The 72,089-nt window shown below is 32.8% G+C and overlaps 1 protein-coding gene and 2 long non-coding RNA genes across 4 annotated transcripts; 2 read left to right on the top strand and 1 right to left on the bottom strand.

Annotated features, from left to right (window-relative positions):
* The first annotated feature begins 18,145 nt into the window (after positions 1-18,145).
* Positions 18,146-51,739, top strand: LOC145329217 (uncharacterized). The gene is made up of 11 exons (XM_080173266.1): positions 18,146-18,941; positions 19,398-19,666; positions 19,995-20,125; positions 20,468-20,673; positions 23,382-23,618; positions 30,459-30,589; positions 31,284-31,528; positions 31,986-33,098; positions 37,396-37,474; positions 39,541-39,727; positions 49,405-51,739. Exons 1-11 carry the CDS (start codon positions 18,177-18,179, stop codon positions 50,956-50,958), a joined length of 4,917 nt encoding a protein of 1,638 aa, XP_080029392.1. The 5' UTR covers positions 18,146-18,176; the 3' UTR covers positions 50,959-51,739.
* Positions 51,740-61,996: 10,257 nt separating this feature from the next.
* LOC145329216 (uncharacterized) lies at positions 61,997-64,745 on the top strand. 2 transcript variants are annotated; one of them, XR_013882808.1, is made up of 4 exons: positions 61,997-62,080; positions 62,639-62,718; positions 63,356-63,502; positions 64,495-64,745. It is a non-coding gene; the product is annotated as an uncharacterized LOC145329216 (long non-coding RNA). The 2 variants fall into 2 exon arrangements; XR_013882807.1 differs by having other exon boundaries at positions 63,356-63,523; positions 64,471-64,745.
* A 2,588-nt stretch (positions 64,746-67,333) lies between these two features.
* Positions 67,334-69,052, bottom strand: LOC145329215 (uncharacterized). Its single transcript, XR_013882806.1, has 3 exons — positions 68,856-69,052; positions 68,157-68,279; positions 67,334-67,473 (listed from the first exon to the last, which is right to left on the bottom strand). It is a non-coding gene; the product is annotated as an uncharacterized LOC145329215 (long non-coding RNA).
* Between the last annotated feature and the right edge of the window lie 3,037 nt (positions 69,053-72,089).

The following is a 72,089-nucleotide window of genomic DNA, read 5'->3' as shown; positions in this document are numbered from 1 at the left end:
ATATATCCTAAAGAATAAAGTAGTAGTATGTTTTTTCTGTAGCTTAAGATTTCGATAAATATGAAAAGGTTCGAGTTTTCCATTTTATGGTTTTAGGCTATTTGGGATGGTTTTAAGCTATTTTTGCTTTCCCTTCCATTTTATAATTTACAAATTGGCCGTTAAAAACGAATTGATATTTTCTAATTATGTCAGACAGACGTACGGACAGATGCTAATTATAGAGTAGCTAAGATTTTAACGTCTTTGAACATAAAATGTCAGTTAGGAGGAAAAAAATTGTCTTTTATCTCACAGAAAAATTCTTTATTTCTTTTTTTTATGAAAGTAGCGAAGCTACCTACAATTAAGACCAATTTTCCAGAGAGAGAGAGAGAAAGAGAGAACAATGGGCTGTTTATTTCACTAGTCCCCAAAGTTTTTATTATAACGTTTTCTCATTCGTTGGCTTAACAACTTAGGGGACTTATGTGAATTTTGATTGGTTGATTTATTAAGTGTTCAAACGTTTCAAACACTAATTTTAATCTACAGATGGGGTAATCTTGTATATTATCATTGGGGATGTACAAACATTTATCGCCCATTGTCTTATCCCTCTAGATCCCTGTCAATTTTTTGCGTCTTGTTATTCGTTAATAATAGAGCGGGTTTTAATATCGTGTTGAAGTTTCTTTGTTAACAACAATTGCAGCATGATTTTGTATAAAAAAACATTAAAAATGCCTTAATTATTATGATATTCGACTGGTTGATAAGTTGGACGCAAAGTAGTGTTTGTTAGAGAGGAAGATGAAATTAAACTGTAAATTACACCGGTACCCAAACTTTATAACCTCGAATTTTATTCTCTGTCCATAAAACCTTGGGTTCTTTTAAAAACTATTTTGTCCAAACTTTTCCAAAGAAGGGGTAGGCAATTTTATCATCATTGGGCATGTAAATGAGTTTATCGTTCATTGTCTTATCCCTTAAGATCCCTGAAATTAATGATTTTAAAGCTTCGCCTTTAAATAGATGTTGTCATCCTTGTTTATTTTTACAATAAAAGGAAGGTTTTTAATTTCCTAAATATAAGTTTTTTCCTTTATGTAATTTGAGAAACATTTCAAAAGAAATTTTGGATCAAGTATGAATTAGAAAGAAAGACCGTTTTCCGCGGATAATAAAATTATAAAACAGCGGGTTCGAACCGCATCATAACTAAAGACGTTAAAAATTTTATTAAGTTGTATAAATAGTATATTAATAGTAGGGGGAATGCCTTGACTTAAAATAGGCGCAGTTAGGGGCATCCAGACAAAGGGTATTCTATCAAAGAGTCCTATATTCAACCCGATCCCAATTTTCTTTCACAATATATTAAATTTGCTAGTAAAATTTTGACACAATGTTTAAAAAATTTGTATTGCCTATTCATACAATTTCTATACATACAAAAAATAATATTTTGTTATGGAAAAAAGGAATGATTGTGAGGAAGAGGGAACATTGAGTTGTTTAAAATTAAGTTTTCTTATTCGTTGGCTTGAATTTGGGGATTTTTATTTATTAGGGGGCTGTTTGATATTACACTAGTCCCCAAAGTTTTATAATAAAGTTTACTTATTCGTTGGCTGAATAACTTTGGGGACTATGTCTATGTTAAAAGAGGGAATGGACGATTGTACTGGTACCCAAATTTTTTATAAACACATTATTTTATTCTTGCTTTTATTGAATCTTGGTTGGTTGGTTTAGACCAGCAGTGTCAAAAGTTTTCTACCAATAATTTTAATCTACTGTAGGGGTAATTTTGTTAATTTGAGGTGTATGTTCATAGATTTATCGTCCATTGTCTTATCCCCTATGAATAAAAAAAGATATTATTTGTTAAAAAAAAGTAAAAAGCCTAAATCAATAGGATAATCTATAATCAATAGCATATTTAACTAAATAAAAATAAAACAAGGATGACAACATCTATAAGTAGCGAAGCACAAATGGAGTTATAAAACAGAATTTTAGTTCTCATAAAATATATCAAGTAAATCACATACCTGAAAAAGCAGTCCTTTATTAAAAATAACCAACCAATTCATGTTTCTAACATATGGACGGACAGACGGATATTCTTAACTATAGAGTAGCTTCGCTACCGACAAAAAAACCGGATAAAAATTGTTAATCCGAATTTTACAATGTAATCTTTGGGTGCTTACGAATAATGCTTTTAATAAAAATTTTCCCCCTATTAGTCTATTTATCTATATCTATCTATCTATCTATTATAAAAAAGGATGATAACATCCATAATATATAGGAACATTTAAACATGTCTAGATAGGCAATAATAGATATCCGTTACGGATGAATGGACGGACAAACATACCGTAAATGTAGAAAAAAGGCTTTACTTATAATAAATACATAATTTATAAAATTACATGTTAACAAGCTGACAAAAGTGGCCACATGCCTTTTTTTTGATTCGCTGAATCTCTACAAATATCCGCTTCCCTCATTGAATGACTCCTCTACTGGCTCATTCCAACAGAAATTATGTATAAAGCTATAGAAAATGTAATATGTAGTATTTATTCCATGTTTTGTCCCTAGCACCAAGAGGCTTTGTATTCTATGTCGCTAGAAAAATAGCTTAAAAACATCGTAAGACTTTAATCTAAAAATAAAACAACCTAAAACCATCACAATACCTATGTTAAGCTTACATAAAATAGAGAACCAAATCGGTTCAGTAGGTATTGAGATCTTAAGCTTCAGACAAAAATAATAGGATATATACAATCTACTTTTCTATGACTGTTTTCGTTCTTGTTATCCTAAAACGTCTAAAATATATAATTTTTATCCTATCTTTTAAAAAATCTCTATATTATATGTTTATTTTTGTAAACATTAAATTTAAACAAGGGTGACAAAATCCATTAAAGCAAAGCTCAATATGTTATTTATGCTTTTTTAATGGTTAGGTTAGGTTAAGTATGGGTTGAAATAGCCCCACATGGGCTAGAAACATGTTTTGATAATAGTAAAAGAGGGATTGATTGAGGGGTTTATTGGTTCATTTAAAGATATATACTCTTAGTTTTCGATAATATGTGGCAATAAATGCCATCAAGTCTAATAGGGGGAGAAGGAAGGAAATATAGATTTTATTGCCCAAAGCTTTAGAATATTAAATTCTTATTTTGATAATAATCATGGATCTTAAGGGATAAGTCAATAGACAATAAATTGATGTACATCCCCAACAAAATAACCCTTGTGTAGATTAAATTAATGGTTGAAAAGTTTGTGCACAGATATCTAAGTTTAAAACCCAAAGTTTCTAAGCCTACGAATAAGATAAAAGCTTGGGTACCAGTAATATTTAAAGTCCAATGGTCCCTCCCTCCCCGATAATAATAATAATAGCCCAGTGACTTATCTATTCCATTTTTCTGCCCAAAAAAGGCGTTGAAATCCAGGAATCTAAAGGGATAAGACAATGGCCGATAAATTGATGTACAACCCCAATGAAAATATACAATAATACCCATTCTGTAGATTACAATTAGTGGTTGAAATGTTTGGACACTTAACTTAATGAACTAACCAATCAAAAATCAATGAAGGTCCCCAAAGTTGCAAGAAAACGTTGTCATAAAACTTTGAAGACTAGTGGATTAAACATTGCAATGTCCTCTCCCTCCCTGGATAAAATCAAAAGGTTTTAGACTAAAAAGTATTAAACCAATCATCATAAGTTTGTTTAAAAGAATTCTAAATATCTCTTAACAAGGATGATGCTATCCATTTAAAGCTAAAAAATAACAGCTTTATGTTGGCATTGTTAATAAATCTTAGAATATGACATTTTTAAAAGATATTTTTATAAATTTTTTATTTTATTATACAAGAATTTACTGTATAATTAACGTACAGACCTATCTTAATTATAGAGTAGCTTTGCTACTAAGATTAATATTGAGTTTACGTCTTAGTGTAAAATATATTCATTTTAAAAATCCTTTTTTGGTCAGCCAAGGATGAAATGTTTTTTTTTGTGGAGCGTTTGATCTTAATTTCAATATTTGTACATACAAAAATTTTATAGAATTATCCTATAGATTTAACACTTATTCATAAAGAAAGGGGAAGAAAAATAGCCTAAAACCATCAGAGGAACATCCAACCGATTTCCCTTTGGAGGGTGGTGATACGCTGTTCCAAAATAGTTATAAACCTTACATACACCTATAGGGAACTGTATCGTCTTAGTGAAATCTTTCGCTATAGACAGATAGAAATCCTGTTACTAAGCGTTGTTTTTAGAGATATTGTCCATCCTTGTTTTAATAAAAATTATGTTTATGAAGTATAACTGTATGAAATTGATTTAAACGACCAAATTAACATTTAAATTTAACCCATTTTATTTATGTTCATAAGATTGTGGTTTTTTTCTTCCTTAAATCACTAGCGGCTTCGCCATCAGAGGTCTCTAGGGGCACTTGAGTGTCCCCCTCCCCCATTTTAAATTTTAACAAAACAAAGTAAGTGTTTTTGGGGGTGTTATGTCATTTATTTTGAAGGGCGGTGGTCAAAATAGTTTTAAACCTTTTTAAGTCCAATAAAAAGATTATTGTAAAGGAGAACCATATCGGTTCAGCGGTTAGTGAGACTCCTTGGTACATAAGACATAGAGACTCACAGACATCCTGTTACTTTTTTATTGTCCAATAGTTTTAATATACAGGATGGGGCAATTTAGTTTATCATCATTGGGGAGGTACATCAATTTATCGTCCATTGTCTTATCCCCTAAAGTTTCTGACAAACTTGTATCAATTTAGTTCGCAGCTTGATTCTAGAATTACCTACCAAGAAAATAAGACCGGTTATCTCTAAAAACAGCCAAGATAATAGGCGAAAAGCATAGCAAACTATTTAAGCAGGGAAAAGACAATGGTTATAATTGGTTGAAAAGTTTGGTCACCAACCAATCAAAATTCTACGAAAGTATTCAAAGTTAATGAGCAAGCAAATAAGAAAAAAAACGTGGTTCTAAAACTCTGTGTACAAGTGTTTTTTATTGTCCAATATCCCCTCCCTCCATGATTCAAAACTTCCTTTAAAATAACACACTACCGTTTTACTGATCTTAAATTTCATATACTCACACACACAGACACACATTCCAAAACTTTTTTATTATTAATTTTGGCATTTTTATTTTTGGTGTAATCGTATTAACATATCCATGTAATATAGTATGGTACAGTTTTAAGTGTGAAAGAAAGAGATATAGAAAAAAAGAGAGAAAGAGAGAGAGAGAGAGAGAGAGAGAGAGAGAGAGAGAGAGAGAGAGAGAGAGAGAGAGAGAGGGAGGGAGAGAGAGAGAGAGAGAAGAGAGACAGAAGAAATAACTATAGAAAACTTTTGACTATCTAAAATTTTTATATCTAACCAATTTTAATTTAAAAATGCCCAGAATAAGATTAAAATTTTCCACTGTGCACATTCCTTTTGGCTTGGATTAATTTTAGTTAACCATAAGGTCCTCTATATTTTTTAAGGGAAAAAGGTATAAGAAAATTCAATTTAAAATGGATCAATTGAAATTTTAATTTTTAATGGATTTGTTGTTCAGTTCGTAGTAGGAGGGAGGGGATTGGGTAAATGGGATGTATAGGAGGGGGAGGGGGGTATTTTAGCCAGCTGCTAGTATCTCTTTATTAGAGTACATAAACATCTGGTGCAACATCCAAGTAATAGTTCTCGATAAAATTAACTCTATGTCTCGTTGATATTGAGTCAGCCATGACTACTTTTATTTTATTATTAACATATCAAATGCTGGTTTAGTGGTTCAGTGAAGCTTATAAATGTTTTCGTATGGTTTTAGGCTATTTTCACCCGCCACAAAAAAGCCCATTCTGTAGATCAAAATTATTCGGTTAAAAAGTTTGGATACTAGTACATAGTATGGAACCAACCAATCAAAGTACCAAAAGTTTTTGAGTAAAGGATATACGACTTTGGGCACAAGAGAAATTTACTGTCCAATGTCCCCTCCCTCCCTAAAGCGACGCTTCATATAAAGACATAGTTTGTCGTATTACTTGGAATTTAATCTGATTTCAAATTACCAGGCTTTTAGTTTAGCAGCTGCTAACTTGGAATTTACAGGGAAGGAGGGGATATTGGGTTATTAATTACACTAGTACCCAAAGTTTTATAACTAAGTTTTTTATTCGTTGGCCTAAATACTATGAGAATTTTTCTCGTATTCATTCGAATCCGGTGGATAAGAACCGGTTCTCATCCATACGAAAAAACTATGTCTAGCATTGTATTATAAACGGCTTTCTACGAATATAAAAATGTACAATCATAAGATTAAAACCAGTTTTTTTAGCCCGCGCCTTCGGCACCGCGGAAAGCTGTTTATAATACGATGCGAGAAATAAATATTATTAAATTTTGATTGGAAGGTTGATTAATTAGCAGTGTCCAAACGTTTCAACCAATATGAGAGAATCAGATGAAGTCAGAGCAGGTATAAGACAATGAACTTCAATTTAATAAAATTCCTAATAAAGATAAAGAAAATAACCCCATCAGTAGATTGAAATGATTGGCCTTTAAGCTTGGATACTGCAACTTTTAACCAACTATTCAAGTTCCCAAAGTTTTTGAGCCAATGAAAGAGAGGTCATATTTATATTATTTGGGTACCAGTGTAATTTACTGTCAAAGTTCCCTCCCTCCTTAAATCCTATATGTGGATGTTGTCATCCTTGTTTTTCCTAACCTAGAACCTTAGGCTGTATTAGCATGCTGATACTTCATAGAAATGGATATAGGATATACGTGGATATTATGACACGGGAAAATTGGTCGTCAGTTTAGCTGGCTAAAATGGATATTATTTATTGGTAGTGCGTTCATCTAGTGGGAAGGAAAGGAATAAAGGGGATGGATGAGAGAGGGGGTATCGTTATTTTAGCCAGCAACAAGTTTCACTTTATTAGAGTACATGGTATTCTGGTGTGAGATTCAAGTTTTAATATATCCATTGTATTAGCAAACCTGCTGTTAATTCATAGAGCAGCTGAGAATCTGAGAGAGAGAGAGAGAGAGAGAGAGAGAGAGAATCTGTAATTGATCCTGTGATTTCCTACTGCGAATTTTAGTAGCGAAGCTACTCTATTGTATTAATATGTCCATACGTTAAACTGTGTTCAGTTATCTGTCTATCTATCTTATCAATCCATCTCTCTATCTTTCTATCTAGCTAAATATATAATCTATCTATATTTCTATCTACCTAACTATCTATCTTAGAAAGCATTATCATGTGATATATAACCCCAAGGCGACTTTTAAACCTATTAATATGAAAAGTTATACATGTTTTGAACATTTTTCATAAGATTTCTCAAATTCACACTTTTTTTGCAGAAAGAGAGAGGGGACAATGGGCAGTTTATTACACTAGTCCCCAAAGTTTTATAATATCGTTTTCTTATTAGCTTAGCAACTTTGTTTTGAGTGTTCAAGTGTTTCAACCAGTAATTTTAATCTACAGAGGGGGAAATATTTTAACATTGTTAGTATTTACCAATTAATCAAGTTTTTATAAAAGTACCCAAACTTTTTATTGGAAAGAATGTGTATACAAAACTTTGGATACCCGTGTAATTAATAGTCCAATTTCCCCTTCTTCACTGAAATATTTAAATTGTAAGATTATGATTAATATTTTTATTTTTGAATGAGAAAAATATTTTAATTATTTATCAGAAATATTTTTCTCATGTATTATGTAGTGAGATCCACTAAAGAATTGTTCTTTACTAAAGTAGCTAAAAATAGTGAAGCTTTCCATAATTAGAATAGATTCTTAAACAGGGAGGGAGGGGACATTGGCCTGTTTTTACACTTGTCTCCAAAGTTTGTAATCATGTTTTCTTATCCGTTGGCTCAACAACATTGTGGACTATTATTGAATTTTGATTTCTTGGTTCATTTGGTTTAGTGTCCAAACGTTTCAACCACTAATTATAATCTACAGAAATGCTAATTTTCTGTATCATTATTGGGGATGTACATCAATTTATCTGCCATTGTCTTATCCCTTTAGATCCTTGATTCTTAGTCCTAATGACAAAAAGACATCCTGTTACTTTTTATATATAGGATAACGCTTACGTTGAAATTTCTGTTTTAGCATACATAATTTAGTTCGCGTACCTAACTCTTATGAGTGTGTCGGTCTATTTTAAATAAAAAATCAATTAGAAATATTTCTCCTTTCTTTCTCTCCCTCTCTTTCTTTCACATCCTCTCTCTCTCTCTCTAGTTCTCTCTCTCTCTCTCTCTCTCTCTCTCTCTCTCATTCTCTCTCTCTCTCTCTCTTTCTTTCCCGTTTTCCTTTCTTTCTCCCCACCCCCTCCACTTACAAAAATATGTTTATAACTCTTTAAATCAAATCAATTTCATATTATGATCGATTCATAAAAAAAACATATATTATAATTGATTAGTTATTTGTTATGTGTTACTCTTTAAGATCTTAAAAACTTCTGTATTTAGGAATATCTGATTTATAGGGAAAAATATATGGTCAATATTAGATTATAATTAGTTGTTGCTTTGGACACTCAACTTAATGAACCAACCAATCAACATGAATTGATGTAGCCAAATATGATAAGACAACGTTTAAGTAGCTTTATTATTAAACTTTAGGGACTAGTATAAACAACTTAATATCCCCTCCCCTCTAAAGAGTTAAAAATGAGAAAATGAAAAGCGATGGATACATAGCTAGGAACAAACGACATACAGACGGTAAATAGGACCTAATTATAGAGGAGCAACTGTTAAACATTCCAGGGATCTTAAAGGATAAGACAATACACGATAAACTGATATATTTATCCCCAAATGCAATGGTGATAGAAAAAATTTTTTCTTCCGTAGATTAAGTATATTACTTTTAACACCGAACAGTCAAAATTAAATGAAAATACCCAAAGTTTTAAATTCAACGAATAAAAGTTTGGGTACCAGTATAATTTAAGGTCCTATATCCCTTCCCCCCCTGTCAACATTCATAATTATTATGTTATTATTATGGAAGAGATCTGACATCTCAAACATCCAACAAACAACCTGTCAATTTGCCGAGGGAGGGAGGGAGGGGACATTTGGCATTGTATATTATACCGGTACCCAAAGTTTTATAAAAGTATTCTTTCTATTTTATTGGCATCAAAATTTCTGTTAAATCTTGATTTAGCTATGCAACCCTTTCAACCAATAATACAATATTGTTTATTATCATTGGGAATGTACATCAATTTATCGTCCATTTTCGTATCCCTAAGATCTCTGTAATTGCCAGACGGTCGAACGTCCATAGACACACATTAGTTATAGAGTATTTTCACTATAAAAAATATTTTTTTTTTTCAAATTTCCAATTGTAATATTTAATAAGATTTAATAATTGATTTCCGTAAATGTCTCCTCTCTCGAGTCGTCAGGGAGGTAGGGAATGGGTTAATGGCGCTGAAATTATTCTTGATCCCATATCTCCCTAATAATTACAAGATAAAAAAAGGCAGGTAAAAATTGGGGGGATGATAAATTTATGTTCCATTGTCTTATCCCTAAACCCCTGAGGTCCAGAGGACCTAACTGTGGGAATTTTAAAATTCACAGGGAGGGAGGAGACATTGGACTGGAAATTACACTTGTGCACAATCTTGCAGAACCAAGTTATCGTATTCGTAGGCTCCAAACTAGTAGTTGGTTCCAATATATAATTATATATTTAATTTATAGATTGGGTAAATTTGTTTATCATGATAGGGTTGTATATCAATTTATCAACCCTTGTCATATCCATGAATTTGTGTGAATTATCCAATCATCCTAAAACAGATATCTTCTGTTAAAAACTTTTTAGGGGGGTTTGAGCAGGGATCTTAAGGGATAAGACAAAGGACAATAATTGATATACAACTCCAATGATGAACCTCGTAAAAGTGTCGAACTATGACGTCAGAAAAAATAACAATTAACCAATGAGAAGCCAGTATTCACTGTAATTGACCAATGGTAAAATATATAGCGGTCTCTCATTGGTTAATTGTTAATTTTTTCTGACGTAATAGTTCGACACTTTTACTGGGTTCCCAATGATTATAAACAAAATTACTTCTTTGTAGGTATTAAAATTTGTTTTCAACCAATAATTTTAATATGCAGAAGGGATGTTTTTATTTATCATCATTGGGGATAAATAAAAGTCTAATAAGTGATGAGACAATGCAATGGTTAACAAATTCCCCCCCACCCCTCAAAGCCAAAAATATCTACTTGTTAAATTCTCCCTTTGGTAACTCTACGCCTCTTTACTAGCATAAAACGAAGAACTCAATCGGTTCAGTGGTTATCGAAGTCTTAAGCTATTATTTTGATAGTTTATGGCGACCCTTTGGCTTTGGTCTTTTAGTTAATTTTAAAAGTAATTGTTCAGCAAATATTTAAAGAGAACGTTTTCTTCCTCTCTCTCTCTTTCTCTCTTCCTCTCTCTCTCTCTCTCTATCTATCTTTCTATCTCTCTCTCAATCTCTTTCTCTCTCTCTCCCTCCCTCTCTGTGTATTTGCTGATATAAATTACACTTGTATTTACTTAAGGTTTGATTAAAACCACTTCAAGGTTCTGTCGATGGGCGTGCGAAAGGGGGGGAGGGGGTTGAGGTAAAAACTGTGAACGCCTCTGGTTTCTACCCCACAATTCATTGCAATGGTAGGGATGGGTGAATAGCGAAAATCTTATTAAATATTAGGTTTGACAGCTCCTTTTATATTTGTAAAAAATTTTTTTATATTAAAAATGGATACATTTAAATTTGGGGAAAAGGTCAACACCTCCCCACAACTTAGTTGCTTCTAGAGGCTTCTAGATGCGTTGTCGCTAGTATAGATAGATAGGAAAAGGAAATAAAAAAGGAGTGCTTAAACCTATTTGTTTAGAAACTAGTCATACTATTAAAGAAAATAATTTTAGCTACTTTAATATTTGTTTTTCTCTATAGATATGTAGATAGATAAATAGGCAGATAGATAGATAGATATATAGATATTTTAATAGATAGATAGATGAATACAAGTAGAAAGACAGAAATTCTTGTTCTCATAGCGTCAATTTTGAAGAATTTAGTAATTAATCAAAATTTGTGACAATTATATGAATGTAAGTATGTTAGTCAAAATTCCTAAATTTTTCAATAATTTTTCCCCAATACTTTGAATATCTTTATCTTAATACAATTTTCTCATATCGAAAACATTTAAAAATTCTCAAAACTTTGCTTTAATTTTCGATTTTTTACAGTTAAATTCTAAAGATATTACCTAAGTTAAGGTAAGCAAAAAAATGACTGACCAAGGGGGGGGGGGGTGTTTGTACACTTAGTGTATTGGGGGGTCTTTTGCTCCACTAGCTCCTTGAAGGAAAGTCCCAAAATTCAATTTTTAAAGTTTTCCGTATACATCCAGTCATATAAGAGATTTTGCAAAAACAAATTGGGTTGATAACTATAAAAAACAAGCCCACACGTCCCTCCCAAAATTTTATACTGAATTTCATTTCCTGTACAAACTCCCTCCCCTCCCCCCCCCCCCCCCCAGTTCATTTGTACTGAAAATTTTGGGTACCAGAGTAAATTACAATCCAATTCTATATTTCCTCCCTTGCATGCAATTATCCTAGTATTTCATTGACTTACGAACTGACGGACTTACCATTTATAAATAGTAGGAGCTGCACTAATAGTGAAAATTTTTTCGTCAATAGATCTATCTCTGTCCAACTGACTGTTTACATTTCAATTTTAAATATTTGGATTTAGAGTCATCTACCTTCAAAATTACATAGATAGATAGATTGATAGGTAGTTTCTATTATATCTATCTATTTTTTATCATTTATCTATCTATTTTCTATTTGAATTAACAAATCTATTTTTATTTCAGGTTCTTTGCCGATGAAATAGAGAAAGAAAGGCAAGAGAGAGAGAGAGAGAGAGAGAGAGAGAGAGAGAGAGAGAGAGAGAGAGAAAAGAGAAAATTTTGAATGATAAACATGTATAAAACAGATATTTAGACAGGATTCATAGATAGCTAAATGAAAGAAAAAATACCCCCCCCCCCTAAAACTTATTAAACATTATAATTGTCATTTTCTCGGCCGCTTGTGAAATTTGCTTCTGAAATTTGTTATGAAGATTCTTTCTTGAATAAGCATATAAGGGGGGGGGGGGGGGGGGCGTAATGACATTTATTCGTAATCCGTGAGCAAAATGGTCTAAATATTTAGCTAGACCCTTCAAACTTGGTATATAAGCCTAGTCCTATAGGTATTACATCTAAATGGCAAAAAAATCCAAAATTTTTTATTCTAAGGTTAGGTTAGGTAAGAAAAACCCTGCGGAAATGGGGTTTTTAGGCTTTTTTGGGTCTATTTTAATGTGGAAACTTACCTTAAATTGTTTTTTCTTAGGGTTTTAACTTAAATACACTGTATCTATTCATATGGACATTATTTAAGATGATTCAGCAAGTCGGGGACCGACCCCAGGGGGCTAAGTGGGTGGCCCGCAGGGGTTAAGTGCCTTTTTCCCAATACATATGTTGTGATGCATCTAATTATAGGTTATTTAGGTCAAGGAACTCAAATTTAGAGCTAAAATAAGCATCAGACTAATCTGAAGCTAGCCCCAGCGGGCTAGGTTGGTGGCCCGCAGGGGTTAAGTGCATTTTTTCCAATATATATCTTGTTATATATCAAAATATAGGTTTTTTAGGTCAAGAAACTCAAATTCTGAGCAAAAATTAGCATTAGACTAACCTGAAGCTAACCCCCTCCCCCCCGGGCTAGGTTGGTTTTCTGCAGGGCTTAAGAGCATTTACTTAACCTAACCTAGAAACTTACTTATAATTTTACTTGGTTTTTTTAATAAACTTTGTCTATTAATGAGGACTTTATTTAAGATAATCCAGCAAGTCGGGAACCGACCCCAGCGGGCTAGGTTGGTAGCCCGCAGGGGTCAAGTGCATTTTTTCCAATATATATCTTGTAATATATCAAATATAGGTTTTTTAGGTCAAGAAACTCAAATTCTGAGCGAAAATTAGCATTAGACTAACCTGAAGCTAACCCCCCCGGGCTAGGTTGGTTTTCTGCAGGGCTTAAGAGCATTTACCTAACCTAACCTAGAAACTTACCTAAATTTTTACAGGTTTTTTTCGTGTATAAATTGGGTCTATTAATGAGGACTTTTTTAAAAAATTTTCCAGAAAGTCGGGGACCGACTAATCTGAAGCTAGCCCAAGCGGGCTGAAGGGTGGCCTGGAGGGGTTAAGTGCATTATTTTCCAAAATACATCTTGTGATATATCAAAATATAGGTTTTTAAAGTCAAGAACTCAAATTCAGAGCTAAAATAAGCATTAGAATAATCTGAAGCTAACCCCAGCGGGCTAGTTGGGTTGCCCACAGGGCTTTATTGCATTGTACCTAACCTAACCTAGAAACTTACATTTAATATTATTTTTTTTAGGTTTTGTTTCTCAAATAAACTGTCCATTCATGAGGATCTTATTTCAGATGAGCAAGTCGAAGACCGACCCCAGCGGGCTAGGTGGGTGGCCTGCAAGGGTTAAATGCATTTTTTAGAAAAAGTATGTGTTATCATACATCAAATTATAGGTTTTTTAGGTCAAGAAACTAAAATTTACAGCTAATAAAAGTATCAGACTAATCTGAAGCTAGCCCCAGCGGGCTAGGTGGGTTGCCTGCAAGTCTTAAGTGCATTTTACCTAACCCAACCTGGTACCTTACTTGTTTTTTTAGGGTTTTTTTCTGGAATGAACTGTGTCTATTTATTAAATAAGATGATCAAGCAAGTCAGCGACCGACCCCAGCAGGCTAGGTGGGTGGCCCGCCAGGGTTAAGTGCATTTTCAAAAAGTATGTGCTGTCATACATAAAATTATAGGTTTTTTAGGTCCAGAAATTCAAATTTAGAGCTAATAATAGAAATAGACTAATCTGAAGCTAGCCCCTGCGGGCTAGGTGGGTTGCCTGCAAGGCTTAAATGCATTTTACCAAACCTAACCTAGAATCTTACTTTTTTGAAGGTTTTTCAATTAAATAAACTGTTCATAAGAACATTATTTAAGAGGATCCAGCAATTCGGGGACTGACCCAGGCGGGCTAGGTTTTACATAGATACACAGTGTTCAGTCCTAAAGCCATCATTTAAAAGATTCTTCATACAGGAGGCTGACCCAAGGAGGTCCCCAACTTGCTGGATGAACTAAAATAATGTCCTCATTCATAGACACAGTTCATTCAAGGAAAAAACCAAAAAATAAGTAAGTTTCTAGGTTAGGTTAGGTTAGGTAAAATGCACTTAAGCCCTGCAGAAGATCTACCTAGCCCACAGGGGTTAGCTTCAGGTAAGTCTTATGCTAATTTTAGCTCTGAATTTGAGTTTCTTGACCTTAAAAACCTATATTTTAATATATAACAAGATGTATATTGGAAAATAATGCATTTAACCCCTACGGGCCACCGCCCTAGCCCGCTGGGGCTAGCTTCAGATTAGTCTTATGCTAATTCTAGCTCTGAATTTGAGTTAACTGACCTAAAAAACTTATAGGTAATTAGATGTATCACAGCATATATATTGGGAAAAATGCACTTAACCCCTGTGGGCCACCAACCTAGCCCGCTGGGGTCAGTTCCCGACTTGCTGGATTATCTTAAATAAAGTCCTCATTAATAGACAAAGTTTATTTAAGAAAAAACATGTAAAAATATGAGTAAGTTTCTAGGTTAGGTTAGGTAAATGCTCTTAAGCCCTGCAGAAAACCAACCTAACCCTAGGGGGTTAGCTTCAGGTTGGTCTAATGTTAATTTTCGCTCAGAATTTGTGTTTCTTGACCTAAAAAACCTATATTTTGATATATAACAAGATATATATTGGAAAAAATGCACTTAACCCCTGCGGGCCACCAACCTAGCCCGATGGGGCTAGCTTCAGATTAGTCTAATGCTTATATTTGCTCTGAATTTGAGTTCCTTGACCTAAAAAACCTATAATTAGATGTATCACAACATATGTATTGGGAAAAATGCACTTTACCCCTGTGGGCCACCCACCTAGCCCCCTGGGGTCGGTCCCCGACTTGCTAAATCATCTTAAATAATGTCCATATGAATAGATACAGTGTATTTAAGATAAAACCCTAAGAAAAAACAATTTAAGGTAAGTTTCCACATGAAAATAGACCCAAAAAAGCCTAAAAACCCCATTTCCGCAGGGTTTTTCTTACCTAACCTAACCTTAAAATAAAAAAATTTGGATTTTTTTGCCATTTAGATGTAATACCTATAGGACTAGGCTTATATACCAAGTTTGAAGGGTCTAGCTAAATATTTAGACCATTTTGCTCACGGATTACGAATAAATGTCATTACGCCCCCCCCCCCCTTTTATTGCACTTTAATATAAACTTTCCGGCTTAAAACTTGATTAGGTCTTTTAAACCTTAGATTCCCAAACTTTGGACCAATTATTAAAATATATTCTAGTTACCTACTCTCCCACCCTGTATTGTTTATTGATAATACCTTAATATTTATGTTTAATTTGTATATACAAATCATAAAGTAGAACATTTTACTAAATTTTGCTAAATATTCTTTTTAAATGAATTTGATTAAATTTCTTTCTAAATGTCTAGCTATCTAGTTGTTTCGATATATTTCTGTCTTTCTGGCTTCTGAATGATTGAGTAGTATATTTGTATTTACGTGTCTAACTATCTTAAGGGACAGATGGACGGACAGACGGACGGACGGATAGACGGAAAGACAAACATCATTCTACTTTGTATTATAAATATCAGTCTAACTATCCATCTGTTTCCCTCATGTGTTGAGACAAAAAGTGTCTCAAAAATCAGCCATGTGACGTCATAAAAATGAGGGATTATCCATTTCTTTTTTTAGGGGTTTTCTTTTCCACTTCGCCTCTCCCTCATTTTTATGACGTCACATGGCTGATTACGCTAGCGGTTACGCCCCTTGAGACTTAAAGACAGTGGTGCAGCAAGATTCTTCTATGTCCACACACAGACAGACACCCTCTTACTTTTAGATTATAGCCTGTTTTTGTACTGTCAACTTATTGTAATTCAAAGTCTTTAGAAATGTACTAAAATCCAAGGCTTGCGTCCTATACTGATAAAAATCTCAAGTTATATCTAAAAACCACAAATTTTCTTAGCTTTAAAAAACTATTAAAGATATGCTTCTGATTTTTGTGTGTGTAGATTACTTGCATGACACTGTATAACTTAATCTGCCTGTCCGTCAGTTTGATCGTCCTTCATATTCCATATTTTAGCTTCGCTACTTATAGATGTTGTTCTGCAGATTTTTTGTGAAAACACTATCAAGTAGCGGCGCTACACTATATTCTTGTCAGTACGTCATTTTGTCTGAGTATATTAATGAAATGTACTGTAGCTTCCTTATGTAATTAAGGATTTTCAAAAATTAGATGTTGCAATTTTCAAAAAGATAGATGTCGCAATTTTCTATTTCCTATTTTCTACTTCTATTTCCCTTTTTCTCCTTTTCTCTTCCTTTCTTATTATCTCCTTTTTTCTTTTACAAAACTATCAGCTCTACGCCCCTAGAAGCCTCATGGGTTCATGGGGGGGGGGGGAGGTGGGGTGTGAGTCGACCATTCTGAACTTTCTGTCATAGTTTTTAGAGGTGATTTCTCTTGGGCGGGTGATGCTTCCCTCCCCCAAAATAGTTATAAACCTTTCCAGGACCTATGAGAAAAGGAAAACCATATTGGTTCAGTGGTAAAAGAGAGATTCTTAGTTACTCACAGACAGACAGACAAACACATATCTTGTTACTTTTATATAATGATACTTTGAATTTTTAATGCTACGCTTACGCTAATTAGGGATGTTATCATCCTTGTTAAACCACAAATGGCCACACATTGATATGATATCTATTAGACCAAGCCATTATCCTCTTACATTCTAATGATCCATTATAACCCCACCCCCTTTTAAAACATTATGGAGGATCTTACCGGATACGACAATAGACGATAAATTGATATACTTCTCTGTTCGATGATAAACAAAATTACCTCTTCTGTAGTTTTTGATTATTGGTGGAAAAGTTTAAACACTGCTTGTTTGTACCAACCAATCGATATTTAATAATGGTTTAAGGCTATTTTATGGTGGAATTATTTTAGGGAAAAATTAAATTAATAGAAAACTGCCAAGATAACCTCTCTATTGTTTGGCGAGCTAACATGCTATTGTCATTTCAATGGATATAAAACATATGGATATTATGGCAGATTCTCGCATACCCTGCTAAAACGTTTCTCCCAGTTGGCTAATATAAAGAAAAACCCTTCCTCTGACAATGAAAGAACTTATTGACCAATATTTAAGGACTATAGCCACCTAAAATGACGACTAAAATTCCCCAGACACAATATCCACGTATTCTATATCCATTGTCATTTCGCCTTCGCTTTCAGCCGGTATTCTCACAAAACCTCAAATCTAATTTTTTTTAATAAAAAAGGATTAAATGTTATTTTCATTAATAGTGTAGCAATAACATTCCGTAAAACTCTTTTCTAATATTCTAAGTAAGACAGACAAACAGACAAACGTTAATTAGTTGCGCTACTTAAGACATACAAAAAACTTGATTGGAAATATTATAGAAATACCAATTTTAAACTGAAACAATTTGTTCCATTCATAACTCTTTAAATTCAGGGATCTTAAGGGATAAGACAATGGCAGATATATTGATGTACAACCCACTGATGATACACAAATTAATCCCTTCCGGAGATTACAATTAGTGTTTGAAATGTTTGGACACTCAACCAATATAAATTTAAGTCGTTAAGCCAATGAATAAGAAAATGTTACTATAAAATTTTAGGGACTAGTATAAAAAAACAGCCCAATGTCCTTTCCATTCCCGGTTCAAATATTATTTTATTTTTCAGACTGCTAAAAAATGATTGAAAATTAGTCCAAAAAAATGGACCATAGAAATGAAGAAAAGTTTTGGGGACCCAAAAATCCCCCAAATATACATTTTAATGGCATTAACAATGCTCAAATGCCAATGAGAGGACATTCTCCGCTAGGCAACAATGGCAACGGGTATATGCAGCACAACCAATGGCATCATCACCAGCAAGGCCCAATAAGTCCCCAATCAATGCCATATCATCCTAATCATGATCCATATCAGCAGCAACCATCAGTTCCGTATTATCATCAGCATCATCAACAGCAGCAATCATTGCCTTATTATCTTCCAACCACATCATCTGCAAACAACACCAGATTTGCTGACAGCATTCAGCAAGATTTATTCCAACAACAACAACAGTTGCACAATCCCTACCTCAACAATGGTCCTCCCAACAATTCAAATTATCTCGTCACCCGGCAGAGACCCTTGGGGAGTGCCAGTCAAACTAACGCTGCAGCTTCATACTTTGCGAAAAAGCATCTAAAAACAACAGTTGCATCGACCGGACCCCCCAAACAAAACAATGATATCTATGCGACACGCTCAAGCAGTGAGGATTCCTCGGAACGATTAAGAATAAATTTTAGAAGCATTATAGTGAAGGCTGCGCCACAGTTGCCAAGTGGACTGCTTGGGAGGATTGAGGCGGGGGATGTTGATGGTGGGGGGCAACAGGGTGGGAAGGTGAGGGTGGTGGTCAGGGTTGCCACCAAGGAGCCACTAGGGTTGCCGGACCTAAACCTGGACAAGCCAAAGTTTTTCCAGGTAGGCAGTATTTTTATAAAAAAAATATAGCATCTCTTCAAGTCTTGATCATTTGGAAATTAATTATCACATAACATGAAGGAGATGATTAGGGTAGTCAGGAAAACCGCCCAAAGCAATTGTTTAAACTTAAAAGTACAACCCATTTGGACCAGCAATTTTATAGTTCTTTAGATTCAGCATAGAATGAAAGCCAGGGAGGGAGGGGGCATTTGACTTAAATTCACATTGGTACCCAAAGATTCAAAAACATCGTCAAAAAACTTTGGGTACTTCATTGATTTTTGATTAGTTAGACTTTTTAATCAATAATTTTAATTTATTGTTTATCATCATTGGGGATGTGTAGCATTTCATAGTCCATTGTCTATCCCTCTAGATCCCTGGATAACACCTTAATTGATTTTGAAATATCTTTGTAATTTGTTATCCTTGTTTAAATATTCATTTTTTTAGGTTGATGCTAAGAAACGGCAGATAACGTTGCTCGACCCTACCGTTACACGAACTGCGGGCGGCGAAATACCGATAGAAGACCGCAAAGTCGGTGTGGCCGCGCCAAAAATGTTTGCCTATGACGGCGGTATATTCAGTGCCGCCGACAATCAAGAGGACATTTCGGCGGCGTGTTTGGCGGATGTTATTGGTGCCGTTATGAACGGTAACGATGGCTGTCTGTTTGCGTTTGGACATAACAATTTGGGGAAAACGTTTACAATGCTAGGAACGGATTTATAAAGTAATGGATAAAATATCTGAAATGGTAATTATAATTTTGAGGTTTTTTAAAATACCTAAGTCATGTTTGAATAACATAAAACGAAATAGATCTTACTATAAAAAAGTGTTTTTTATCGCATCGTATTATAGATAGCTTTCCGCGGATTTTAAAATGCAAAATTATAACATTTAAACCAGTATTGTCTATAACATTATTTTTCGGTATGGCTGAGAACCGGTTCTAATACACCGGATATTGATCGGTTTCGAAGCCATACTGGTATGATTTAGATTTTGAATTATCCATTTTTATAAATCCATTATGCCCATAGGCGAAGATACAAGTACGGTTTCCATTGGTATTATACCTACAGCCGTCGCCTGGCTGTACAAGGTCATAAAGGACCGGAAAAGTCGGTCCAATGTTCGGTTTTCCATCCGGGTGTCGGCTGTTGAAATGAGGAATGTTCTACTAAAATCAACCTAGGATCTAAGTAAAGCTTTTAAAATGGAGAACTCAATCGGTTCAGTAGTTATTTAAATAAAAACCTTACTACTTTTTATATAATACGATTTTTCTATGTATTCTAACAACGTTTTCATATTTGTTGTTTCTTATCAACTTTGGGGACTTAAATTGAATTTTGATTGGTTGGTTTATTAAGTGTTATAAGCAATGATTTTGATATCCAGGAGGGTTAATTTTGTGTATCATCATTGAAATTGAGGATGTATATCAATTTATCGGCCATTGTCTTATCCCTATAGATCCCTTTTAATAAGTAGAACATTGGTAACAAACAGACAACAAGACGAACGGCTGACCGACCTACTGGCGGCTTATTCCAGCGACAGTGACCAGTCGCCGGGCATGTATTTAGGCGGCGGTAACACCGCTCGCGGCGGCGGACAAAGCCTGCTGCAAAATTTGGCGGAAGTGCGGGCCAGTAATGTGGAGAAAGCGGCTTTTTATCTGGATGCGGCGCTTTCAAATAGATCTAAGGATACCCAGGTAGGATGGATAGATAGATGGAAAGTGTCATTTGTGACGTCATAAAAATATGGAGGGATGAGAGGAGAAGAAAATGCAACCCCTGAAAAAGAAATAGATAATAGACAAATTTTTATGACGTCACACGTGACACTTTCCAGCGCTTCTAGATGGAAAGATAGATGGATGGATGTTAGGTCCGTAACCATTCGTCCTACCTAGATGGAAAGGTTTATGGATTGATAGATGGATATATAAATTGATAGATAAATAGTTAGATGGATGGATTGATATATGGAGGGATAGTTATTTAAATGGATGTATGGACAAAAAAAAGAAAACTTTAGAAGATAATTTGATGATTTTTGTGCAAAGAAAGAAATATTTTTCACAAATCTATGCTAAATTTAGTAAATAAAAAAATATAACACTTTGAAAAATAACACCTCAATTGGTGTCAAAAGTATTTGATAAAAACGTGTCAAAATGTCTTATCAATTTAAACTTTACGAGCGGCTCCTAGGCCTTTAGGTGCACTTGAGTGGGAATGGGAGTTAACCCTAATATTGAATTTTTTTTGAGGGGGGGGGAGGAAGGAATTTTTTTTTTGGGCGATTTATCATAGGAGTGTGAAGTTACCCTCCCCAAAATAGCTAAAAACCTTCTTATCTGTAAGAAGTTTTAATGTAAAGGAGAACCATTTCGGTTCAGCGGTTAGCAAGGCCATTAACGGACATTTACACTAACAAACAGAAAAATGAAAAGACATCCTATTACTTTTATTAAAGGATATTAACCGACAAAGCAGTTGCAAATCCTGAAAAATATATCTGCAAAAAAAAGAAGTAAAAAAGGACTGAAAAATCTCCCAAAATTGCAAATTTTCCAAACAAATGAATTACAACGAAAAAATGCCGGTTCTTTGGAAAAATCTATGGATTCATTGTTTTTGAGTAAAAAGAAAAAAATAAGATAGATGATTATAGAGAAAAGGAATAAGAGAAAGAGAGAGAGAGAGAGAAAAAAAAAGAAAGAAAAAGAGAGAGAGAGAGAGAGAGGGGTTTAAGACATATAAAGCATTTTCAATATCATTGATAGATAAATATAAGGAGAATGATATAAAGATAGAGAAAGAGAAAGAGAGAGACAGAGAGAGAGAGAGAGAGAGAGAGAGAGAGAGAGAGAGAGAGAGAGAGAGAGAGAGAGAGAGAGAGAGAGAGAGAGAGAGAGAGATAAAAAAGAAAGAGAGAGAAGAGAGAGAGAGAGAGAGAGAGAGAGAGAGAGAGAGAGAGAGAGAGAGAGAGAGAGAGAGAGAGAGAGAGAGAGAGATAAAGCATTTTTGTGTATACATTTGCACTTCAGAGATTTAGGTCAATTTAGCAAAAAGTAAATCTTTGTGGTGTTCCATTATTTCCGCACAAATGGGGTAAAACATTTAAGATAGACGGTTGAATGTTTTAGTGAAGATTTTCTGTACCAATAGCCATACAATTTATAATTTACTTTGTCCGTCGATCTATCGGCAAAAGTTCTATACTTATTTTAATTAAAAGGGATGAAACAATTGACAATAAATTGATGTACAACCTCAACGATGATAAACAAAATTACCTCTTCCTCTAAACTGTTGAAACGCTATTCGAATCAACAATTCAAGATATAATAAAAGTACACATAGTTTTTTAAGCCATAGGATCAGAAAACGAGTTGGTAAAAATTTGGGTTCTAGTAATTTTTACCTGAAAATAATAGTTTATTTTGGTTTTCATCTTTATTTATGCGGGCATCACGACACACCTATCTTTAAATATGTACATACTTACTTAAGATGCAATGTTCAGTTTTTTATACAAAAATTATTTTGAGCGAGATAGAATAGTTGCGTCCAATAATAGCAAAGCTTTTTTAATGTCCTTTTTAGAAGCAAAGCTACTATTTTACAATTCACATTGTCTATATGTAGATTTCTTTGTGCTTCGCTACTTATGGATGTTGTCATACTTAAGTCTTTCTAGTTATAGCCCAACCCTTTTGATTACAACGTTTACAACAAAAAAATACAAAAATGACGAAAACAATTTTCGTTACTTTTTGAAAACACCAATCTTGTTTATTTTTGATTTAGCTTAAAAATTTGACATTTTTGCATGCTCTGTAAACAAATATAAGCATTTAGTAGAAAATTTGAGATAGGGGGAGAGAGAGAAATAGATAGATAGGAAGAGAAAGACAAAATTAAAGAAAAGGGGAGAAAGAGAGATAGGTAGACAAAGAGAGAAAGAGAAAGACAGAGAGAGAGAGAGAGACAGACAGACAGACAGACAAAAAGACAAAGAGAGAGAGAGAGAGAGACAGACAGACAAAGAGAATAGATAGATAAAGTTATTGATAGATATATATAAATGTATTTATAAATAGATAAAATCAATTGAAAGTAAAATATGCTTGAAATTAAATTTATATATAAAATACTTTGATCTTAAATATTTCAATATACAGAACTAGCGGTCTCTAGTGGCATTTTAAGTAGAAGGGGGAATGGGGAATTTTTTTCAATTTTAGTTTATTATAGAAATCAAAAATATTGGGGGCGATTTCAACTGAAATAAATCATATCGGTCCAGTGTTTATAGCGAGATCCTTCGAGACAGACTCTTATTACTTTAATATAATAATTAAAGACAGATATATAGACAGTCAATAAATTCTTATACATGCTATTATTCTAGGGTCGCGAGTCCCACTTCCTGTACACCCTACATGTCTACCAATACAGCACCAATGTCAAGAGCGGCGGGATGACCGGCGGACGCAGCCGGCTGCACCTGCTCGACCTGGGCAGCTGCGACCGCACGGCGGATAGTAGCGGCGTTGGCGGTTTGAGTAGTATAACACTGTCCGGACTTGGTAACGTTATTCTGGCAATTTTTAACGGCTCCCGCCATTTGCCCTGCAGAAATAGTAAGGTAAGATTTTTTAAAGCAAAGCTATTCTATAGTTGGGTCGGTCCTATAGCACGTCTATAACGGTTTGTTTTTTCGCTAATTTAGACATGGTATAAATGTCTTACGGATTTCAAACTTTGCATGATGATCCCTATAACTTTTAGGTATGTTTTATGAAGCGTTTCAACTCTATAATTGCTACCAGAAAGTCTGTACGTCCATATAAAGAATGCTGATTCCTAACTTTTTGACACCCTTATTTTGTATGATTTTATTAACTTATTAATCTGGTTTTGAATGATTCCTAGGACAACAAGGTACAATATTATAACCGAAGCATCTTTATAATCAAATTCTAAAAAATAGTAGTGCCCAATCTTTTCAGGGATAAGGGATGGGAAACCTGACCAAAAATTAGGTCTCAGCCTCCTTTTAAAAGTGACGGGGCAACTTTTCTTTTTTGCCTATAAAATCAACTCATTTCCCCCAGTTCCTCATTGGCTGTAGGCCAATATCCAATAGCCTGAAACTTGCTTTTAGCATTAACCAATTAATTAATAACAAACGCGTCCCCCAGTTCATTATTGGCTAAATTAATTCAACCAAACATAAATTTCTGCTATTAGAAAGACAACAATGGAAACTTTCTGCTATTAGAATGACAACAATATATATGACGTTCAATCACATCAACTTATTATTAAATTTACACATTAATAAATGTCCATATAGCAAAACATAAATTGAGAGATTGTTTTTTGAAGACTGAGTAGGATTCAACATTTTATACTTTAGAACAATGTGAAAAACTCATGTCTTTAGACAATTTAAAAGTTACATTTCATGTGGAATTGATAACCCATCTAAATGATCACAAATACAAAACTAGTTCAATATGTAAATAAAAGTGTACTGTGTTTTGTTAAAAAAAAAATTTCATTAATTTTGGTAAAAATTATTGCACACTTAATTGAACTTTTCTGTTAATACAGTTAGGGAGTTGAATCCATTTTTATAGAAGCAGAAATATAATCTATGATTATGGTTTGGACCCTCTAAAACTGTAATCTACCCTTCCACTTTCCCCTCTCTTGGTGAAGATATCTTTAACGCCGATACGATTTTTGAAATATAAGATTCCACTTTTGTCTCTCTTGTTGAAGATATCTTCACCAAGAGAGTCAAAAGTGGAATCTTAAATTTCAAAAATCGTATCGGCGTTGAAGATATCTTCACCAAGAGAGGGGAAAGTGGAATCTTACATTTCAAAAATCGTATCGGCGTTGAAGATATCTTCACAAGGAGAAGGGAAAGTAGAATCTTACATTTCAAAAATCGTATCGGCGTTGAAGATATCTTCACCAAGAGAGGGGAAAGTGGAAAGGTAGATTACAGTTTTAGAGGGTCCAAACCATAATCATAGATTATGTTTTTGCTTCTATAAAAATGGATTCAACTCCCTAACTGTAATATTTAACGTAAAATATTTTTTTTTTTTAAATTCTTAATTTATATGTTTGCTATGGAACAATTAGTTGATAGAATGTTACCCATGTACTTATTCAATTCTACTTAATTTATTTATTAAAGCAGGGGAGCTAAAGTGGTGTTTATTTCTATATACAAATTTTGGGGTGAAGTAGATCCCCCCTTAAAATGTTTGAAAATAAGTCAGATTTAACCATCTCAAAAAAACTTTTTTTTAAATGGGGGGGAAGGGGGGGTTGGCGAAGTAATAACGGGATTCTACTTAAAGCCACTAACATATTGGTTCTTTGAAAAGTTTTTATTATATTTTATGATAGGTGAAATCAACTACCTGAATTCTATTCTATACTTTTTTTCTTTGCATTCATATAATAGCTATTTCATCATTGTTCATAGTTTTCAAATCTAACTAAGTTGCGTCATCCCGAAACTAGTTTTTTAGGCCTAGTTGGAAAATAGGCCTGGAATAATATTTTCTTACGTTTCCCATCCCTTATCCCTGAATCTTTTCATCCACTGATTTTAATCAACAAAAGGGTAATTTTGTTTACCATCATCATGGATGTATATTAATTTATCTTCCATTGTCTTATCCCTTAAGATCCCTGGACGACATACCACACTCCGAAACATGACAAAATATGATTTTATGAATTTTTAGTCTAGGAATTCTGTTGATTTTATAAGAGATGAGTTTTATAAAAAAAAAATAGAGTTACCACTCAAAAAATCAGGAATCTTAAGGGATAAGACAATGAACGATAGATTTATGTATATCCCCAATGATGATAAACAAAATTTACCCTTCTGTAGATTAGATTATTGGTTGTCAAGTTTGGAAGCAATTCCATATAAGTACCCAAAGTTTTTATTGTTATAATTCTTCAGGTACCAGTGTAATTTACAGTCCAAAATTATATTTAAATTAATTGTTATTGCTCCCCTACTTCAGGCATTATTATACTTGGTTAAACCTAAGAAAACATAAATGAAAAACTGCTGTTTCATTTTTGAGACATAAACGATTTTTTTGTAAGAAAAAATTCAACAGAAAAAAAAAGGAAAAAATATCTATAATACAAAGTAGAACGATGTCTGTTTGTTTGTCTGTCTGTCTGTTTGTAGCGAAGGATCTCGCTAACCGCTGAACCGATCGGGTTCTCCTTTACAGGGTAGCCTCTCATAGGTCCCGGGAAGATTTATAACTATTTTCTTGGGACACCCCCAAACCCCCAAAAAATGAAAAACACCCCCCCCAAAAAAATTTTCTTTTTCTTTTTAAAACTAAAATTGAAATAATGAGGTCGACTACCCCCCCCCAAAAATTTTTTTTTTATTTTTTTTTAAAAATCTAAAATACAAAAAATTGGTTTGATTAAACCTCGTGGGGCAAAGCCTCTAGAGGCTAGGGGCGAAGCCGCTAGTGTAGATAAAAAGAAATTCATTGAAATAAATAGATAAATAGGTATATAGATAGATAAATAGATAGATAGAAAGACAAATATATTGATAAATAGATAGATAGATAAATTATTGCATGATTTATTGCAAACATAACATAGATAGATAGATAGATAGTTGACAAATAGATTGATAAATAGATAGATTGATAAATTATTGTATGATTTATTGCAAAAATAACATGTTTTCAATAAAATGTCAAAATCTTATCTTTTATTAATAGCGAAGCTGCTCTCTAAGTAATATTTACATTAACTTAGAATTTTAGGATCTAAAGGGTTAAGGCAATGGGCAATAAATGTACGTCCTCTATGATGATAAACAAAATTACCCCTTCTGTAATTTAATTATATTTGTCTAGTGTCCCAAAAACTACCGATCATATTTCAATAAAAGAACTCAAAGTTTTTGCGATAACGAATAAGATAACATGGTTATAAAACTTTGGGTACCAGTAATGATTACAGACCAATGTCCCCTCCCTCCCTGCCAAAAAATGGACATTTTGATGATTTTCAAAAATTCAGGTCGTCTGCGCATTTATGCATATATGTATTATTAGGAGCGTAGCTCTTTTTATATAACTTGATTGTCTGTAGGTCTGTAAGTCATTAATGCTCATTTAGTCGCTAATTAAATTATCAGGGAGGGAGGGGACATTGGACAATAAATTTTGATCCATAGAAGGAGTAATTTTATTTATTATCATTGGGAATGTACAACAATTTATCGTCTATTGTCTTATCCTATAAGATCCATGGTTAACTTATTTTGCAACCTACCCCACTCAGGAATCCAAGGGATAAGACATTGGCTGATAAACTGATGTACATCCCCACTGATGATACACAAAATTACCCCTTCTGTAGATTACAATTAGTCGTTAAAACGTTAGAAAACTCAACTCAATGTACCAAACAATCAAAACTTAATAAAAGTCCCCTGAGTTATTAAGCCAACGAATAAGAAGACGGTATTATAAAACTTTGGGGACTAGTATAATAGTCAGCCCAATGTCCCCTCCCCTGCACAGATTTTGTAAATACAAATGCTACGCGACGAATGGGTGTGTTTTGTCCTAGTATTGAATTTAATTGCTGTATGTACAATATGGGTATTAGATTTGGTTAAGAGATAAAAACTTTTATAAAATATTATCTATAGTTAGGCAATCTTGCCCCCTATATAAACAAAATAGCTTTGAACCTGCCCATTACAATAACAAGCAACCTTACTTAAGAAAATGGTAAAAAATAATACATTTAAAGGGGGGGGGGGAGGAACTTGGCATTTTCTTCATAGTCGATTTCTCTTAGGAGGTAGGAGGTACTCTCTCCTAAAAATAGTTATAAACCTTCCCAGGACCTATGAAAAGGTTCTGTTGTAAAAATATATCGGTTTAGTAGTTAGCTAGATCTTTTGGTACACACTGACAGACAGAAAAACATCGTATTACTTTTATATATATATATTTATCCCATCGTATCATTGACATCTTTCCGTGGATATAAAAATGAAAATTTATAAGATTACAACCATTTTTGTTATCCCTGAAAGGGCAAATGTCCGGGCTACCGCAACTGGTATTAGTTTTATTATTTTTATTTTGATATTCGTGGAAAATTGTCTGTAATACTATATAGTGTATGTTTTTTAGTATTGCTAAGAACCGGTAATAATCAAGCGGATATTAATCGGTTTCAAAGCGAAACTGGAAAATAATTTCTGATATAAGAAACAATTTTTTTCTATGGAATGATATTATCTTTTAAATCCTTTGCATACAGACATGTTCATGTTCATACATTTTATAACACGTAAAGCATGCTCTAAAAAACTCACTTTTTTAATATCTACACATTTTGTTATTGGTTGGCTTAAAAACTTTGGGTATTTTGTTGAATATTTGTAGGTTAATCGTCAACTATTAATCTACAATTTAAATTTACTAGCGTCTTCGCCCCTAGCCTCTAGGGGCTTTGCCCCAGGAGGTTTGATCAAACCAATTTTTCGTAATTTAGATTTAAAAGAAAAATTAAAAAAAAAAAATTTTTTTTTTGGGGGGGGGTAGTCGACCTCACTATTTTAATTTTAGTTTTTAAAAAAATTTGTGGGGGGGGGGGGTATTTTTCATTTTTTGGGGTGGTTGGGGGTGTCCCACCCCCCATAAAATAGTTATAAACCTTCCCGGGGTCTATGAGAAGCTACCCTGTTAAAGAGAACCCGATCAGTTCAGCGGTTAGCGAAATTCTTCGGTACAAACAAACAAACAAACGGACACACAGGCATCGTTCTACTTTGTATTATAGATAGAAGGGTTAATTTTAGAAGCAGCTCATAGTGCCTAATAAAAAATGACGTCATAGAATACAAATGATTAATTTTAGGCCAATATACATTTTACCATTGGTCAATTACAATGTATACTGGCCTATCATTGGTCATTGGATATGTACATTATTTACCGTTCATTGTCTTATCCCTAAAAATCCCTGGATATTCTAGATAAGTTGATCGAGAAGAAGGTGATATAGAATTTTATTTTCTCGTATTCATTCGAATCCGGTGGATAGGAACCGGTTCTCATCAATACGAAAAAAACTATGTCTAGCAGCGTATTATATCCAGCTTTCTACAAATATAAAAATGTACAATCATAAGATTAAAACCAGTTTTTTTAGCCCGTTCCTAACTGGTTTTAATCTTAAAATTGTACATTCTATATCCGCGGAAAGCCGTTTATAATACTATGCGAGAAATAACTATTATTTTATCTAACGAAAAAATAATATGAAAACCCTAAAATCTTTTTTAAAATAGTACATTTTAAATACTTAATTAGGGGGGAACTAACTTAATTTTCATTGCAAATTTAAATTTAAAATCTTACATTGATCACCTGTTGTACTTCCTTTTTGATTGGAGGTACCAAATTTTAGATAGATAGATAGCCAGCAGCACATAGAATTATATATAGATAGACAGTTATGTAAATTTTAATTATTGGTTAAAAACTTCCCGAAGATTTTAAGCCAATGAGTAAATTTGCTTATAAAACTTTGGGTACCCGTGGAATTTACAGCCCAACGTCTCCTCCCTCCCTGTTTTCAGAGCAGGGTTAAAATTCACCCTTTTTGAAGTTAAAAATAATGGTTTAAAAATTTGGACGCTACCAAACAATCACATTTCAATAGAAGTACCCAACCAGTTGAGAGTTGAGCTTTAGATTATAAAACTTTGGATACTAGTGTAATTTACAACCAGATAGATTGATAAATATATAGATTTACTTGTAGTAGATAATTAAGACTCAGAAACTTATAAGTAGACAGATAAATAGATAGATAGATGAATAAAATATGTAGATTTAAATAGATAGGCTGATAGACATATAAATAGATATATATGTAGATAGATAGACAGACAGACAGACAGTTCATTCGTCACCTGTTACTTTTTGCCCAAAGGTTGGTTGGGAAAAACATTCAGAAAAAGTAGACATTGATTTTTAAAAAAGATAAGTAGAAGCTTTATTGTGTTTTTTGACCATTAAGATTTCAGTAACTGCTAAACCAATACGTCCATAACTTTTTGATACCTTAGAAAGATCCCAGGCAGGTTTAATGCTATTTATAAATTGTTTTTTTTTGCGAATACATTTCTTTGCTAACATTTTAATAAAGACTTGAATAGAAGGAAGAAAACCTTTTTCCCACACTTTTATAATATTTCATTCTCGCTCTATTTTTAGTTGCCACTCTATCTATCTATCTGTCTATCTATATATTTATCTATCTATTTTTCTATCTATTTATCTATCTATCTATATATCTATCTAACTGTATATCTACCATCTATCTATATATGTATATATATCCATCCATCCATCAATTTATCTATCTTTCTATTTAGGTAACGAACATACTAAAAGAATGTATGGGGAGTACAAATTGTTACGCGGTAATGTTAGCGCATGTCAGCCCAGAGCCAGCACACTATTCTGAAACTCTTCACACACTACAGCTGGCAGCTAGGATACACAGGTACCTAGATAGATAGGTATATAGATAGATAGATAGATAGATAGATAGATAGATAGATAGATAGATAGATAGATAGATAGATAGATAGATAGATAGATAGATAGATAGATAGATAGATAGATAGATAGATAGATAGATAGATAGATAGATAGATAGATAGATAGATAGATAGATAGATAGATAGATAGATAGATAGATAGATAGATAGATAGATAGATAGATAGATAGATAGATAGATAGATAGATAGATAGATAGATAGATAGATAGATAGATAGATAGATAGATAGATAGATAGATAGATAGATAGATAGATAGATAGATAGATAGATAGATAGATAGATAGATAGTTAGATAGATAGATAGATAGATAGATAGATAGATAGATAGATAGATAGATAGTGGGGTGAGGGAAGGGGGAAGTTGGCCCCTTTGCTTTATTTTTGTATTTCTTTTCTATGGAAATTTCTCTTTGTTGGCTGGTGGTACCCTCCCTCCAAATAATAAAAAAATATTATATCAGGACCCTGAAGAAGCTGCATTGTAAAGGATAACTATATTGGTTAAGTGGTTGGCGAGATTCTTTGGTAAAAGACAGACTCACATGAATACTGACAGATCCTGTTACTTTTATCTAAGGATATATTGAAATATATGTAGACCATTGATTGATATTTAAAATTACATTTTATTTAGAATGAGAAGAAAACGGCAGAAAGCCAGTCATCGTGGCGGGGGTGCCAACGGTCTTGGCGGTTCCAGTCACTCCTCAGATGAGGGCAGAGGACGGTATCATCGTGGAGGGGTCAGATCCTCCAACTCGGGCAGTTCAGACTTTACCACTTCAACAGATGCTTCATCCGGCAGTGAGTTGTCATGTGCCACTGTCATGTATCTGGGGCATAGTGATGGCAGTGGCACTGATGGGGAACATCCTCCAGGTAAAAATAGATAGCTATCCAGGTATAGATAGATAGATAGATAGATAACATGTGCCACTGTCATGTATCTTGGACATGGAGATGGCAGTGGCACTGATGGGGAGCATCCTCCAGGTATAGATAGATATATTGTATATATATAGTTATCCAGGTATAGATAGATAGATAGGTATCCAGGTATAGATAGATAGATAGTTATCCAGTTATAGATAGATAGATAGGTATAGAGATATAGATAGATAGATAGTTATCCAGGTATAGATATATGTATAGTGTGAAAGGAATAGATGGATGGATAAATAGATGAATGTACAGATCGCTTGATAGAAATATTGATAGATATATCGATTGGTATTATATATGTAGAACAATGGATAGATAAACAATTAGATACCCTTTCATTCTCTATCCAGAACTAAGCAGCTATTTAAGTGATAAATAAATATCTATAATTCAGGCTTACCCCGTATGAAAAGACGCCATCTATCAGGCTCCCGCATAATGACGAACGGCACCATCTCGCCACGGCTCAGCGCCTCACCCCAGCCGCCACACCACCATTCCCCGGCATCAAGCACATCCGGCAGCAGCAGTGGCTACCTGATGGGCATAGCAGCGGCTGCGGCTTCCCACTCCTCTCCCCTACTGACTCCAACCCTGCCAGCTATCCGTGAAACTATTTCACCATCATCAAATAATGGCGGCAAGATGCCGTTAAACGGAAAAGTTCCTGGTTACCGGCAGCCGGCTGGCGAGATTTGGATTGATGGCGAGCTAGCAGTGGACAGGCCGACTAGACGGATTAGTCCACTGGGCCACAATTCCCCCTCATCACCCCTGTACCCCATGGCAACAAGTAGCAACAACGGCGGTGTTCTAACTAACAGCTCACTAATCAACCACCTCAATAATAATAATAGTTCAAATAATGCGCCACAGATGACGACACCGACATCTGCAAGTGCAGCAAAGCCTGAAATCCGTAGGTACGGCTTCATGGATGACTTCAAGGCTAGCATGATAACGCACTGGGTGGAGAACCAGAAGGACCGGCACACCACACCCCCCGAGGGCTGCAGCACATCATCACCGTCGGCCATGTTTCTTACTCAATTTAAACAGGCGGACAGCAGTGATTCTGGGTCCGAGCAACTCGCCATTGATGCTCTCAACAACTCTATAAAGGCTGAGGTCCATCAACCGCCTCAAAATAACAACCCTGCTCAAGTAAAAGACCGCCAGAAACCACCTCCGGCCCCTCCACGCCGTTCAAGCTCCAGAGAAAAGGACATGAGCTGTATTACTGCATCTGTCGCACCAAATATGGATTTTATGATCCAAAAATCTGCCAAATCTGGAAATCAGCTGATTGAGGATAACATACAGAGTCGTCTATTATCCCCGGATTCGGATGACCTAGAAATTGACCTGCCCAGAGAGGAAGGAGAAAGGGGTGCAGAGGGTGGTGCAAAATTGAGCCCCCGCGGGGAGACAGAGGGTAGTGAGGCTAGTTCAGTGGCACCCCTTCCTGAACCTAACTTTGAACAGCTATTTCCTAGCTCGCTATCAGGTGAGATAGACAGATAGAAACAGGGATGTAAAGGGATAAGACAATGTCCGGTAAATTGGTGCACATAACCGATGATAATAGACAAAATTACCCCTTCTGTTGAGAACAATTAGTAGTAGAAACATTTGGACACTTACCTGAATGAACCTACCAATCAAAAAGTCCCCATAGTTGTTGAGCCAGCGTAATTAAAACGTAATTTAAAAACTTTGGGAACTAGTGTAATAAACAGCCAATTATCCCCTAGAAAACTAGATGAAAAGTAAAATTATAAATCCAAAAAATATATTTTGTATGAAAAACTACATAGAGAAGGACAGGTGTAAAAATATGTTACAAATGATAATAACAAAAATGATAATATATTTAAATACAGGGTGGCAAAAAAATATACTTTAACTCAGATAGAGAGGGGACAATGGGCTGTTTATTGCACTAGTCCCAAGATTCTTTTACAATAACGTTTTCTTATTCGTTGTCTTTAAAGACTTTTCTCGTATTCATTCGAATCCGGTTCTCATCAATACGAAAAAACTATGTTTAGCCTTCGGCATCTTGGGGCTAAAAAAACTGGTTTTAATCTTATAATTGTACATTCTATATCCGCGGAAAGCCGTTTATAATACGATGAAAGAAATAATAATAATGAGTTTTAATTAGTGGGTTCATTAAGTAAAGTGTCCAAACGTTTCAACCATTAATTATAATTGTGAAGAGTATTTTGTGTCATTGTCTTATCCCTTTAGATCCCTTAATAAGTTGATTTTTTACTTTTTAAAACACACTGTATGAGTTTTGTATAATTTAACATTTCTTATATTTATGTAAATCTTAAAAAGTCAACTCTTTGCCATGGATGGAGAAATAAGTAAATTGGAAAGAGTTTTCATTTTAAAAATGTACATGCGGACGTTTTTACATTATACTTTATTATAAAAGGAATCATCATTAAAGTTTTAGTTTAATAGGAACATTTGAACAGGTCTGAATGAACGTTCAGAGCTATCCGTTACAGACGTACGGACGGACCCTAAAAGAAGCCCCTAGAGGTATTAAAAGGAAAGGTGGTGAATCTTTTGAGAGGGTTACTTTTTTTTTACCGTTCCCCAGATCTTAACTGTAAAAAGTCAACATGTAGCAAAAGATGAAAGCTAAAATAATAAACATTGTTAAAATAATAAATACGAGAGAGAGAGAGAGAGAGAGAGTGCGTGAGAGAGAGAGAGAGAGAGAGATAGAGAGAGAGAGAGAGGGGTGGGGGGAGAAAAAAAGACGAAAAATGCGATAGAAAAAGAAAAGTTTATTTACATGTTTAAATTTGCTTTATTTAATAACTCAAAAGTTTTTCTTTTTGAAAAATAAATTTTAAACTTTTATAAACAACAAAGTAAAAGTTTTTTTCCTTTTCTTTTTTTTAATAACTTATATTTTTTCCATTTTTAAAGTGTAGCCTTTCTAAAATTATGGTATGTATGTCCGTTTTTACTGGCTGAAAACATGGATTTATTTCTCCAGGTAGGGAGGGGACATTGGACTGTTACCCAAAGTAACATAATCACATTTTCTGATTCGTTGACCTAAAAACTTTGGGTACTTAATATTAAATAGTCCAAACCAACTGTTTTGATCCAAAAATGATGATTTTGTTTGTGATCATTGGAGATGTAAAATAATTTATCTTTCTTTGACTTATCCCTTAAGATCCCTGGGGGGGGGGGGGGGAGGACACTTGAAAATAAAATTTGAATTGAAAATATTTCCCCCTAGCTCTATTGAATTATAATTGTGAATGAGTGTGTTGGATTCTCTGTCAGGGATAAGACATTGGAGGATAAATTGATTAACTACATCCCAATGATGACAAACAAAAAATTTTAAATTTATAGTTATTGGTTGAAATATCTGACACTTTAGCTTTATAACAACCATTCAAGATTTAACAAAGGTCCCCAATGTTTTTAGTCTAACGAATACCTCTTCCCTGACTATTTTTGTACAGTACATATTATATGTACTTTGGCTATCTATCTATCTATCTATCTTTCGATATCCCAGTTTTATCTATCTATTTACCAATAAAACTTTTTATCTATTCTATATCCGTTTCTCTCTCTCTCTCTCTCTCTATCTATCTATCTATCTATCTATCTATCTATCTCTCCCTTTTCCTCTTTCTCTCTCTCTCTCTCTATTACTTACTCTCTCTCCTTTTCTCTCCTCTATCCGTTTCTTTCTCTATTTATCTTTCTCTTTTTCTTTCTTCAATAAATGAATTATGATTATCTATCTATATATCTTTCGATATCCCAGATTCTTCTATCTATTTACCTATAGAACTTTCTATCTATTCTATATCCGTTTTTCTCTCTCTCCCTTTCCCTTCTTCTCTTTCTCTCTCTCTCTCTCTCTTTATCTATCTATCTATATCTTTCTCCCTTTCCCTTTCCCTCTTTCTCTCTCTCTCTCTTTCTCCCTTTCCCTCTCCCTCTTTCTCTCTCTCTTTCCCTCTCCCTCTTTCTCTCTCTTTCTCCCTTTCCCTCTTGCTCTCTCTCTCTCTCTCGTTCTCTCTATCTCTATCTCTATCTTTTTCTCTCTACTTCTCTCTTTCTCTCTATCTTTCTCTATCTATCTTTCTCTCTCTTTCTCTTTCTCTCTCTTTCTCTTTCTCTCTCTTTCTCTCTCTCTATCTTTCTCTATCTATATCTCTCTTTCTCTTTCACACTCTCTCTTTCTCTCTCACACTCTCTCTCTCTATTTTTCCCTCTCTCACACTCTCTCTCTCTATTTTTCCCTCTCTCTATCTCTCTCTCTCTCTGTCTCTCACTCTCTCCCTCCCTCTCGTCATATTACTCTCTTTTTCCTTCCTGTTTTAAAATCTATTGAAATATGATTTGCTTTGAAAAATTGTCAAGAATACTAAACTTTCTAAAAGCGAAGCTACTCTATAAGCAGAGTTTTTCTGTTTGTCTGTGAATTATATTGGTACCCGAAGTTTTAAAAAGTTGGCTCAACAATTTTGGGTACTCTTATTGGATTTTTATTTTGTTGGTTCCAAACTAGAAGTTTTCAAGCTTTAAATCTACGAAAGGGTTAATTTTGATCATCATCAACTTATCATCCATTGTCTTATCCCTTTAGATTCCTGCCTTTTCATACATGAGGGCACTTACAATTTTTGTCAAAAGCTTTCAGAAATTTGTAGGAAATATTCCTTTTATTTGCTATTGGATCAAACCTCCCCCCCTCCCAAATTTTTGTTTTAAAATTCAGGGAGGTAGGGGTTTTTGGACTGCTAATAGTTGGCAAACAAAATTTGATAGTTTAACTTAAACTTGGATGGGTTGTATAAACTAACAGTGTCCAAACCAATAGCATAAATCCACATATGGGGTAATTTTGTTTATTATAATTGACGAAAAGTGGCTACATCGAACGGACACTATTCACAAAAAAAAACTTTAGAAGTCAGAATTGAAATTCAAAAGGTATATTTATACATCTAAAGTTATATTCAACGTTAGAATTACAATAAAATTACAGCTTAAATTATCTTTATATCCTACTATTACAGTATTGACACATAATCTCTATGGAACCTGCCTGTAATTTCATGCTTTCTTAAAAGGCGGTTCCTCGATTTTTTTTGCATATTTTTTTCTTCAGGGATTTTAAGGGATAAGACAATGGAGGTTAAATTGTTGTACATCTCTAATGATAATAAACATAATTATTCCTTCTGTTGATTAAAATTATTGGTGAATAAGTTTGGACACACAATGAATGAGATTGCTTGATAGATTGTACTTTGGGTCCAGTATAATTTACAGTCCAATGTCCCCTCCCTCCCTGCATAATTAGTAAAAAAGTTACATTAAAGAATTCTATCGGTTGCGCCCATATCTATTAGGGGCTCTGTATCAAAAGGGATAGGTAAATGCAGAAAAATAGCCAAAAACCATCCAGGGACCAATGTAAAGTTTCCCTGAAATAGAGAACTCAATCAGTTCAATATCTTAAGCTACAGACAAAAAAAATCCTTACTACTTTATGTAATAGATAAGTATATTTTTTACAGCTAAAGGAGTAGTTAACAAATAATACCTTCATTTAAAAGCTCTAGATTCAAACCCAGCATGTCTGAAACCATTAAAATGTAAAATTACATGTATTTTCAGTATGGCTTCCAAACTGATTTATCCATTGGATTAGAACCTGTTCTTAGCCGTATTGAAAAATCATGTACAGCATCGTGTTATTAGATGTATAATATGCGATAATAACTATTTTTATGTTTTAGGATGTGGTATTTATTTGCGGGACAAAAGTTCAAATTTTGAGGATAAATATTCTGTCCAGCCATTCAGCTCACTACCAAGGTAGATAGATAAATAGATAGACAGATAGTTTGTTGAGTTAATACGCTTTCCAACTTATACCTTATTGTTATAGGAGTCAACATGAAAAGTTTGAAGTCGATGAGACAATTCTAGCATATTTAAATTAAAGATAAGAGCTAACCGTTACTTATGTACTGACTCTAATTGTATAAAAGCTTCGCTTTTAAAAATACATCTATGACACAATTTAAAAAAACTTATTTTGATAACGAAAATGCTTTTAAAAACATTTAATGTACTTAAATACTTAACACCCAAGGATACAACAGACCAACCAACCCTTTGATTGCACGACCTTAGTCTGAGAAGTCCCAACTGTGCATGGTAATGGAGTTTATGGGCCGAGGCATTCCCCCTACCCTAACTATTTATGTCGGCACCTGAAATAAGCAGCAGTAGGAAGCATTTTTCATGTCTTAAGTTATGACGAGGTGTCGGGCCGAGATTCGAATCTATTACCTCCCCGACGACGAGAGGATGCGTAATTTTTATTATAGTTATAGCAAAGCAATGCTGTATTTATGATACATGTTTGCAATAACCTAGTTTTTTCCAGTTAGAAATAGCGAAGCTTCTATATATTTAAGGAAAGTAGTCTGTATGTCTATCCGACACTCCACTATTGTTATAGCAGCTGGATAAATAACGGTAACCTTATTCAACCCCTTTAACCCATACCCTCCCTTTATACTGGATAAACAAACTGACCAATAAATGATGTCCATATTAGCAAGCTAAATTGAAGACAATTTCTCTTGTGAATCTCTTTTATCTGAACTACAGTTTATTTTACTTTTGTTGATGATTCGCTTCTTAAGGACAAAATTATATGGTGTAAAGTAAATATACCAGGGATCTAAAGGGATACTACAATGGCCGATAAATTGATTTACATCCTTAATAGTGATACACAAAAATAACCCTTCTCTAGATTACAATTGATGGTTGAAACGTTTGGACACTCAACTAAATTAACCAACCAATCAAAATCCATAAAAGTCCTCAAAGTTGTCAAGCCAACAAATAAGAAAACGTTATTATAAAACTTTGGGGACTAGTGTAACAAATAAACCATTGACCTCTCACCCACTTCAATTTGCAGTTTCCTTTTGCAGATGCTTCGCTCCTTAAGGACAAAATAATCCTTGGTTTTAAGTCAATATGCACTTTTCTTAAATAAGCTTCTTTAAAAATTTAGGAAAATCTGTTTTATATCAAATTTTGATAATTTACCTTTTTTTCGTTAGAGGACCTTTGAGTCACCCCCCCCCCCCCCCAACTCCTTTTATATAGAGAGAGACATATATAATTTTTAAAAATCTTTTATTTTAAGAACTCTGTCTAGAAGTCCTAAATGTAAATGTAGAAATGCGCCTGTTTTGGGCCAAGGCATTTATTCTACACGTACTATGAATTTAGTGCATTTTCCATACAAGTCGTAGGTTCACTATTTCATTGTGATGCGATCTTATCTTGGATATAATTTGAGAAAAAATAGGGGGGGAAAAGGTGGTATAATGAAAAATATTGGTATTTTGCTTATTTGATATATTTTGATGTTTTTGCATCAGTTACTTAGTGATAAGAAAGAGTTAGGATTTATAAATTAATACATTGATTTATTACAAGGATGACAACACCCATAAAAGCGAAGCTTTAAAATCAGAAGGAAGAAAAAACGAACAGTAACTTCTTGTAGAGTGTAAGCAAAACATTAATTTGTCATTCTAAGCAAAATTGTACATTAATTTATTGCAAAATTGTTGAGAAAGAGATAGAGATAGATAGATAGATAGATAGATAAATAGAGAGATAAAATATAGATATATAGATAGCTAGGTGGGGGGCTATAGTGGTTTTATGCTATTTTTCTCACCCCTTATTCCATTTGAACAAAGAGGCCATAGGTGTTAGTAGATGAAATTGAAAACATAGATGTTCTAGGGGGGAATGGGGTAAAGGGGTGTTAACCCCCCACAAACCTATGAACCCTCCCCCCAAAAGAAAAAACTTGGACGTCCTTTATTGAAAAACTCTTATTTTAGATCCAGAACAACCGGTTGTCTGGAAACCAGCAATCCTGGCGAGGACAGCCAGGAGCATCCGCTTAGAATTTTGAGCGAGGAGAATCTGACGGTCGTGTCGACTTTTGTGGCCGACCTGGCCGAACTAGAGGCGGACCAAGCCGAGTTGGAAGCGCTGGAGACGGCCAGCCGTTTGTCCTTCTTCAAGGTAGATATTTTTCAATATAACTTTCTATCTATCTATCCATGTACCAATCTATCTATCTATCTCTCTTCTATCTATCAAATTATCTATCTAGTTGATAATTAAAAAATTAAATGGGGAAGGAATCGAAAAAAAAAGTTTTTGAGCCAACGAACAAGTTATAAAACGTTGGATACCTGTGTAGTTTCAGTCCAAATGACCCCTCCCCCCCCTACTATTTATAGAAAATTAACTTTTTTTTATATATATTTTGATGTAAACAAAGAACAATTATGACCATAAATAGCGTAGCAATAACAAGCTAACAAGAGTTTTCGTTGTTTAATAATAATATTTTAATTGATATATGGGGAAAATTATCAAATAGAATGAGTACTTAAATGCTTTTAGAGGCAAATTAGTTTCAGTTTAAAAACAGGTTAATATATAAGAAAGGTTTACATTACAATTATATTTCTCTACTCACACGCGCACGCACGCACACACACACACACTTCCTCTTTTCTTTTTTACTCACATGCACACACACATACATTTATACATATATGCAAACACCTACAAATATTTTTTTTCACATTTTTTTTATCATTTTTTTTGTCAAATGGCTTATATTCTACTTTTCGTTTTGTCAATCCTTAATGTTTTTTTTCAAACATATTATCTACTTACTGCTTTTATTCATTTCCATAAGTATAATTTTCTTTTTCTTTACCCTTACTTTAAAATACATTTTTTTTGGATATCTTTTGCTTAAAATGTTTTATAAATGGAGCAAAATAGGATTCTGAATTTTGAATTAAACAGTAACTTTTTCTCAATTTTAAATAATGAAACGATAAATGAAGATTTATTATTTAATCCATATGAAAATATTGATATAAAATGCCAATACTTTGATATTTGTAAAGTTATAAACCACTTAAAATCAAAGAAAGGTCTCAAAATTATTGGTTTAAATATTCAAAGCCTTCAATCAAAATTTATTGATTTTCAAGAATTTGTTGATGAATTCTTGAGGCAAGGTTGTTATCTTGACATTATATGCTTAGGGGAAATCTGGAATATAAAAAATGATGATTATGTTAAACTAAAGGGGTATGATTTTATATACAAATGTCGATCTCAATCTAATGGAGGTGGGGTTGGTATATATATAAAAAAAGGTATTGCATTCAAGGAAATAAAAGCTTTATCTAGATTTGAGGAAAAAATAATTGAAAGTTTAACTTTAGAGATTAGTATTGGGAAAAATGATAAAATATTTCTAACAAACGTCTATAGATCAAATTGTAAACATCCTAATCTAACTGAAAGTGAGCAGTTAGACAGGTTTATGAACTTGTTCTCTGACTTACAAGCAGATCTAAATAGCCGCAGATACCCTTCCTATATTATTGGGGATTTAAATTTTGATCTATTAAAATTTGATCAACATGATAAAACTAGATCACTGCTTGAAAATAGCTTTGCAAATGGTTTCTTAGAATTAATCTCATTGCCAACTAGGATCACTCATACAAGTGCTACTCTCATAGATCATATTTATACCAATGATAATAAAAATAAGTTTGAGTCATTTATTATTACAGCAGATATTTCTGATCATTTCCCTACTTGCACTATTATTCTTGACAAAGTTAAAGAGTCTGGTCCTGTTTTTATTCAAACTCAAAATTTTAGTGAGGAAAATATTTCCTCTTTTAAACAAGATATGTTAAATGCTGATTGGAGTTCAGTGTCTAATAACTACAGTACTCAAGATGCATATAATAAATTCTATAGTATTTTTAATGAGTCATACTCAAGACATTTCCCATTTAAAAAAGTTAAACTAAATAAAAATATTCATAAAGTTGAACCTTTTATGACAAATGCTTTACTTAAATCTAGAAAGACAAAATTTGAGTTATATGACATTAAACTTAGAGAACCAACTCAAGAAAACATTTCTAAATACAATGAATATAGAAAATGCTATAACAAAGCAATTAAAACAGGGAAAAAATTGTATTTTCAAAAATCTTTTGAAGAAAATAGGAATGATTTGAGAAAAACATGGTCAATATTAAGGGAAGCAATAAGGAAGCACAATGACAAAAGTTCAGTCATAACTGAAATTTTTAGTGATGGGGTTTACTGTAAGGAGGGGAAAGATATTTCTAACAAATTTAATGAATTTTTTACAACCATTGCAGATGATATTACATCTAAAATAAATCCATCTGATAGAGACTGCACTTATTATACCACTGCATCTGACTCCATATTTTCATTTACTCATATTCAGCCTAAAGATATAGTAACAATTGTAAATGGCCTAGAGTCTAAATCAAGCCAAGACATGCTAGGTGTTTCTAATAAACTTATGAAAAAAATCATTGAAGATATTGCTATTCCTCTCACTCACATTATAAATTTATCCTTACAGTCAGGCAACATTCCAAATGAGCTCAAAATAGCCAAAGTTTTGCCAATTTTCAAACTTAAAACAAAAGAATCTGATCTATTAAGTAACATGTCTAATTATAGACCAATAAGTCTTCTGCCAATCTTCTCAAAAATCCTTGAAAAAATAGTTGCAAATAAACTTACTGCATATCTTGATGAAAATAACCTTATTTACAAACATCAATATGGCTTTCAGAAAAAAAAGTCAACCATACAGCCCATTTTTCATCTAATAAATGAAATTGTAAAGAATAGTAATGATAACAAGGATGACAACATCCATAAGTAGCGAAGCACAAAAAATCGTGGATGGAAATACGTAAAAGTAGATTTAAAGTGTATTTATTAAAATCAAAAATAGATTTATTGGAGAAAATAAACACGAAACCTTGTTTTATTTTTAATGATGACGACAGTCAAAGTAGATTACATAAAAGATTCTCATAACAATGGGAAAAATTATTTTGATACTAATATCCCAAAAAAGTTTGAAAATGGGACCAAAAACGCCAAATATATGGGGAAATATGTAAAACATATAAAAATAGCCAAAAACCTGATAAAAGGCAGTCTGACCGCCATGGTTGTTTTCTTTAAACAACGTGAAATTTAATTTTGATATCTATAACTGAAAAATTTTTAAAATCGGACCATAAACACTGAAGATATGGAGAATAATGTGAAAAATACAAAAAATAGCCTAAAACCTGCAAAAAGGCAGTCTGGCCGTCATGGTTGTTTTCTTTAAACGACAGGAAATTTAATTCTTATGTCTATAACTGAAAAAAGTTTGAAAATTGGACCATAAACACTGAAGATATGGTGAAAATGTGAAAAATACAAAAATAGCCTAAAACCTGCAAAATGGCAGTGTGGCCGTCATAATTGTTTTTTGTAAACGACAGGAAATTTAATTTTGATATCAATAACTGAAAAAATTTTGAAAATCGGACCATAAACACTGAAGATATGGAGAAAAATGTGAAAAATACAAAAATAGCCTAAAACCTGCTAAAAAGCGGTCCAACCGCCCTTGATGTTTTATAGTTAATTGTGCTCCTTAATTATGGGAATGTTGTCAAAAAATTTCAGCTGTCTATCTTTAATAGGAGCCGAGAAAATCACGTTTCCCCTATTCTGTCTTACACGGACGGACGGACAGACGGACGGACAGACGGACGGACGGACGGACATTTTGAATTATAGAGTAGCTTCGCTACTAATAAAAAGTATACAGTTGGAGTCTTTTGTGATTTACAAAAGGCTTTTGATTGCTGTTCTCATAGGATCTTGCTGGACAAACTTTCTAAGCTTGGAATCAATGGTACAGAATTGACTTGGTTTAAAAATTACTTAGCAAATAGACAACAATTTGTTTACATTAACAATGAAAAGTCTGATATGAAATATATTAACAAAGGTGTACCTCAAGGATCTATTTTAGGACCCTTACTATTTTTAATTTATATCAATGACTTAGCTAAATGTACTACTCTATTTACATTACTTTTTGCTGATGATACCAGTTTTTTAATTTCGGGTAAAAACCTTCATGATATTATTAGTATTCTTAATATTGAATTAAGAAAAATAACTTATTGGTTTAGAACTAATGAGTTAAGCCTACATCCATCAAAAACTAAATTTATGATATTTACAAAAGATGAATCAACAATTGACTTTGATAGCATTAGTATTAATCTTGATCACAATAATGATAACCAAAATGATCCAAATTTGGTACACAAACTTTCATATGTCAACTCAAGGAGTGAAACTCCTGCAATTAAATTTCTAGGTGTTTATCTAGATCCTAAATTAAACTTTAAATATCATATTGATATGATAAATAAAAAGATTTCACGCTCATTATTTGCTATAAATGCTGCAAAACATATTATTGGCGGAAAAGCATTGCAAACTCTATACAACTCACTTGTCCATAGTCATCTTACATATTGTGCCCCAATTTGGGAAATTACCAACTCAAAATATAATGCACATACTACAATCTTATTTAAAAATTTAGAAATTCTTCCTGTAACTCAACAAATTGTCTATTCTAAATTACAATTTATGTTTGATTACGTTAATCATAGGCTTCCATGTTCTTTTGATAACTTATGGATTAGAAATAGCACAAGAACAACAAGAGTTCTTAGAAATAATCAACAGTACAATGTTCCATTTGTTAGACTTGAATCTTTTAAAAAATTCCCTTACTCTGATCTACCAAAGTTATGGAATGAAATCATTATTCCTAATACTAATCCTAATCCTGAAAATGATAATAATAATGACGAGGTTATGTATACTTTTAGCACAGTTATGTCAAGAAAACAATTTTGTATGAAACTTAAAGATTTTTTATTGGAAAAACTTAATTTTATTTGTAATAGAGAAAACTGTTCTGAGTGCATAAATAGATCTTAAAAATTGATTTCATAAAAAAACCTGGTGATTTTTTTAAGGAGGGGGGGGGGGGTTGTCTTTTTTTGGCGGGGAGGGGAGGGTTGAATATAGGGCAAAAGTCAAAGTGGCATTCTATAAAAAGATATTATTTTGAATTGAGAAATTTTCTGTTTTTTTGAAAAATAATACAATGACATAGGCTTGAAGTATTGCTTTTTTTTCCTTTTTATGAATTTTTTTCTTCCTCCTTTCTTTTTAAATTAAATCTCTACTTATTAATCTTCAATGATATTTTAAAACTTAAAATATGGTATTAAACTTATATACAACAATGATCCATCTTATTATTTTTTATATTTGATTTATTTTGTTTTACTTTTCTCTAAATTCCTTCATCTATTTTTTTTTCTCCATCTTTCTTATTTTTTACTGATTTCTCTTACATAATATGAATGTTTATTTGTGTTTTTTTCTTTTTTTTACCATCCACACAACTCAATTTAACTAAATTAAAGTTTCAATTTTCCCTTTTTACAATTAATTTGTTTTATATTCTTTTTTTTTCTTTTCGTCCTCCGTAAAAAGGGGCTCCAGGAATCAAATACACTATCCCCATTTTGGTCAAGATAGTACTCCTGTAGCTCCTGGTGCATATCCTAAAAAATTTTTCCTTTTATTCCACCAATTTATATTTAGTTAATAATTAAACTTAGTATATATTATAATATTTTTGTATGAGACTAAACATCATAATGTAAACTCTAAATTGTCAATAGATAGCAGCAATTTAGAGTATTTTATGTGCTATCTCCTAAGCTAGGGGGTACCTGGCAGCACCAAATAAACATTATTATTATTATTATTATTATTATTAACGTACGAACGGACATACCCCTAGTTATAGAGTAGCTGCGCTCCCAAAAAATTAATAATAAAACACATTTACTTGATCAATAACACTTGTGCATATAATACTTAATCTACGCATATATTCAAAATTTAATGTATATAGGTATGTTTAAAGAAACTTTTCACAGGGGGTGTGCGAAGCGTATTAAAATTTTAAACTTCTTTCTATTATATTTAACAACACAAAGGGTGTTTTTGTTTATTATCATTGGGGCTATAAATCAATTTATCGTCTATTGTCTTATCCCTTACAATCTCTGATACATGTACTTGTAAATGAACATTTATTGTTGTTTGGACCTTGGCAATGCATTTAACAATTTAACTATTATCTATCTATATATTTATCTTCTTATCTATCTATTCATCTATTTTCCTATCTATCTATATTAATCAAGGTAAAATTGTCAAGTCTGCTTTTTATCTCGATCTATTTTTTGAATGGGTGTGCAAAATAACTTTGTTTGAATTCTGCATTTTGTCATTGTCTGTTTGTCAATATATCTACTTATCTATCTATTCATCTATCTATCTATAAATCTATCTAAGTATTTATATATCTATCTATACATGTATTTATCTATCTATATATATATATCTATCTATCTGTATATATATATTATCTATTTATCTATCTATCTATTTCCTTTTAAGTTTCTAAAAAATGTATCTATATTATACTTAATTAAAAAGTAATAGCTTGATATAAAACACGCCACAAGACTTTAAATTTATAGAATTCTTTAATTCGTGCTGCAAGTCTATGAGTTTAAAGGGCAGGTTTAAGGCTATAATTAGAAGAAAATGTTTATTCGTCCCAGGGATCTTAAATCAATGGACGAAAAACTGATACATCCCAATAGATGATAAAACAAAATTACCCCTTCTGTTGATTAAAATCATTGGTTGAAAAGTTTATACACTTCTAGTTTGTCCTAAAAATGTACCCAAAGTTTTTAGCCTACAAAAAAGAAAACTTCGTTATAATACTTTGGGTACAAGTGTAATTTACATTCCAGTGTTCCTTCCCGCCCTGGATTTGTCCTTTCTTAATGATCTTATTGCAAAATACATTGTTTACTTTTAATTAATAAAAAATCACACTTTTCTCTCTCAAATTTTTTTTCTCACTTTCTGTTTATTTTCTTTAGAGCAAAAATGCAACTGTTTTACTCTTTCTCTCCCCATCTCTCTCTCGCTCTCTCACTCTCTCTCCTCTCTCTCTCTCTGCAATGACGACCTAATTTTGCTAAATTTATTTGATAAAATGTCAACAAAATGTTTTAATCTTTTCATCTATCTATCTTTCTTAAACTTTATATTTTTAAGCTTATTAATTTATCTATTTTTTTATCTATAAATAAATATATTCCTCTATTCATCTATTTATCTGTCTTTTTATCAAACTATATATACTGTATATGTATAAAAATCAATTCTATTAATTCATATTCTATTAATTCATCACTCTATCCATATCTCTATTTTTCTGATCTTTTAGTATATCTGTTTATTAATCCATCCCTCTATTTATCTATCTATTAATCTATCCATCTATCCATCCATCAATGTGTCAATTCACTTATCTTATTCTTATAACCTAAGGTCATCAAGTTAGAGATTGACAAAACACAAACATTTAAATTTGACATTACTTTCTTATTTTATCTCCCCTTTAATTTTCTTTCTCTTTTTAGTAACGAAGCTACTAAACAATTCACGGGTCTGTTTGTCCTACTTATCAGAATTCCTATGAGCAAATAAGATAGATTTTTGAAATATTCTTATTGTATTAGAATCAATATAATTAGAGCTTCGGTTATTATGGATGTTAAAATCCTTGTTTTTCCCTCTTCTTATCGAATTTGTCTAAATCAATTTTAAATCTAAAGAATTTAATTGAATTGCAGTAAAGCCCAACTGTGCTATTTTTTCCTATTTAAACTTTAAAGCTTTTCTATAGAAAAAAACATGTACGGTTGACATTTGCATATCACCAGAGTGAGAGGGGACAATGGGCTGTTTAATACACTAGTCCCTAAAGTTTTATATTTATGTTTTCTTATTCGTTGACTTACCAACTTTAAGGACTTTTGTGAACTTTAATAGGTGGATTCATTAAGTTAATTGTCCTATGTTTCAACCACTAATTGTAATATACAGAAGGGGTTTTACATCAATTTATCTGCCATTGTCTTTTCTTTTAGATCCCTGGCCTATTACCTTATTCAAAAGACAACCAACTCAATTTTATTTCTGAGCTCCTCAGCAAAAACAGTAAATTATAGCACAGTAATATTAAATGTAATAAAGCAAATATTTTTTTTTACAAAATATAGAATAGATTATTTCTACTGCAAGCGTAATTTTTCTTGTTTTGCTTAGTGAATGAGCAATTCTAATTTGACAGACATACTTAAAAAAGCTGAAAAATTTAGATTATTGTACAGTGTATCCTTTTAAGTAAATATCTAAAAACTATTTAACCTTACTATCCTTATATTAAAGTAAAAGGATGTCTGTCTGTCTGTACTAAAGAATCTTGCTAACTTTTAAGTTAAATATGCAACAACTATTTTGACTTGCTTGATAATTTCTATCTATCTATCTATCAATCTGTATATCTATCTATCTATATCTCTCTATCTATCTATCTATCTAAACTTCATGGAAGAATAATCAAAGAATGCTACAAAGGTGTCATTTCAAGAAAGTTGTAAATATTAAACACTTTTTAATATAAATGTTATCATGTGTGAAAGAGAGATAGTAAGTCAGAGGGGGAGGGGGTAAAAAAGATAGAGAGAGATAGAAAGATAGATAGATAGATAGATAGATAGATAGATAGATAGAAAGAGAGTTGAAGTGTGAAATTAAATATTTTACCCCATTAACAATTTCTAAGTCAAAGAGTTGAAAATTTCAGGGAGGGAGGGGACATTGTGGTGTTTATTGTACTTTTCCCCAAGGTTAAAAAAAAGACTTCTTATTGACTTAACAACTTTTGAAACCAAATTTTGATCAGTTAAGTTCATTAAGGTCCAACGTTTTAACCATTAATTGTAAGCTTAAGAAGGGGTAATTTTGTGTATTTTCATCGGCCATTTTCATCAATTTATCGGCCATTGTCTTTAGATCCCTGTAAAAATTCAAAGATTAATCTTTTTTTACAAGTTTTTTTAAACATAAAATTTCATTTTTCAAAGTCTTACTTTTACATTTTCTTAATGTTTGTGAAATGAACCTTTTAATGTCTATCTATCTTTCTTTATATGTATCAATCTTTACATAGGGAGGGAGGGGACATTGGACTATAGATTACACTGGTACCCAAAGTTTTACAACTTCATAATGTTTTCCGTTGGGTACTTTTTTTGGAAATGTGATTAGTGGTTACCTTTTTCAACAAACATTTTTGATCTTAAAAGGGATACTTTTGTTTTTCATTATTTTGGGGATGTACAATAATTCACCGTCCTTTGTCTTATCCTCTGTGATTTCTGTTAATACCTTAACTTTTCGGTCTACCTAAATATCCAACTATTTATCCATCCCACTATCTAACTATCCCACTATCTATCTGTATTCTGTATATCTTAATATTTCTTGATATAAATAAGACTACCTGAACCGCTAAACTATCTATCTATCTATCTATCTATCTATCTATCTATCTATCTATCTATCTATCTATCTATCTATCTATCTATCTATCTATCTATCTATCTATCTATCTATCAATCTATCTATCTATCTATCTATCTATCTATCTATCTATCTATCTATCTATCTATCTATCTATCTATCTATCTATCTATCTATCTATCTATCTATCTATCCATCTATCTATCTATCCATCTATCTATTTATCTATCTATTTATCTATCAATCTATTTATCTCCCTGTTTCAGGTGCCAGAATACTACCTAGCAACGTCAGAACAGGACCTCCAGGTGGCCGACGACAAATACTTCCAAACCCGACTCCAAGAACTGTCCAAAATTACATCAAACTCTCATTTGAAGAACATCCAAACAACTCCTAGCGATAACCTAGAAAATAAATCAACTGCTGATGACCTACAAGTCGCTGCAAGTGATGCTAATTATGACTTTATGACACATACATATATAAATACCGCCAAAGATGATCATAAAACAAAAAATGCGCAATTTGAATGTGAACAAAATGGCCGCCGCCCAGATTTATCACCACAATGCCAGTTTCAACTGTTGTCACAAAGTCTTATCCGTCGGCCGGACGGCAGTTCTAATCCGTCCATCGATCAATCCCTGACAAATCAGCAGGGACCGCCGGCGGGCCCGTTGGATGATGTAAATCGGGTCCCCGTGCCGGCTAAACGGTCGCCGGGCAGCGGCAAATCGGCGTCAGATCAGGAGGATAGTGAAATATTTTCGGCTGCTGAAAATAATGTTGACGAAACCAACCAAGAAGCTGCGGCATTAAATGAGGTAACGACAGCGCTGGGCAAAAAGGGCCAACAAAATGGAGGTGCTAAAAAATCCAACAACATTTCCAACATCGCCATGGCACTGTTTCGTATATTTTCCTCGACGCGCCACAAGAAAAATGGCGGGAACAGTGGAAATCAAAATGGCAGCAAAAAGTCATCAGCCCAGCCGCGCTCCAAAAGTTGTGATAGAGTGATAGATTGTGATAATGACGTCAACAAGGGTGAACGTAACGAGGGCATCCGCAAATCGGCCCGGTTCTACCACCGGTCCAGTGATAAGACGGCGAAAAAGGAGCCGAAATCGGCCACTTCAAGCCCGCTAAAACGCGCAACCTCCGCCCAAATGCCCCGCTCTTTCTCGGCCCTAACGGCCGAACAAAACGCTGTAACTTCAAAACACCAAGAAATCAAAGAATTTAAGGGAATTGAACCTTTGAATCATAACAAAATGGAGGAATTCCGAAGTGACGCCGAAAACAGCAACCGCCAGTCATGTGCGTCGCCCTCGCTACTCAGCCTCCAAACCACAGAATGGGAGTTTCAGCAAAACACAACGGATGACAAGTTAAACGGCAACGACATCCATAACGACAGCGCCGATTCGTTAACGGACGAACGGCTGGCGTCCCTTGATTTTTCAACATTTCACTACAGCAGTGTTTTCAATGGCTATAATAACAACATGAATAGTGATATAAAAAATGGCGCGAAAAATCGTGAGCGAAAATCTTCGGGTTACGACAGTCTAGAGGGTGAAAATTCTAGCTTAGACTCATGTGCTAGCAATGGAATGAACAGCCAACAAAAAACGGCCGTAAACGGCGGTGAAAGTAACTCATACGATACGACCGGCGGCACCTATATCTATCAGCCGTTGAACAAGCCGAATTTCCAGCCGGATTACAACCAGGTGTACGCCGAGCTGGACGAGATTACGCGGCTGAAACTGGAAATCGGCCGACATCCAGATTTGTTGAATAAAAATTATTAATTAGTTATTTATCGCATCATATTGTAGACAGCTTTTCGCGGATATAAAAATGAAAAATTAATAGGTATATCAAAACTGGTATTAATTTTGTGATTTTTTTAATATTCATGAAAAATTGGCTCTGATACGATGCTATACATAATTTTTCAGTATGGTTCTACTAATCAAGCGGATATTAATCGGTCCGAAGCCATACTGGAAAAATTATCAAAAAGACATTAGACATTTATAAAAAAAAATATTAAATAGTTAAATGAAAAAAGATCACCTAATTTATAATTACAAAATTCTACCTTATGTAGCTTAAACAATAAATAATAAAAAATTTCTTTCAGTTTTACATACACAAAAAATCGGGTATAGTCCCTTTTCGTGGCAACGCACCTTAAGGGGCGATTCTTTGTATTTTTCACAGTAGGTTTTTTTCCGATTTCTAGCCCCTGCGATGCCAATTGCCTAACCCTGTGGGACAATCACCTAACCCAATATAACCTAACCTAACCTAAAATAACCTATAAAAAGCCATTTTAAAAATATAACGAATCGCCCCTTAATTGCGAATTGCCACGAAATGGACTATTCCCAAAAAATCTTCTTAAGCAAATCATTTCAAATATATGTATTATCAATCTATCTATAATATAGGCTTATTGTAGCTTTTATTGTCAAAATTAATATAAAAAAACGTATTAAATGTTTAAAAATGTCATAAAAATACTTAAATAAGAAATGTGAACCAAAAATTTATGTTGTCAAAATAAAAATAAATAAATTGTTGATTAAAAAATATACTTTTTTCTTTTGGAGCGAGGCTACTATTTAACTACTTATCGGTTACGCCCCTAGAGGCCTCTAGGGGCACTTGAGAAGGGGAAGCTGAATTTGATCACCCAATTTTTACTTTCAGATTTAAAAAGAAAAAGTAAAACATTTTTTTTTGGAGGGATCGACTACCCCTTCCTTCATTTTCGATTTTACCTAAATATAACAGGAATCTTTAAGGAAATTTTTATCCTATAGGACAATTCTAACATTACGAACCACAATCAAGAAAAGCTTTGCTTTAATTCAATATCATAATATTAAAATAACTGTTTTTTTTGGGGAATAGCTTAAAAGCCAGGGATTTGAATGGCCAATTGATGTACATCTCCAATAAAAATATCCCTTCTGTAGATTAAAATTAATGGTTGAATCGTTTGTACGCTCAACTAAACGAACCAACCAATCAAAACTCACTAAAGTCCACAAAGTTGTCAAGACAACGAATAAGAAAATGTTATAACACAACTTTAGAGACTAGTGTAATAAACAGTCCCCTTATTCCCTGCTTAAAAGCGGCTCCTTTATTATGGAAATTATATTTAGATTTGATAACTTATATTTTTAGCGCCCTTTTCTGTTTTATAAAAACAAGGATAACAATATCCATAAAAGTGAAGTTCTGTAACGATAGGACAAATGAACATTAAAACTTATGTCTGAACTGAATAATCAGAATATAAATGTATAAAAGTCGATACAAAATTTTAAGTGAATTTGTTAAAAAACTGCCTAAATACAGGATAATGTTTAAAGACATACTTTCATATTTAGGACTTAATTCTAAAGATGCTTCTTTTATAACATTGTATTTTGTTGTCCTAGGAATCAGAATACCAAAAATCAGATAAATCGGAAAATAATTGATAAAAAAGTTAAAAATCAACATGTTTCAAATTGACCCCTTTAAAAAATTACAATCGTTTTATTTTGTAAATAAACATACCTAGTCTTAAGAAAACTACTTTTATAGAAGCTACGCTTTTAATTTTGTTGTCAGTAGTAAAAAAACAATCTTAAAAAGATTAATACATGTTCATGAAATAACTTGTTAAGTTAAATAACAAGGATAAAACTAACCATAAATGTGAAGTCCTTTTCATCGGTAAAACAAACGAACATAAACATGTAGAATGTCAAAATTTAATAAGAAAATTATAACTTACAAAAAAGTTAGAAAACGATAGGACAATTCTAACATGCCTAAATTAACGAAAAGAGCTAACGTATTACTTAAATGAACCAAAAAATTAAAATTCAATAAAAGTCCCCAAAGTTGTTAAGCCTACTAATAAGAAAAGGTTATAATAAAACTTTGGGGACTAGTGTAATAAACAGCCCAATATCCCCTCCCTGAACATTTCCAGTAGACAAACAGACATAGCCAAACTGTAGTACTGCTTCGCTACTAAAAACGCATGTTCTTAAAAGCTAATTTTTGAAGGGGTTAAAAAATCAACTACCGAAAAACCGCCCTTTTATAAACATAAGAAAATTTGTTGTAAAAATCGAATAAACGGATAGACAAATGAATTTTAAAACATGAAATAACAAAAACAATTTTAGCATGATGAGAACCGGTTCTCGGCCGTACTGAAAAATCGTATATCGTAATGTATTATAGACAATTTTCTACGAATAATAAAATAAAAATAATAAAATTGATTTTGTTAAATTTTTTGGTTAGTATCCGTGGAAAGATGTTTATAATACGATGCTATAAATAATTATTTTACAGCTACAATGTCAGGTTCAAATATTTATAAAAATAGGAGGAAAAAATTGAAAAAAGAATGAAATAGACAGAAAGAGAGATAAAGGGAAAAAGAGAAAGCAATATACATGTTTCATTCGGTATAAAACCAAATAAAAATTGCTGAAAACAGGAGGCTTATTTTTTTTAAGTTTTTAATATTTTTAACCTGTTTTGTGTTAAACTTATATATTAATTTTAACTAGTATGAAACTTGTTGTTTTCTAAAGAATTTTTACAAATATGGTTATTATTTTATAGAATTGAGAAGGCTTGAAAAAAGCGAATTATATTTTCTTTTGAATAAGTTTGTTCTTGTTTTAGCTAAACAAAGTGTCTCAAAAATCAGCCATGTGACATCAGAAGAATGAGGTAGATTAGAAGAGAAGTGGGAAAGAAAACCCCTGAAAAAGAGATGGATATTCCCTCATTTTTATGACGTCACAAGACATTTTTTGAAACACTTTGTCCAGCTACTTCTTGTTTTGTGTAGTCCAGCTCTATGCTGCCGCGTTTTTTGAGACTAAAGAATCACAATTTTAAAAATTGACATAGAGACTTTCTGGACATGATTATAGAGTTGCTACCAGGGATCTAAAGGGATAAGACAACAGACGATAAATTAATGTACATCCCAAATTATAATACAAAATTCCCTCTTCTAAAGATTACAATTTTTAGTTAAAACGTTTGGGCAATCAACTTAATTAAGCAACCAATAAAAATTCATTCATGGACCCCAAAGTTGCTAAGCCAACTAATAAGAAAACGTTTTTAAAAACTTTGGGAACTAAGGTAATAAACAGCCCATTGTACCCTTCCTTCCGGAGTTGCTACGCTTTCTAAGTGATGTATAACCCCGATACTTGTGACTTAAGTATAATAATTAAGGGGTGGGGTACAAACACCCACCCTACTGGAAATTTGAGACGGTGAAAAGTTTCATAAAAAATTGTTACATTTAAAAAAGTCTTTTAAGAGAAGCTTTTTTTTACATTTATTGTTTGTCTGACAGTAATGGAGGGCTAATTTAGGCATGTTAGAATTGTTCTATAGATTTAAACTTGGTGGTATGGTGATTTCTGTAATATTTAGGAACAATTAAGAAAGGGTAAAAGCTCTAAAATAATGACCATTTGAAATATTTAATATGATTTGAAATTTATAATAATGATTTACAGACGATTTGGTACAATATATAGGTATAGTGAAGCAAGCATCTTTATAATCAAGTCTTGGGTTCATTTCAAGAATTCAGTATTTAGGCTATTCATATCAAAAGTTTGTTATATTTCGTAATTTTTAAATTTAAAGCAGTGTTAAGTTATGTTCGTTTTTTCCGTTTTTTTTATGGATATTGTCATCCTTGTTTATGAGAATTTACGTCACTGCCTGTGGTTTATCAATTCAGGGATTTTAAGAGATTAGACAATTGACGATAAATTATTATATACATCACCTCAGCTGTACATTAAAATCATTGGGGTTAGGTATAGGTTTTATTCCAAGGATATAAAGGGGTGAGCCAATGGCCAACAAATTGATGTAGTTCCCCAATGATGATACACAAAATTGCCCTATCTGTAGAATACAATTAGTGAATAAAACATTTAATTTGGTCAATCAACTAAATAAACCAACCAATCCAAATTAAATAAAAGACACCAAAGTTACTAAGAAAACGTTATTATAAAACTTTGGGGACTAGTGTAAATAAACAGCTCAATGCCCCCTTCCTCTCTGAACTAAATTACTTTCTTAAGTATACTAATCAAAGGGAAAAATAAATTTGGTCGTATATGTACAACACCCTTTTGCATAAGGAGGGAGGGGGCATTGGACTGTTTGTTACACTAGTCCCCAAAGTTTTATAATAAGTTTTCTTATTTGTTAAAAATTTATTGGTTGGTTCATTTGAGTGAGTTGAGTGTCTAAACGTTTCAGCCACTAATTGTAATCTAGAGATAGGGTAATTTTGGGATTATTCATCAGTTTAGATAGATAGATAGATTGATGAATAGACAGATAGATAGATTGCATGATAAATAAATAGATAGATAGATATAAATATTGATAAATAGACAGTTAGATAAATAGATAGATAGATAAGTAGATAGATACAAAGATAGATAAAAAGATAGATATAGATGGATAGATAGCCCAATAACTAAGATATTCCGCAAAAATTTCAATATGTCTAAAAATTGTCAAATTAATTACTTTTATCCAGGGAGGGAGGAAAAGCTAATTGTAAAAGAATAATTTACAGCCCATTCTTTCCCCAACAGTTATTTGCTAATCCCTAATATTTAAGACATTATTGCTATGCAGGGAGGAAGGGGACATTGGAAAATGAATTTGACACTAGTCCCCAAAGTTTTATAATCACGTTTGCTAAAAAATTGTAGTTAATTTTATTAAATTTGGATTGGTTGGTTTCAAACTTTTCAATCAATAATTTTTATCTAAAAAAGGGGCAATTTTGTCTAGGATCTTTGGGGATGTACAGGGCATTTAAAAAAAAACTGCGTTTTCCGGTTTTGGGAAACAACCAGTAGGAGTATGAAAAAAATAATTATATATTCGTATTCTCTATAAAAATATGGATTAATTTTATAAAAGGTGCTGTTTATTGATTACTCTAAAAACAACGGCGCATTTTAGAGTTGATTAATTTTAAAAAGCTTGAATGATAATTTTTTCGGTCAGTTTTTAGGGCTTTTTATATTGTTTTATAAAAAAATACTATTCCTATCTGTCTAAAATGATAAACAAACTTATTTTATTTTCATTTCAATTTTTATTCAACTTATTTACAGGTTTACTGAAACATAAAACGCATTTTTTTATCATAGACAATTCCAGTCAAACTTTAAAATATCCGCCCACTTTTGGCATCTAATTGAACTAGAACTACTTAACGGACATTTATAATCCACCCCTCCCCCCTTCAAATACGGATCAAATGTTTTATATTTACGGTCAACCCAGGTAGTGAGAAATACGAATTCAAGTTTTTACCACTTTTACGGTAAAATTATACCAGCCTTTACGTTATAAAAAGTGGTAAAAACCTGGTAAGGTCTGACCGAATACTGGTAAGAAAATTTTTTCTGGTACTTTCTCACAATTTTTACCACTCGATTTTACCTCAATTTTCGGTCAAATTTTACCAGATTTCCGGTAAAATATTACCAGTTTAGGACGCAAATTTATACCAGATTTTGACCAATTTTACCACTTTTTTGGTAAAATCTTACTGCAAATTTCTGTAAGATTTTACCGAAAAACTGGTAAAACTGGTCAACACCTGGTAATATTTTCGTCCTAAACTGGTAAAATTTTACTTGAAATCTGGTAAAATTTTACTGAAAATTGCGGTAAAATCGGGTGGTAAAAATCGTGAGAAAGTGGTAAAATACGACCGACCCTAATTATAGAGAAACTTTGCTTTTCAAAATCGCAAAAATTAAAAAAAATTTTGTGGTATTTTTCATCTTTATTGACTGAAACAACATTTTAAACATATTTTTTTACATAATGATTTACATAGGTTACGATACTACTTTATAGGTATTCTCCTAAACAGAAATTTTCAAAAATTTAGTCTAAAATATAGACGGGAATGACCAAAATTACATAGGTTAAGATACTATAACTGTTTGTTTAATCGGTTTAAGCTGATCTGGATTCTTTGTACTTTATAATACAACAATTTAAGACACAAGAAATAAATATATTACGTCGTTACTTTATGGGTATTCTCAATTTTCAAAAATTTTGTCTAAAATATAGACGGGCATGTCCAAAATTAATTAAACGGTTTAAAATAATAATATTATGAATATTCTCATCGTCAGAACAAAACTGTCATAGAAATGTACACAAATTTAAATTTCAAATTAAATAAAGATGGGTTTATAGGTTATATATAACGTCTTTGATAAATATCACTTTTTTTATCACAAATAGTTTATGACGTATGTATGATCTGACTATATCGAAGGAAGGAATCTATATATTTAATCCTTACTTTTGTCCTTGTTTCCTTTTGCACTCTTCTGTGCCATTAATTTTTTCTGTTTGGTGCGATTGTGAAAAAATACGCGGCAGCTGTCGCACCGATAGGTGCATTCGATTAACTTTGTGTCCGTGTTCAGTTGGCTTCGGGGGCTGCGTAGTTTGGCGCAGGTAACTATTTTCCCCGGTGTGCTCGTTCTCTTTCGTTTGCTCAGTTTTGATGCTGGCGGGACTGGAGGAGGATCATACAACTCTATACACTGAAATTAAAATATTTTTTAAAATTATTTCTTACTTACACAAAAATAGTTCAATTTTACAATATTTTTTTTTTTCTAGCCTAACCTAACCTAGCCTAACCTAACCTAGCCTAACCTAACCTAGTGTAATAATACAAAGAGTAATAGTTCTAGTTCTAGCCTAACCTAACCTAACCTAGCCTAACCTAACCTAACCTAACCTAACCTAACCTAACCTAGTGTAATAATACAATGTAGTACGGCATTTTCTTAGTACCCAGTACAGAAATGTTTCTCATTAACACCCAATGTTATAGGTCCTGATATGGTTTTAGGCTATTTTATTTTATAGTTTTAGGGTTGTTTCAGGTTTTTTTTCTTTCCCTTTCAAATACAGAGCCACTAGATGCTTCGGGCACAGTCGCTAGTATAAATATTGTACTATACCTGGGGACACTGGTCCTGGATTCTTTATGTTCTCATAAAGAATATCAAAATCCCCCTTGTTCTGTTGTTGGTCTTCAGCTTTTGGAGCTTTCATTTCCCTGAAATTAAACAATCTATACTACAAAGTATAATGATTTCTGTCTGTTTGTTTGTTTGTAGCGAAGGATCTCGCTAACCGCTGAACCAATCGGGTTCTCCTTAACAGGGTAGATTCTCATATGTCCTGGAAACTTTTTTGGTCTGTAGCGAAATGAGATGAGGTCGACTTTTACCCCTCCCACCTTAGGTACCCCTAGAGGCGTCTAGGGGCGTACACGCTAGTTCTTTTAATAAATAAAGGAACACGTTGTATATGCTAAAGTAAGCTAAAAAGAGTCAGAAATATGGGAGAAAACACGAATTCGAAGAGTATTTAAGGAAAAAATCTCAATAATTACTATTAAAATTTGAATTATAAAAAAAATTTAACATAATAACTTAAAAATTCACTGTATTTTCACTGAAAAATGATTTTTAAAATACGAAAATGCACCGCCGTCGTAGTGCAGTTGAATATGGCGCGAATGGAAAGTTACGGTTGCCAACATACAGATTGAATAGGTGCCAAAATACTTTGCAAGACAGGTTTTATTTTTAATCGTAAAAATGCAACGAATAATAACATTTGATAAATTATATAAGTTATGCAGTTTTAATTAATTTACCGGCAAAATATTAAAATGATATTATATACATAAGGTGTTTTTTAAAGTTTGGCAACTTTGTCGAGCTTAACACATCTAAAGTTAATATACACAGACACACATCCAACTACCTTCAGGAAACTGTATACTAAATTATATTAACAATTAAGCTAGTATTAAATTTATTAGATAGATATTAAACTGGTTAGACAAAGGTTAATCCATAAAAATACTGTACTGGATAGGTAGCTATTTAAAATTAAATTTTACTACTTTATATTAAACTGTTTTTAACCTATTTTTAAAACGTATATAAAAAATATACTATGACACCAGTAGAATGAGACTGCAGAGCCTAAATTTGAATTAAGTCCCCAATAAACTTTTTTGGGGGGATTTAAATATTAATTTTTACTGTTGCCGTGATCATTTTGACCGAAGCAAAAGGTCTTTTTTTTATTTGGGTAAAATTCGTAGCTTTTAGAGTGTTTTGCTTCATAAATATTGTATTCTGGTATAGAGTAAAATTAGGCCTTATGATTTGGCTATAAAAATTCACTAAAAAGTTCATTCTTTATAATATATCAACGAATTAACATTAACATGTTTGTGTTCTCTCACTTATTTTAAAAACATAAAAAATGGCTGTAAAGGGTTAAATGACAACAAATGTTTATGCAATACAACAAATTTATTTTTGTCACATATACAAATGTGTTATAAAATAAGATTATTCAAACTTATCTTTTAAAATAATTTTAAAAAGTATGTATCTTTTATGTGTATGGTTTTCATTCTTTTCATTTTAATTAAATAAAAATATTTAACTACATTGGAAATACGTCACTTTGTGAAAACACTCTTTTTTTGAATTGTAAAGAATTATATAAAACATGACTTTCTATTGGTTAGATTTCAGAATTATTTGTTTTATTGTAAATGTTAGATTTTTCAATGAAATTAATTGTTTTGGAAAAAAAAATATTTCCAATTAACAGAGTAATGTTTTTTTATTGTATCAATATAAAGTGAATTATATAAAAATGTTCTGTAAGCCACAATATTACCCGAAGTAAAAAAAGAGCTTTTGCTTCGGTCAAAATGATTACAGCAACACTAAAAAATAATTTCTAAATCCCCCAAAAAAAGTTTATTGGGGACTTAATTCAAATTTAGGCTCTGCAGTCTGATTCTATAGGTGTCCTAGTATATTTTTGACCCCCCATTCAAAAATAGGTTAAAAACAGTTTAATCAAACAGTACATTCAAGATATTATTAAAATCTTAAACAGCATTACATTCATCCTCGTGCAGGTTTACTTCGTGAAGAACAGCCGCCAGTTTGGCAGCCTGGGCAGCTGCGGGCAGCTGAGGGGAAGGACGGCAGCGATTAAGATGTGTAGTAATCCATCCATGCTGATATAACCTCTTACAGACCTCCCTCTTAATCTTGACATTGTCAGTTCTGGCTCTAATCTCTAGACTCTCTCTTAAAGGGCGAATATAGGTTGGATATGATATGAGCTTATATGAAAGGTGCCATTACATACTTTTAGAATATCTATGCCAAATTTTAAAATTCAAAAAAATCCTTTAGTAGAATTTTCAATTTTCTGGTTTGCTTCAACATATAAGAAATGAGATTGCCAACAAAATCGTTTATTTTAGCCCTTTACAAGACCTTTTTTTGACTATTTTTCTTATGTTCATTTACTTAATACATTTGCATGCATCTTTTAAGATCATAAAAATATTAATTCGGTTAATTTTATATGTAAATAATCAAATAACAAAAAATCGTCAAGAGGTGTGACGTCATAGACACGTCACACATTCCACCGCGTAAAAACTTGGATAAATATTCATTACTAAACGTATTTTTAATGCAATTATTTACCCCTGTGCGTATATGTCAGCTGATTTCAATAACAAACAAACCATAGCGACTCTCTGTAACGTAGTATTTCATAACAACTGGTTGCGGCAGGATATTCAACAGTTATTTTGAAAATTATTTATTCTTTATTATTGTATATTGTATTGTAAATATACTGCTGTTATGCTTTCATTATTTCGTTTGGAATAGTAGCTTTGTTTTTATTAACTTCATATTTCTATTTACCTCATTTTGAAGTTGCAATTAATTTTACGGGTATTGTGGTGTAAGGAGCTTTACCACTTCAACATCCCCTTTTTCTTATTTGATTAACCTCTCCCTGTCTAATTTATCTAATTTCTTGCTACTCCTCTTAACCCCCCCCCCCCCCTCCCCAATACCTTAGATATTTGTATCGTCGTTCTTGCACTTTTGATAATTTTGTTCTAATCTTATGCTTATACTTTTTAAAAGCGAAGCTTTTTTATAATTAGGGTCAGTCCGTCCGTCCATACGTCCGTACGTCCGTTACAGACAGATGGCTCTTTTCGTTAATTTAGGCATGTTAAAATTGTCATATCAATTTCAAACTTTACATGGAGATTCCTATAGTACGATTTAGAAAGCATAGCAACTCTATACGCATTACCAGAATGTCCGTACGTCCATTTTAAACATGTAGATTTTTTTTACTTTTTTAACAACAAATTTTTATGTGATCTAATCATCCGATTGATCTGATTTTTGGTATATTGATTCCTGGGACAACAAAGTATAATGTTATAAGCGAAGCAACTCTATAATCAAGTCCTAAAATGTAAGTATGTCCATAATCATTCACCTCTATCAAGCAGTTTTTCAACAAATTTACTTACAATTTTGCTTCGAATCTAATACATTTATATTTATTGATTATTTAGTTCTGACACTATACAGGTGTAAATGTCCGTTTGTCCTACCGTTTCAGTGCTTCTCTTTTATGGATGTTGTCATCCTTGTTTCAGTATATTTTCCCAACTTAATATTTTTTCTAGCATTTTCATCCTCTTGTCAGTAAAACACCCACTGCTCGATTTTGGTTTAAAATGAACGACAAATGCTGTGCACGCCACTGAAAAGATGTTTACTTTAAATATTATTCAGATATTGAAGTTGGCTTAGACCTCAAGTGTTTAAAACTGAATTAAAGAATATTTTTTTTAATTTCAGGTGAAAATGTTTCAAGTTGTTGAAGTCTAAAAAACCTTAAAAATAAAGTTCAACAATTTACATATAAATACAGGTAATAATAAGGGAGGATTTTTTTTAGTAGCGAAGCTACTCTAAAATTCACTATGTTCGTCTGAGACGTAATGGGGTAAATTTGATTTTCTCGGCTGCTAATGAAGATATACAGCTATTCCTACGTATGACAAAGGCACATCTAGTCATTTTTTTGCCTTTCTGTCTATTGGTCATGAATTATAAGGTTTTTTAAAGGTCTTGTAATTGATAGACAGCTGAAATTTTCAGTGAAGATTTATGACATGCAATTATAGTCTTTTCACAGACATAAACCTTATTTTTTAAAGATTTCATGATATTCTTTTGATTTTAATATATACTGTCCCTTTTTTTCTTGCTATGGCATAATTTTGGTGAACTTATTTTGTTATTAGTTGAAATCTTTTAATATGTTTGTCCTTCTCTACTTATGGATGTTTTCATACTTGTTTATTTTACTATTTCATTTAAAGATTTAGTTTCCATATTACAATACGTGCTTAACTTTTAAGTTTCACCGGTTGAAAATATACCCTGGAAACAGTTTATTGTAATAAAAAAATATTTTTTTTTAAAGGTTACATGTCGATGCTGATGTATTTAAATACCACCTTTGCAAATTACCAAGAATATTAACTTGGAATAATATAATCTCAGGTATACTTCTTACTTTTAATAAGAGATGAATAAATGTCTCTGACTTTGACTGGCAGGATACCAATAACTAGCAAAACTGTGTAAATACACAAAAGGATTATGTTATAGGACATATTTGAATTTTAGGACTTGATTGAAGAGATGCTTTGCTTTAAATATAGTACCTTTTTGTTCTAGCAATCATTACTCTAAAATTAACCTAGGATTTTTTGTTATCAATATTAGATTTGCTATGTTTTAAAAAAGTTTAAAATCAATAGCACAATGTTAACCATCCTAAATTAGCAAAAATAGCTAGGTGTTACGTCCGAATGTACAATCAGATCATGAGTATAGTAAAGCCTCACTATAGAAAAACGTTACTTTCACTTCAATTTATGGAAGAAGGAAAAAAATATTTTTGCTTGTAATTTCAAGAATTAGAGATAATTTTGAAAATTAATTGGTGCTAATTTGACTCTTTAGTATGTGTGGGAGAGGTTGGACATATTGGAAGGTGAATCCACCCCTCTGACAATAAACTAACACCACCATGTTGCCTGTATTATACTTCACTCAATTTTGGTTTAAGGCGGGTATCAAGCCCTTTAAAAAAAAACGTGCATTTTTTTATTATGAAGAATTTTATATTTTTCAGGAATACCATGAAGACAGACTATTTCTTGCAACTGTGTCACTGAAAGTTGAACTATAATTGGTAAAGAAGTTTACGAGATCCTAGCAGACAAACATACAGACACAGATCCTGTTACTTTTGTATAAAGATAAAAATAGTAAAATTAGGGTAGAAATTCTCACTCCACAGGTTTTTTTTAAAAACAAAGCTTTTCTATAATTAGGGTCGGTCAGTCCGTCCGTGACGGATAGCTTTTTCGTTAATTTAGGCAAGTTATAATTGTCCTATCGATTTAAAATTTTGTATGGTTGATCCCTTTAGCAGTTAGGTAGAATTTAAAAAGCGTAGCAACTCTTTAATCGTTACCAGAATGTCCATAAGTCCATTTTCAACATTTTTTCACTTTTTTAACAAAAAAATTTTATTTGACCTAATTAGTAATTATCCAATTGATCTGACTATTGGTTTGATTCCTTGGACAATAAAGTACAATATTATAAGCGAAGCAACTCTATAATCAAGTCCTTAAAATGTAAGTATGTCCTCAAACATTATCCTGCATCAAGCAATTTTTCAACAAAGGGGGGGAGGGAATGTGGTGACTCGTCACACGACATACCAGCAATTTTATTTTGGGTGCTAAGTTCCCTTAGTTTTAGAGATATTTGGGTAAAATCTTTTTGGTTGTGTCACTTATTACCCCAAGTTATGGTATCTTTAAAAAAAACGGCGGTCTGACCACCACTCCTGCCTTTCGCCGCCATTTTCCGCCACCACCCAAAAATTTTTTTTATTGCATTTCTCGCCAAATTAGGCAATTTGGAATCAATGTTATTTTTTTGGCGGTGGATAACGGCGGGATACCAAAACTTGGGGTAATTAGTGACACAACCAAAAAAATTTTACCCAATTCTCTAAACTAAGGGAGTAGCACCCAAAATAAAATTGCTGGTTTTTCGTGTGATGAGTCACCACACCCCCCCCCCCCCCTTTACTTATAATTTTGCTTCGACTCTTATCCATTTATATTCTAATTATTCAGTACTGACTCTCTACATGAGTCAATGACCTTTTGTACTACGGTTTCAGAGCTTAGCTTTTATGGATGTTGTCATCCTTGTTCTTTCTATATTGAGAATTTTGCCACCACCCAACAACAGATTGCTGGGTTCTAGAATAAATATTCTCCGCAAAATTTTTGTTTCCTTCAAAAATGATTTATGGTGATTGACAAACCTGACCCTCCCCTTCTTTAAATGTGATGAATATGCATCTAGGGGCGAAGCAATTTGCCTTTTACATTGTTATACTTTTATAATATTTTTGTCAAATTAAAACTTTAGTACACATGATATTTGTTATTGTTATGTTATGGTATTAAATTAACTAATAAATGCTAAACATTTTAAAACTTTTGTAGTTGGTGTGTCTTATTTTACTTAAAGGGGAAAGGTGTTCTTCGTAATAGCGTAGCTACTCTAAAATTTGAAATGTCAGTCTGTCCATATGAAAGTTTTTTTAGAAAACGTGATTTTTCGGCTCCTGCTTAAAGATAGATTGCTGAAAATTCTCATTCCTGTTAACATTCCCATCATAAAGGAACATAACTAACTAATACATCCATTACGGTCGGACTGCTTTTTTATTTGTTGTGTCTCCCACCTGATACAGTACAGCAGTGAGAACTATTTTAACATCTTTAATTCGATATTCAAACCTATCACCTTATTAGAAATTATCATTTTTGATATCTTAAATAAGGGGGGGGGGGAAGTTTTGACACATTTGCGTAAACCTGGCACCTAGGCTTTATCTTTGAACTGAGAGGATAGGTTATTAGTGATAAAATCCAGGGTTCGGAAGCCGCGCCTCAGCCGCGCATAAGCCTCAGTTTTAAACCTGCTTGTGAGCAGAAAAAGAAATTTCAGAAAGAAGGATTGTCTGCTAAAAAGACAGTTTTATACATCCAGCTGAATTTTATAGTGATAAAATGAAGATTTCACTGAGGCTTACACGCGGCTTACGCGCGGCTTCCGAACCCTGATAAAATCATTCTTATATGATGAATTTCACGAAGTTTTAAGATTCCGTTCCAGGTTCCGGAGCTCTAGACCTCCAGGTGGTCTCTGTACAGGTAAAAAAGAAAAAATTTTTTTTTTTTAAGTTACAGGTCAACTTATAAAACAAAATATGCATCTTTTTTAATATTATTTACATATTAGAAGAAAAAAGATGCATATTTTGTTTTATAAGTTGATTTGTATCTTTACCTGTACAGAGACCACCTGGAGGCCTGGAGCTCCAAAAAATCTTAAAACTTCGTGAAATTCATCATATAAGAATGATTTTATCATTAATACTCTATCCTCTCAGTCCAAAGATAAAGCCTAGGTGCCAGGTTTACGCAAATGTGTCAAAACTCACCCCCCCCCCCCCCTTGAACATGCTTGTTCATATCAATCAACCGAAAAATTTACATTTTTCTCCTTAAATTGGCCATGGGTGTTTGTTATGCTTGATTTCGCCAAAGATTGTTGTGAAAGAAAACGAATATAAGGGAAGGGAGAGTTTCAGAGGTAAAACTTAATCCTTATAATAAAGTAACAGGATGTTTGTATGTTATTAGATGTTTGTACCGAAGGTTCTCGCTAACCGCTGAACCGATCGGGTTCTCCTTAACAGGGTAGATTCTCATATGTCCGGGGAAGGTTTATAACTATTTTAGGGGGAGGGTACCACCACCCTCTCTAGAGAAATAAATTTTTTTTTTAAATTTCTCGATTTTAGAAAGAGAGTTCAACGAAAAATAAACGTGAAACGCAAAATAGCCATATTTTAAATATAAAAAAAAACATTTAAAGTGCCGCTAGTTTTAGATAAAGCACCACTTTTTCTTTACATGTTTGTTTCTCATTCCTATACATGCACCTACAGGTCTACACAATAATAAAGCCTCTCAATTTAAATATCTGAAACTATAAAAAGAAATAAAGAATAAAGCTTATATTAAAGGGGTAGTTCCATGAAGTGCAATGAAGTGTGAAACATTGTGAAAATCAATGCGTAGAGTATTTAATAAAAGATTACTTAAGAACATCAATCACACTAATTAAATGCAAAGCTACTCCATATTACTTTTACTGATTTTCATTTTCTTTGTCCATATGTCTGTCCAAGATTTTCAATAATAAAGCTTTTCTCTTTTAGAATGTGAATCTCATTTGTGTACAGTCCCCTTTTCTATCAAAGGAATTTGTTACAGATTGACCGACCGGCTTAAAATAGATGAGCCTCAATTAGGAAAAAAACATTAATGTTATGTTGCTTGAAAATGATAAATACGTTATATACCTAAAAACTACATTTTATTATTAATTGTGAGACCAACTTTACTTGGTCATGTGTTAAAATTGGTTTTACCCAAGAATCTCTGTAAATTTAAATCAGACCTTTTGGTTATTACAAACAGACCCTCTTTTTTACTAATTAGGGAAGGTGGTCAAGACATAATTTAAGGGAAAGGAACACTTTTTATCATAGTGTGGTTGTTTCTCATCCCGATACATTCTGGACTGGTTTTTAGAATAATGATCAAGGTATAATGCTGTAAACAAAGTTTCTGTATAATCAAAACACGCAACTGTTGCGTAACATGTGTTGCATTCGCTTGTTGTCAGGAAGGTGATAGGTTTGAATCTCAGCCGGACACCATGTCATAACTAAAGACGTAAAAATGGTTCCTACTGCTGCTATGTCAGGTGTGCAACATAAATAGTTAGAGAATGGGGAATGTCTTGCCCAAAACAGGCGCAACTCATTACCATGCACTAAATACTTCTCAAAGGTCGTGCAATCAAAGGGTTGTTTGGCCTAATCATGCACTTCAGTAGCAAGATTTGGTTCAGAGATACTGGTTTCTGTCTAATATCAGTAAACTAAAAGAAAAGGTGGACTTTCATACCATTAGTAATAGAGTAGACACATATAAATAGAGCAAGCTTAGTATTATATTATTATTTTATTGCAAATACATATTTATAATTGTTTAATGCAGATTCAATATGATGATGTATGAAGAGACTAGAGATGGCAAGGATTGGCTAACGTAACGTCACAGCTTGTCTTCGCAACATCTCAATCTAAACAAAATAAATGTAATGGAATTGGTGCAGTTCACGGTAAAATAGTCCTGGGATCGATTATATCAACAGAAAAATATTTATATATTATTTTCAAAGCTACTCGCTGATTCTTAGAGGCCTTAAATAACTAATAACTATGGGCGGGCCTTTGGAACAATGCATTGAAAATGCAAAAGATTTTATGTTTTTTTCTTTATATTACTATCCACAGAAAGCTGTCTTTTAACCCTACAAAAGTCGGACCTCTTACCCCTGTTTGGTTAAGAATTTTGGACCGGATTCGGATTCTTGTAAGAATCTGTCCAAAAATAGAACAGATTCCCCGCGAATTCCGGATTCTTATTTTTTGACGGTTTCCAGATTCCAGATTCTAGCAATATTTTAATAGTTATTTCTTTCAGCGTATTATAAACGGCTTTCCGCTGATATAGAATGCACCTCGGGACTAAAAAAAACTTGTTTTAATCTTATAATTGTACATTTTTATATTCGTAGAAAGCTGGATATAATACGATGCTAGACATAGTTTTTTCGTATGGATGAGAACCGGTTCCTATCCACCGGATTCGAATGAATACGAGAAAAGACTTTTAAAAAAATAAATTAAGGGATTAAATTATACCGGGTACTGGGTAGAATCTAAAGCTGCGTTTTTTCATTGTCTCATCCACTGTACATACCTTGACAAGGATGATATGGATCCATGGTAACCATTCTTCTCAATTTCCAGCACCTTCATGGCGAGCTTCAGCACAGACTTGTCTTTCCAATGAACCTCCAACTCTTACATCATTACAATCTTCCTGATAATAAGGGTGATTAGGTCCATAAGAAGCGCAGCAATAATGAGGATGAAATTTTATAGCAGATGTACAGTAGTCATAGAAAATAAAGACATTTTAAAAATTTTGGTATTCCCCCTCCCCCACCCACTCCACCCCGAGAATGATAATTTAAAAAAAAAATAGGTTAGGTTATAGGGTAGGAGGCTACATAAAATAGTTTTTAATCTTTAATAATTGTACCTTTTAAAATTCGTACCAAGCTGTTTATAATACGATGCTATAAACAACTATTATCCCATCTTATTATAAACAGCTTTCTGCGGATATACAAATGAAAAATCATTTGGTTAAAACAAGTTACGTTAGCCCAGAGGGACCAATGATCTTTATTTTAATATTCGTGGAAAGTTTTTTGGATGATATCGTTTCGAAGCCATACTGGAAATTATATAAATTAGCGAAGCACAAAATTATAAAATTACTACAGAAGTTTAACTCTCATCCCCCGAATTTAAAATTAAAAATGGTTGGTAATGCCCCCCCCCCCCCACCTATTTTTTTATATTTTTGCTTATAAATAAAAATCGCACGTACCTTTGTAGTTTTTTCTTAATTTTTCCTTACAGTTGTCGCACTAAATATTTTGCTAGCACTTACGTAAACAATAAAATTCTAATTCGGCTTTCAGAGTCAGACACATATAAACACAAACACACACATCATACATTTTGCGTTGAACTTGGAAGGAAAGGAATTCATTGATTTAAAAATGTAAATAAAAAACATATGTTAATTGTTTTTGTCTGCTGAAAATTACCAATGACGTAATTCTTCAAAATGCGTATTTGAAGACATTAAATCTTAAATTTTCTCCTGTCAAGACTTTTTTTTTAAAAATCAGTATTATTTTTGAATATTCTTGTTGGGGAATATTGTCTAGAAAGAAATTGAACACAACCCATCGCCAAATCCTTTTGTCTTTATTGGGACGAGAATTAAACAATAGTATTTAGATACAACATTCGCAGCATCCTGGTGTGATGCAATGGTGTTTGGATTTCTTAGGGAACCACAATGGTTACGCGAAATGACGTGATTATATCCACGAATCGGCCCGGTTTTTGGCTATATACGGACTTATACAGTTAAATATGTCAATATCTTTAAGTTATTTGTAATCTATATAATTGCATGATTGAAATAAGCTCATATCATATCGAACCTATATTCGCCCTTTAAAACTTGCATACGACTATTTAATTCATACCATAACTCCAAATTCCCGTTATAAGACATTCTTAGTTTCTCTCAGTCTGGTTATGTATTGATAACTGAATTAAACTTTCTCTAATAAGCAGGCACGTACACAAGCTGTATCTACTTTCTCCATGAAATTTTCCCAACACAGTTAACTTTCCTTTTTGTAAGGCCTTTTTGATTTGTTAATCCTTTGCTTTATTTAAAAATGAATATTCTTTTTCAGGATTGAGGAGATGAACCAGTTTGAACAAAATGTGGAGCTTTGCAGTTCCATGGAGTGTACAACACATCTCAAGTCATGCCAGCATTCACACAACAATTAACAAATAAAGCGTATTGATTATACATTCAGTGTTTTATGACGACAATGTTGAACCGAAAAAATTTGCTAGTTGATTAAGTCCTACTCGAGAGCTCCAAACATTCTACAAGCTAAGATTCTACAAAAAATATTGACTTTGGTACACATTTGGACAGGTGTATGTTATTTTCAGTTACGATACTAGTAAGTTTTGTAGTTTCAGTATTGACCTGGATGATATCTATTTAATGACCTGTTATAAGTTATAATATTAAATAAATTTTAATTTAAATCATTGTCATCATTTTATAAAATTGTGAAGTAAAATAAACTTTAAGTATGTATTTTATTAATTTCATATTCCATAATGAAAGCAAATAGAGCTGAGTAAAAGGATGTTTGTTTGGAAAGTATCAGCTCTGATTATTTCCTCATTATATTTTATTTGCGATGTTTATCATTAAGTAGAAGGATGTTTGTTTGGAAAGAATCAACTTTGAATATTTCCTATTTATTTTATTTATTGCGATATTTATCAAAGACCGCAAATGAAAAAAATAACTTGTAAGATTTGACTAAATTTTTGGTAAACATTGACCAAGTTGTTTTTTTTGTCAAAGTCCAAAAATCTGGACTTAGCCTAAAAAATTACCTTGTCAATTTTTACCAAAAAGTTGGTCAAATTTTACCAAGTTGATTTTTTTTGTCAAAGTCCGAAAATCTGGACTTAGCCTAAAAAATTACCTTGTTAATTTTTACAAAAAAGTTGGTCAAATTTTACCAAGTTGATTTTTTTGTCAAAGTCCGAAAATGGTAAGATTTTACTAATTTCTTGGCTAAAATTTTTGCTGGTAAAATTTTACGACGAAACCGGTTAGATCTTACCATTTGACCAGCATTACAACTTTTCCGGTAGGAGAGGTGAAATTTTCTCGTACTTCTCACTACCTGGGAAACCATAAATCTCAAGTGCATACATCAACATTTAAGCTATTAATTTGTAGGTTGCACTTTTAAGTAAATAAAACAAACTGCTGTAACTTTTTTGTTTTTAAAGATAACTTCTTGGGATAAAAAGTATTTTAATTTTTATGTTATAATCTAAGATACTATAAAGAGTTAGTCACCTAAAGTTTGTTCAACCAAGAGAAACGAGAAATATTGCAATTTGTAAGGATCTTAAAAGCGTTTTTCAGAGAAAAAAAAGGGAAATAATGACAAAAAATTAAACATGCACTTTCATTTAACCATTTACCATATTATTAATGGGATTTTAAAACTTTTTTCTCAAAAATTTACAAGTTATTTCAATCAAATTGATATATCAAATTTAACATCAAGCATTTTTCTCCCACATGTACCTATCAGAAAAGCCGTATTTTTAGAGATATTAAAAAACACCTTAAGCAAATCTGGTGTACATTTATACATAGAATATAATCATTTTTTTCATACTCCTACTGGTTGTTTCCCAAAACCGGAAAACGCATTTTTTTTTGAAACGCCCTGTATATCAATTTATAGTCCATTGTCTTATCCCTAAATATCCCTGCTGGAATGTGATAAATTTTGTTCACTAGTTTAGTTCAGAGAGTCGGGCTGAGAACACGCATTCTGCAAGCCTCTCCCCGCCCTACCCATGTGTTAGCTCAGTTCTACCCCCCCCCCCCTCTCTCTAACTAGTTCCCCTCTCCCCACTGCCCGTGGTCACTCCGCAGTTGGAGGAAAGGGAAGACACTGTAGCCAGAGGGCACCTCGTATTTAGGCCTGGCAATGTGTGTGTGTTAACGTATCGGTTAATTGTTAACACAAAATGTGAAATATTAATATTAAATGAATTGATTTTTAATATATACATGTGTATCCTAATCGCTTTATCGAACAATCTATCTCATTATAGTCAAAATACTCTCTAATAAATTTAATAATTTATCGGTCTGGCAACAGTTTATCGGCGCAAAGTACTTCATACATACACGCTCTCCCATTGGATAACATATTCTCGCGTCTTACCATTGGTCAGCTGACCCACACTCATCAAGCACCCTTGGATCCGCCATATTCATTCCATCATGGCCTGTAATACGTGTGACAACCCTGAATATTGGTCAAAATTTAAATCAAACTTAGACGAAGCCCTGGATCTTAAGTTCCGTGAATATGATGCGAACATAGCCAAGGTAAGGGATGAGCTTATCCATAGTACTTTTGCCAGCCATAAATCCGAAATAAATGATATTAAATCGAGAGTCTCAGATTTAGATGTT

The sequence above is a fragment of the Acartia tonsa genome, chromosome 10 (genome assembly GCF_053477335.1).
Source record: "Acartia tonsa isolate MP-2025a chromosome 10, ASM5347733v1, whole genome shotgun sequence".
NCBI lineage: Eukaryota > Metazoa > Arthropoda > Copepoda > Calanoida > Acartiidae > Acartia > Acartia tonsa.
This window is presented reverse-complemented; position numbering and strand designations above follow the sequence as displayed.

Coding starts and splice junctions, on each gene's coding strand:
- LOC145329217 (XM_080173266.1), top strand. CDS start 18,177: ATGGACCATAGAAATGAAGAAAAGTTTTGGGGACCCAAAAATCCCCCA. Junction 30,590..31,283: donor CTGGCAGCTAGGATACACAG/GTACCTAGATAG, acceptor CATTTTATTTAG/AATGAGAAGAAAACGGCAGA. Junction 31,529..31,985: donor TGATGGGGAACATCCTCCAG/GTAAAAATAGAT, acceptor TCTATAATTCAG/GCTTACCCCGTATGAAAAGA.